We start from the raw sequence: 72089 nt of genomic DNA, 5'->3' as shown, positions 1-72089 counted from the left end.
CGATTACACCATGCCTGCTAATAGCCGCGATCCCGGGCTACATGCGGCACCCGAGATTGCGGCGGTTCAGAGCGCGGCCCTGCTCTGAACGCGGCGAAGCGTCCCTGGACGTATGGGTACTTCCAGGGTCCCCTAAGGGTTAAATAGACATAAATTACAAATATATATATAATTTGTAAAGTGAAACTGGCTCAGTTGCCCCTAGCAACCAATCAGATTCCACCTTTCATTTTCCAAAGAGTCTGTGAGGAATAAAAGGTGGAATCCAGTTTCACTTTACACCATGTTTGATAAATCTCCCCCATTGTTTTAATAAAGTTATATTACTACTTTGTCATGTAACTTTATTAAAGCGAATGTATCATCAGGTGCATCGGTTTTGTTTTTTTTACCTTAACGGATCCATTAGAATCAATGAGGCCGCATCACAGAGGGGAGATTGTCACACTGAGGGCCAGCTACCGGCCTCCCTTCTGTCATGGAGGTCTCTGCCGTCTGGACACACGGATCTCAGGAGCATCCGAGCAGGATGTGAAGACGGAATCTCTCAATGTGTCCGCGCTTATGGGTGTCAGTGATTGTATACCACAAGGTTTGAATTACTATGAAATTGTCACCTGTCACACACAGCTGCATATGGGTCTCTATCTCTTTCCTTGTGATTGAGGTGCAAAAAACACAAACATTTTTAGCAGTTTTTCGGTATCTTGATGCCAGTCATCCTTGAAAACATAATATTCATTCTAATGTCCGATATGGGAATTTCTGGCTCCCATAATGAGTCCCCCTAATGCCATGCTGCTAAGGCTAGGTTCACACTGCGTTTTCAGCATCCGTTTAACGGATCCGTTTTTTTTAACGTCCAGAAAAATAGGGTCAGCAACGTTTTTTTGTCCGTTTTGGTCCGTCAAAAAAAACGGATCCGTTTTTTTTTATAATGGAAGTCAATGGAAAAACGGATGCACACAAATGAATCCGTTTTTTGCAATCCGTTTTTTATGCGTTTTTTCAAAAAACGGATGCGTTAAACGGATGCTGAAAACGCAGTGTGAACCTAGCCTAACAGAGAAATATCTGGGCACTGTCACTTATATATAGCAGTTTGACTCATCATATAGAGCTGGGAGAAGCGCATCGTTGTGGGCTTTACTTCTTCACTCTGGCACCATAGACTTATGCTGCGTTTACACGGAACGATTATCGTGCAAATTTGCACGATAACAATCGAATTCGAACGATAATCTTACGCGTAAACGCAGCAAACGATCAAACGACGAGCGAGAAATCGTTCATTTTGATCTTACATGTTCTAAAATCGTCGTTCACAAAAAATTTGCAGATCGTTCCGTGTAAACAGTTGTTCACCGATTTTACCTATGTGTGAGATAGGCTTCAGCGATCGCAAAACGAATTTTCTGTACGATATATCGTTCCGTCTAAACGCTGATCGTTATAAAAAAAAAACAGTGTTCTTTCGATATCGTTAATCGTACGATCGGGCGAATTATCGCTCCGTGTAAACGCAGCATTGTACAGGGGCTCACCCAGTGCAGCTGGACATCGATGACACCTTACCAGGAAATGAATTGCACCACCCATCACACCTGCCGCCATTTTTACCCATCACACCTGCCGCTATTTTTACCCATCACACCTGCCGCCATTTTTACCCATACAGACACTGCACAGTATCACTTCTCTTACCCTGTATACGACACTGACCGGTACCACTTCTCTTACCCCGTATATACACTACCCAGTACCACTTCTCTTACCTTGTATACCAACACTGCACAGTACCACTTCTCTTTCCCTGTACACAAACACTGCACAGTACCACTTCTCTTACCCTGTACACAGACACTGCACAGTACCACTTCTCTTACCCTGTATACACACACTGCCCAGTACCACTTCTCTTACCCTGTATACGGACACTGCACAGTACCACTTCTCTTACCTTGTATACACACACTGCACAGTACCACTTCTCTTACCCTGTATACAGACACTGCACAGTACCACTTCTCTTACCCTGTATACACACACTGCCCAGTACCACTTCTTTTACCATGTACACAGACACTGCACAGTACCACTTCTCTTACCCTGTATACAGACACTGCACAGTACCACTTCTCTTACCCTGTATACAGACACTGCACAGTACCACTTCTCTTACCCTGTATACATACACTGCCCAGTACCACTTCTCTTACCCTGTACACAGACACTGCACAGTACCACTTCTCTTACCCTATATACAGACACTGCACAGTCAGGCCTGTATTTAGAGTTCATGCTGCCCTAGGCACTTTGCATGCCGAGGCGCCCCCCCCCCCCCCCCCCCCCGGCGAACTAGTGCCCCCTTCCCCTCGGCACTGGCAGGTTACATGCATGGTGTATACCCTGGCACAGCTGGCAGGCCGGCACTCCAGCACCCAGTACTACTGAGCGGCACCCCCCGACTGTCAGTAGTACTGGGGTGCCCTTTTGCTTGATGCCCGCTCTTCTCATCATCAGACGTGATGGAGGAAGGAAGGAGGGCGGGGACTTAATTTGGGGACAGCTTCTGTCCAGTGTCGGACTGGGGCACCTGGGGCCCACCAATATAGAACCAGTGAAACGTGACATGCTGACCCGCTCCTTTCCTGGATTTATCTGTATCTGTGACAAATCTCAGAACCCCCTCCATTTATACAGCTCTCAGGGTATGCTGGGATTTGTAGTCTCTGAGAGGACAACCCTTTAATAAATCACTGTGTGCAGAGTCTCCTGGTGGCTGCAATCTGTGGGTGACAACCATCAGCCCTGAAGGTCCAGCAATACATCTGTCTACACTGTACTACAACTCCTAGCATATCCTGAGGGCTGCAGACTGTCAGTACATGCTGGGAGTTGTAGTGCATGCAGCTGTTAGGTCCTAGGAGGCTTGGTGGAAGATCAGAATACATAGATCTGTGGGGGCTCAGTGCAGGGAAGTGACCCCAGAACATCACTAATAGGGGATAGAACAACAACATCTACTCCTATCCCCTATTAGTGATGTTCTGGGGTCACTTCCCTGCACTGAGCCCCCACAGATCTATGTATTCCTATATGTCGTATAATGCACCTAGGACCCAACTAGAACAGCTGCAGGCACTACAACTCCCAGCATATCCCGAGGGCTGCAGACTCAGTACATGCTGGGAGTTGTAGTGCCTGCAGCTGTTGTAGTTGGGTCCTAGGTGCATCATACACTGGATGCTTTGTGGGAGATCAGAATACATAGATCTGTGGGGGCTCAGTGCAGGGACGTGACCCCAGAACATCACTAATAGGGGATAGGGGGAGATGTTTTTGTTCTATCCCCCATTAGTGATGTTCTGGGGTCACTTCCCTGCACTGAGCCCCCACAAATCTATGTATTCTGATCTCCCACAAAGCACCTAGTGTATAGGACCCAACTACAACAGCTGCAGGCACTACAACTCCCAGCCATGTACTGAAAGTCTGCAGCCCTCAGGATATGCTGGGAGTTTTAGTACCTGCAGCTGTTGTAGTTGCATTCTAGTTTAAAAGTTTGTGCTAGTGTACTGTAGTGACCGCGGGGCTGTGTCAGTACACTACCGCAAACCATACACTGACCCATTTAGACCCCAATGGTACACAGGCTCTGCACACTATAGAAGTGATTACAGTGCAGTTACTAATGACTCACAGGTGACGTCTTCTCCGATTGCCATTGCTCACTTTTTTCTTTCTTCTCCATCTGGTGCAGCATCATGAAGACTTCTCCGACCACAACTCGTCTGCAGGCGGGCAGAGCAGGGTGACTGGGGAAGGGAGGCAGCTGGGGGTAACTGGGGAAAGGAGGCAGCTGGGGATGGCAGGAGGAACAGCTGGGGTGATAGGGGGAGGGGGAGAAGCTGTGGAGTAGCTGGAGTGACAGGGGGAGCAGGAGAAGCTGGGGAACAGGGGGAGCAGCTGGGGCGATGAAGGCAGCTGGGGCAATGGGGAGAAGCTGGGGCGACAGGGGGAGAAGATGGGGTGGCAGATGGGGTGGCAGGGGGAGGGGGATAGGCTGGGGTGACAGGGGGAGCAGCTGGGGCGACAGGGGGAGGGGGAGCAGCTAGGGGTGGCAGGGGGAGAAGATGGGAGGGCAGCTGGGGTGGCAGGGGGAGAAGCTGGGGCGACAGGGGGAGAACCTGGGGCGACAGGGGGAGAAGCTGGGGAATGGGGAGAAGCTGGGGAACAGGGGGAGCAGCTGGGGCGACAGGGGGGCAGTCGGGTTAACAGGGAGGGGAGAAGCTGGGGAACAGGGGGAGAAGCTGAGGCGACAGGGAGCAGCTAGGGGTGGCAGGGAAAGGTGGAGAAGCTGGGTAACAGGGGGAGCAGCTGGGGTGACAGGGAGGGGGAGCAACTAGGGGTGGCAGGGAAAGGGGGAGAAGCTGGGTAACAGGGGGAGCAGCTGGGGCGACAGGGGGAGGGGGAGCAGGGGGAGAAGATGGGAGGGCAGCTGGGGTGGCAGGGGAGCAGCCGGGGGGGGGCAGAGGGACCAGCTGGAGGGGGGCAGAGGGACCAGCGGGGGGGGGGGGGATGGCAGAGGGACCAGCTGGGGGGGGGGGGGATGGCAGAGGGACCAGCTGGGGGGGATGCAGAGGGACCAGCGGGGGGGGGGGGGGGATGGCAGAGGGACCAGCTGGGGGGGGGGGGGGATGGCAGAGGGACCAGCAGGGGGGGGGGGGGGGATGGCAGAGGGACCAGCTGGGGGGGGGGGGATGGCAGAGGGACCAGCTGGGGGGGGGGGATGGCAGAGGGACCAGCTGGGGGGGGGGGGGATGGCAGAGGGACCAGCAGGGGGGGGGGGATGGCAGAGGGACCAGCTGGGGGGGGGATGGCAGAGGGACCAGCTGGGGGGGGGGGATGGCAGAGGGACCAGCGGGGGGGGGGATGGCAGAGGGACCAGCGGGGGGGGATGCAGAGGGACCAGCGGGGGGGGGGGGGGGGGATGGCAGAGGGACCAGCTGGAGGGGGGCAGAGGGACCAGCGGGGGGGGGGGGGGGGGATGGCAGAGGGACCAGCTGGGGGGGGGGGGATGGCAGAGGGACCAGCAGGGGGGGGGGGGGATGGCAGAGGGACCAGCTGGGGGGGGGGGGGATGGCAGAGGGACCAGCTGGGGGGGGGGGGATGGCAGAGGGACCAGCTGGGGGGGGGGGGGATGGCAGAGGGACCAGCTGGGGGGGGGGGATGGCAGAGGGACCAGCTGGGGGGGGGGGGATGGCAGAGGGACCAGCTGGGGGGGGGGATGGCAGAGGGACCAGCGGGGGGGGGGATGGCAGAGGGACCAGCTGGGGGGGATGCAGAGGGACCAGCGGGGGGGGGGGGGGGATGGCAGAGGGACCAGCTGGAGGGGGGCAGAGGGACCAGCTGGGGGGGGGGGGATGGCAGAGGGACCAGCTGGGGGGGGGGGGGGATGGCAGAGGGACCAGCGGGGGGGGGGGGGATGGCAGAGGGACCAGCTGGGGGGGGGGGGGATGGCAGAGGGACCAGCTGGGGGGGGGGGATGGCAGAGGGACCAGCTGGGGGGGATGCCAGAGGGACCAGCGGGGGGGGGGATGGCAGAGGGACCAGCGGGGGAGGGGGACAGAGGGACCAGCTGGGGGGGGGGGATGGCAGAGGGACCAGCTGGAGGGGGGCAGAGGGACCAGCGGGGGGGGGGGGGGGGCGGTGGATTAGCCGGCCGGCAGGGACAAAGGCAGGCTGGGAAGGAAGGTCCCCCTATGCAGGGCCGGCGTGAGCTTCCGGCACAGACTGTCACACAGGCCGGAAGCTCACATTGCAGCCCCGCGATGCCCAAACTTCCCTGCTCAGCAGCGTGCGTGTGACGTCATCACGCCGCTGCTGAGCAGGGAAGTTCGGGCATCGCGGGGCTGCACTTGTGAGCTTCCGGCCTGTGTGACAGTCTGTGCCGGAAGCTCACGCCGGCCCTGCATAGGGGGACCTTCCTTCCCAGCCTGCCTCTGTTCCTGCCGCCCGACTGATCCCCCGGCCGACCACAAGCCCCCCCCCCGCCGCACCACCCGGGCGCGGATGTCAGCGGCGGGGCGACTAGGGGGTAAAAAAAAAAAAAAAAATTAAATAAAAAAAGAAATGTGTCCTGCGGGTGCCGCCCCCCGCAGGGCGCCGCCCTAGGCACCGGACCACGGGTGCCTAGTGGCAAATACGGCCCTGTGCACAGTACCACTTCTCTTACCCTGTATACAGACACTGCACAGTACCACTTCTCTTACCCTGTATACAGACACTGCCCAGTACCACTTCTCTTACCATTTATACAGACACTGCCCAGTACCACTTCTCTATTCTTCTATACAAACACTGGGCAGTAACACCTCTCTGTACAGATACTATAAGAAACTGTCCGGATTATAAAACCTCTGCATCCTTCGGTACAGCAAGGTGTGAACATAGCCTTAGGTTTGCAACAGACTGGGACTGTTGCAACAGAGTGGGTATCACTGTACTACAGCGACGACAACAAAGGGCGCATCGCTGTCAGATGCAAGTAAAAGCCGCAGCTCCCTTTGCCATATGTCAATTGACTACAGGAAGTTCATTGGTTGATTTACGAGTCAATTAAAGCAACTGCAGCGCTGATTGGCACAGCTTTCAGAGAGCCCGCCCACGCACATCGATTCCTGATTGGTAGCTGGCTTGTGATTGGTTGTTCGCGTCGAGATTGCTTCTGCGCCGGCCCGGGCGGAACGTGCGACACTGAGACCTGCGCCATGGATATCCGTAAGTGTCGTATCATACAGGGGCCGAGGGCGATATCGCTGTCATTAGTCTGTTGTGGGTGGTAAGAGGCTATGGCTGCATTTCCCATGATGCTCTGGGCAGCCGGTCACCCTGTAGTGTAAGGGACCATAGGAAAGCGAGGAGTCAGTGACTTCTGGTACTGTTGCAAAATTACATCTCTTCACGGCAGGGGCATGCTGGGAGTTGTAGTTTTTCAACAGCTGAAAAGCAACATATTGAGAAACACTGCTCTAGAGCAGGGGTAGGTAACCATAGCTCTCCAGCTTTTCCAAAACTACAACTCCCATCATGCCTGGACAGCCAAAGCTTTAGCTTTGGCTGTCCAGGCATGATGGGAGTTGTAGTTACCATCTGGAGAGCCATGGTTCCCTACCTCTGCTCTAAAAGTAGTGTGGGCATCCTGGGAGTTTTCTAAATGTTATCACTCACTATATAACAGTGTTCCCCAGCCTTTGGATCTCCACCTCTTGCAGAACTACAACTCCCAGCATGCACCTGGTATGATGGTAATTGTAGTGTTTTAGCAGTAGTCGGACTTGCACTGATCTAGCGAGGATTATCCGCTCTGTGCAGATGTGTGGATTACTCCTTTATATATACACCCAGCTCTGCGCTGTATACCATGTGTAGTACACAGAGTGATGTACTTAAAGGGGGCGATCAGTTTTCCCGTCTGACATTACAACTATACATTTAACCCTTACTCCCTCCCACAGACTCTGCTGCGGTGTCACATGACCAGCAGCTCGCACTTCGTTCCTATGTACACTTCTTTCGTTGCTAAGACCAGATCACATGACGAGGAAGTAAGAGTTTCTTGTAGGTGATGATGCTGGAAGTCGCTGCACACCAGGAAGTCCTATGTGGCATGTGATAGTGCTGTGACTGCGGCAGGGTATAGCAGTCCCCCGTTACCAGGGAGAGAGGCGGCAGGATGGCTGAAGGGGGCGCTGTGCCAGCCGTGGAGTGGAGCCGATTTGAAGCTGCTATAATAAATGGGTTCAGACAGCTGAGAGATCGATATCTGCACAGTGTAAGAGGTCGGGGGGCGCTGGACGATGGGAGTGATGCTCCGGAGCAGGGGGATAGTGACAGTCTCCTGGATATGTTACCGGTAAGTGACTCAGCACCTGAATATATGCAACATGTAGTAATACACATTATAGTATGCTGCTTCTCTATACAATTACATCCAGACCCCCCAAATAAGCTCATCATAGGGAGAGGGGGCTGCATTGGTGGGACAGTACCAGAACCAGTTCACATTGACTTTAGTATTGTCCTCTCTGCTCATGGAATGCAACCTTTAGATCAGTGTTCTCCCCAGCTGTTGCAAAACTACAACTCCCAGCATGCCCTGACAGCCTTCGGCTGTCAGGGCATGCTGGGAGTTGTAGTATTGCAATAGCTGGAGAGGCACAGATTGGAGGACGTTGCCTAAGGGTCCATTTACACAAAAAGATAATCTGCCAAAGATTTGAAGCCAAAGCCAGAAACAGACTATTAACAGGGATCCGGTCATAAAGGAAATCCTGAGATTTCTCCTCTTTTTGAAATCCATTCCTGGCTTTGGCTTCAAATCTTTGGCAGATAATCCGTCAGATAATCTTTCTGTGTAAATGGACCCTTAGGGTCCTATTACAAGGATCGATTTTTAACTATCGCAAACGAGATTGTTTATCGTTAACCTGAAATCGTTCACCATATTACACAGAACGATAGTTGTTAGATACGATCGTTATTACGATCGTTATTGCAATCGTTTACTCCTTCTGATCTGAGAAAAACAATGGGAAATGTGCAATTACACTCAACGAATAGTGAAAAAACGCGGAACTTGAGCGAACGAACGTAGAATTACAGCAAACAATTAACAATAATTTTAGGTTCAGATCTAAATCAACGATCAACGACATACGAACGATTTTTCGATCGTTGCCTGCAATTACACAGAACGATTATCGTTTAAATTCAAACCATATAACGATTTTTCGCACGATAATCGTCCCGTGTAATAGGGTCCTTAGAGTACTATTACACAAAGTGATTTTTCGACAATAAACAATCTAAAACTACCGCTATGGCAAACAACCTCCAATGGTTCACCCTATTACACAGGATGATGATCATTACTTACAGTCGTTCTTGCGCTCGTCCTTTCCTGGCTCATAGACCTGGGAATGAGCGAACGATGCGTTATTTCTGACCGATCAATGATAAAAATAGGTCCAGAGTCTATCAAACGATCAGCGATTTCTTGTTGGTCGTTTAATCATTGCCTGCTAGTACACAAAACAATATAGACCAAATCCGAACAATTTTTTCGAACAATAATCATCCCGTGTAATACGGCCCTTAGTCTGGAACTGTACATTTTTGTAAAGATCCTAGGAAAGTTGCACTTTTCATTCTTGATGGAAATCTGTGTCCTCTGCTTCCTGTCTGTATAATATAACTATGATACTGTCAGTGAATAGATGCAGTCTGCACTCTGTAGACATGTCCTGATCTGTACGGTTTGCACAGCCGCTCTCTCGTATTTACAGGGAAGTCATTCCAAACGTCTATGAACTTTGATCCATTCTGTTATTCTTAATAATAAATGTTTTTTTATTTGCCTCTGCTTCCCCTTTCTCTTAGGTGGACATGCAGTTGTACATCCTGACATTTCTCTCACCGCAAGACCTGTGCCAGCTTGGCATGACAAACCGATACTGGCATTCAATGGTGCAAGACCGTCTACTGTGGAAGTACTTTCTGCTGCGAGATCTCCCGAGCTGGTCTTCCATCGATTGTCACAGCTTGCCGGACTCGGAGGTCCTGAACTCCTGCCTGAGTGATTTGTCGGATGGGAAGGAGTGTAATTATATGTCTGTGTGAGTAAAGGGGCGAGTACAGCATGAGAGTATTCAATGGGTTATGGTGCGTTTACAAAGAGAGGTTTATCTGACAGATTTTGGAAACCAAAGCCAGGAATGGATTTGGAAAGAGGAGAGATCTCAGTGTTTCCTTTATGACCTGTTCCCTGATTATAGTCTGTTCCTGGTTTTGGCTTCAAAAATCTGTCAGATAAATCTCTGTGTGTAAACGCATCATTATCCAGCAAAAAAATGTTTCCTTTCAAATCCACTGATGTCAGTAAGTTATATAGATATGTAATTTACTTCTATTTAAAAATCTCAAGTCTTCCCATACTTATCAGCTGCTGTATATCTTGCAGGAAGTGGTGTTTTTATTTCAGTCTGACACAGTGCTCCCTGCTGCCACCTCTGTCCTAGACAGGAAGTGTCCAGAGCATCAGCAAATTCCTATAGAAAACCTTTCCTGCTCTGGGCAGTTCCGGTCTTGGACAGAGGTGGCAGCAGAGAGCACTGTGTCAGACTGGAAATAAAGCATGCAGTACAGCACAGGCCCTATATACTGCTGTGAGGGCTGTATTTGGGTAGACCCACACTAGGCTGATTTGCTGCGGAAACAAATGGAGTAAACCAACACAGTACTGTAAAAAAAAAAAAAAAAACTGGATCAGTCTAGTGTGCATTCACCCTTACAACTCTGAGATGTAAAAGACCTAAGGGTTCCGCCACCACGAACTAAATCTATGGAAAAGACTGGATGGTGTTTCTATTCTACACCTAGCTGAACTTGTTAGCAGTTCAGCAGCAGCAGGGAGGGAGGAAGAGAGGTGAGCAGCACTGGAAAAGCACGGGGAGGGAGAGAGGTAAGCGGCACCAGACAGAGTGTGGGGAGGGAGTTGAGTGGCAATGGACTAACATGGGGAGGGAGGGGGTGGGCAGCGACAGGTGGTGGTGGATGGCCTTAGGGTACTATTACATGGCCCGATAATAACTGTAAACGAGTGCTAATCTGCTAGATCGGCGCTCATTTACTGGGCCTATTACACGGCCCGATAATCGTTTAACAAGGGCTGCATGGACATTGTTACCGATTTCCTTGCAGCCCTTGCTTAAACTGCATACATTAGCTATCCATGCTGCAGGCCTCCACTTGCGCTGCGCTTCTCCCCGGGTCCCGCCCACTGCAGCTGGGCGCGGCGGTCCCGACCTGTGATTGACTGAGTGGCCTGTCAGCTCAGACCCACGGAGAAGCACAGTGCAAAAGTAGCCCTGCATCATGGATAGATAATGTATGCACTTTGCATATCGTTAGCCCGACAATTATAGGTCCAAACCTATATCAACGAGTAAAAAAGAGTTTACTATAGAAAACAGACAACACGTTTTGGGTCTGGATTGGTCCCTTTATCTGGTCTTCATACCAATGATGACCTGAGAAAGAGTTAATTCTCGCTTTCAAACGCCTTGACCGTTTTCTGCATTAAACTACTGATACCTTGCTGTGTGGTTCAGGAAAAATCCATGTGACAGTTCCAACATGGAATCCGCTTCTCACGGTTGTGGGGTGAGAACATCATCAGCCCAATTCTTGGGGACCTAACATATCATCCAGCACTTAGGTTTCAGAATTAAGGATTCTATATTATGGTGCAATCTAATTTATAAGGGATATTTGTAATTGTGTTTTCTTTTTTTTTTTTTTTTTTTTTTTTGTGGTTCTAGTTATTTAAGGAGTTGCCCGAAAACCAGAAAGTCCATGCGGTCCAGGAATCCCATTTATGGAGCAGTGACGTCCTTCCTGCAGTCTCTCGTCATGCACGGAGAACCCCGCTTTGCTATGTTTGGTCCTGGTCTTGAGCAGCTAGATGATTCTTTGGTTACACGAATGATGACGTCTCCAGATCTGCTCCCAGTTGTCAGCATACTGCAAAGGCAGATTAATGGTGAGGCTGAAATACACTAGTCTGTTGACCATTGCCATTTTGGGGGATGGGGGTTGGCTGTTTTTGTAGCAATGGCTGTTTTAGCCCTGGACATATTTTGGGCCATGTATGGCCCAGAATACATGCCAGTGTGAATAGGTAGGTTCACACGTACCGCAATCACAGCGGATTTGACGCTGTGAGTATGTAAGGCGCCACCACACTTAAAGGAGACCTGTCACCCCGGCTGCCAGGGTAAAGCCTGCCCGTCCCCCGCGGTGGAGCCCCTTATACTTACCCCTTACTGGAAGTCCCGGTCCCGAACCCTGTCCTACCGCCGAGAAATCCCCGAGATGAGTCTGACGCCCATAGAGAATGACTCCTGGGACGTGGTTCGGGACTGGCACTCCGAGGAAGTGGTAAGTATAAGGGGGCTCCATCGGGGGGTGGTGGGGATCGGGGGTCGGGCCGGCTTCACCCCGGGGTGACAGGTTCCGTTTAACCCACCGCTGCCCAGTGAATATTTTATTTGTCTGTGCGCCGGCCTGTTTCCGGGTCTCCTGGCTCCCTGACGTCCCGCTCAGCCAATCAATGGCTGTGACAGAACAGTGCACTGATTGGAAGTCCGGGAGCCAGGAGCCACAGAAGCAGGCCAGAGCGCTGACCGGTAAAGTATTTACTGGGCCGCCATGGGTTAAGGGAGGCAGTGCTTTACATACACGCGGCGAAATGAAAATCCGACTGTGAGTATGTAAACCTAATCAAACTAACAGTGCTGGGAGTTGCAGCGTGCCGGCCAGCTTTGGAGGCGTACGCCTCTTAGTAAATCTGGCTTGGAAAAAAGGGTGTGGAGCTTTATTTAAGAGTCTTGATTAATGTCCCCCATAGTTTTTAGTGACCATGTGATTGCACTATTTAGCTTTTTCTATAAAATCTATAAGACATTACAAATGCAGCTTCTCTCATCCTTTTTATCTCTTGTGTTCTTCTCACACAGGCGTTGGTTCTGGCGTCACCTTTCAGCTGAGTGGTGAACACAAGTTTAACATTTTAACCCTGTATTCTACAACACGGTAAATACACAACATTTCTTCTACAAAGAGACTTTCCAACATTACCCAAGGAGTAATAGCATTTACTTGACTATTTTTACCTGTGAATGTCCATATCCCCCTGTGCCCATACTAATAATCCCCCCTGTGCTCTGTCCCCATAGTAATAATCTCCCCCTGTGCTACCCCCATAGTAATAATCCCCCATGTGCTGCCCCCACAGTAATAATTCCCTCCTGTGCTCTGCCCCATAGTAAAAATCCCATCCTGTGCTCTGCCCCATAGTAATAATCCCCCTGTGCTCTGCCCCATAGTAATAATCCCCCTGTGCTCTGCGCCATAGTAATAATCCCCCTGTGCTTTGCCCCATAGTAATAATCCCCCCGTGCTCTGTCCCATAGTAAAAATCCCATCCTGTGCTCTGCCCCATAGTAATAATCCCCCTGTGCTCTGCCCCATAGTAATAATCCCCCTGTGCTCTGCCCCATAGTAAAAATCCCATCCTGTGCTCTGCCCCATAGTAATAATCCCCCTGTGCTCTGCCCCATAGTAATAATGCCCCCTCCCCAAACACACAATGCCAAACACACAAACACAAAAAAAAACATTATACTCGCCTTAATACAGCAGGTCCCTGTCTCCTCTTCTCCTCCAGCCTGTGAGGAGCAGCCCCCCCCCCCCGCACACATCTTCTTCCTCCAGCAGGCGCAGTGGCGTCATATCATGTGAGAGGGTGGTGGTGGCCTGACAAGTGATGAGAGCTTGGCTGGGGGGGACTGCGGTTGAGCGGTGGGGGCAGGTGATGGGGCAGAGGGGCAGATGATGGGGCGGGCAGGCGGCCGGAGGTGTGCGCAGCTAAGTGAGGTCTGGGGGGGTGCCACCAGCGCACCCAAGCTGTCGGCACCCCTTGTGGTCGCCCGGCCCGCTAGTTTGTCAATAATAAATTTTTATTATTCTAATATAATGAACTTTTTTTTTTAACTTGTTCTTTCAAGTTCAGAGCGGGATAGAGCTCGCGTGGAGCAGAGTGCGGTTGCCAACAAGATGTTCGTCTCTGATGGTTTGGTGCATGATGGGCAGATTCCTGCTTACAATCTGATCCCTCAAGTAAAGGAGGTGTGCAAAGTTGTGGATGGCTTTATCTATGTGGCCAATGCCGAATCCTCATGTAAACGTAAGCTAATATTAAAGTTGTAGCTTCCAATATCCGGATAGTTCTCAGTTATAATGTACAGATATTTGGTATTTTAATATACACAGCAAAACAAATCTTAAAGGGGTTGTCTAGGTTATCAAACCAAGTTTGGAATACTCAGGGAATTCTAAGGAGGAAGCACCCCATTACAGACCATCATCTATTAGTCGCAGGTACTGAGAGCATCATACACTTTGGAGGACTTGACACTTCTGTACACATGACAGTCACTCTTTGATATCTGTAGGTACTTAAGTTGTGCTATGGTGGTGCTGTTTGAAAATTGTACACTTGCTGACAGGGTTCTTGACAGGTAATCACTAGGGATTTCTACCCTAGGGATCAGCCTATTGTCAGGGGGATAGTGAACGATCCCTTTTAGTAAAGGTCCCCATATACCTTATAACTTATATGGACCAACAGCCATGAGCCTGGACTAGTAGCTTCTACACAGATATGGGCTTAGCGCAGACACATTTGTCATACCTGTCTATTACCTTAAAGGGATTGTCCAGCGAAAACTTTTTTCTTTCAAATCAACTGGTGTCAGAAAGTTATATAGATTTGTAATTTATTTATATTTAAAAATCTCAACTCATCCCATACATATCAGCTGATGTATGTCCTGCAGGAAGTGTTGTTTTATTTAAATTCAGACACAGTGCTCTCTGCTGCCACCTCTGTCCATGTTAGGAACTGTCCTGAGCAGGAGAGTTTTCTATGGGGATTTGCTACTACTCTGTACAGTTCCTGACATGGAGAGAGCACTGTGTCTGAATGTAAATAAAACAACACTTCCTGCAGGATATATAGTAGCTTATAAGTACTGGAACACTTAAGTTTTTTTTAAATAGAAGTAAATTACAAATCTATATAACTTTCTGACACCAGTTGATTTGAAAGAAAATTTATTTCGCTGGACAACCCCTTTAAATGGGAACTATCAGTGGCGTAGCTACAGTGGAGGCAGGGAAGGCGACTGCTAAGGGCCCCCTTCATGAAGGGGGCCCGAGGAAGCCTGCCCTGCCTTCATGGTAGGTACCCCGCTCCCCCAGGGGTACAGAGAGCAAGAGGGACCCCCACTGCACTGTTCAGCCCCCTCACTGTAGTGCCGGGAGAGCGGGCTGAACAGAGGAGCAGGACCTACTAGACGGCACAGGAGAGGGATTAAGGACCTTTGGGTCACATGACCCAAAGGTCCTCAATACCTATGTGAAGATCAGCCCGGACTACGGTAGTGTCTAAATCCCATACCGCAAAGGGACCTCACTGGGTGCGCGCACACAGCTCCCAGGCAAGCCCCGCCCCGGCCGGATTTCATTGGCTGCTCCACTCCGGGCTTCCTATCATCAGACCCTGCCGGGCCCCCGACCCTAATCCGAGCGTTTAGTATTAGGGTTAGGGTTGGGGGTCGGATTAGGGTTACGTTGCACTGATTCTCATGTCTAACCCTCCCCACAGCCCCAACCCTAACCCTAACCCTCCTGATTAGCACTAACCCCGAGGGTTAGGGTTAGGGTTGTTGTGTGGGGAGGGGATAGTTAGATGATTTTAGTAACCCTAATCCGACCCCCAACCCTAACCCTAATACTAACAGCTCGGATTAGGGTCGGGGGTCAGGCAGCCAATGAAATCCGGCCAGGGCGGGGCTTGCCTGGGAGCTGTGTGCGCGCACCCAGTGAGGTCCCTTTGCGGTATGGGATTTAGTCACTACCCCCGGACTACAGGAGGAGGAGGGGGAAGCCTGGGAGCTGTAAGTGCTGTGTATGTGTGTCAGTGAGTGTATATATGTATCTGTGGGTATATGTATATATCAGTGTGTGTGTATATATGTATCTGTGTATATATTTATATGTCAGTATGTGTATGTATCTGTGGCTATATGTGTGTGTATGTCAGCAATGTCTGTAGCACTGGTGTATATATGTGTGTTTGTGTATGTCAGCAATGTCTGTAGCACTGGTGTATATGTGTGTGTTTGCTCCCAAAGATGTTCTGCAGCAGCTTCTATTAATGTTGGGCTCTAATAAAAGAACCCACCACTAATATCTGCTGCATTTTCTTTTATTTCTGGCTGAGTATTTCTTATTACGATCAGGTGATTTTCCTGTGTACAGTCTATTCATATATACGCTGTAATCACATTACAGCGTATATATGTGTGTATGTCAGTGGTGTATCTGTATATATGTTAATGGTGCCTCTGTGTGTCTATATGTGCGTCAATGTCTGTGTTTGGCGGGGGGGGGGGGCGTACAGGATTTATAGGGCCCCATACAGTTTTTTGCTATGGGGCCCCATGAATCCTTACTACGCCCCTAGGAACTATATATAATCGTGTATTTTTTCTGCAAGTCCATGAAAGGGGAAATGACTGGCTGTATAACATAGGTTATAGTCATGTGTCCATCACCTTATTGCCATTAAGAATATGGTGTATAGTTTCCTATAAAGTTGAATGTCTACACACCGTTAATTCTCTTTCATGTAGTCCGAAGCAACAGCAAAAAAACTAACCCATTATGTGCTGCTGCTTAGGACCTAAGGGAAAGTGGAATTTCTACTCACTGTAAATTCTCTTTCCTGTATTACGAAGCAGCAGCACATAATGGGTTAGTTTGTGCTGCTGCTTAGGATAGAAGGGAAACACATGTGTAGATGCCAATATGTCTTTGGTTATGGAGGCAACACTCTGGTGACTTTTTTTTGTGCAGAACACAATCGTGAGGAGGAGGCGGCACAGATCCAGGTGATGATGGATCCACTACTTGGGGCACAGAGGAGACCCTTGTTGGTGTTAGCTTGTGTGACAAACCCTGGAGATAAGAGGGTCCCTTGTGTTTACCTGGCTCATGAACTGTGTCTGAACAAGCTGAATCGACCATGGATGGTGAGAGTAATGTTTTGTCATAGTTTTATATATTGTGAATTCTGTGTTGGATTGTTACCAGATCGTAGGGTGTTCCTCCACTTTGCAGTCTGTAGGCTTCTGCTTTCTGTCTTATTCAACACCTTCCATAGGAGAGCCAATTTACAATTAGATGTATTTTTGGGCTATAGTTTTGATAAAACTGAATGGATACCTGACTATTTGGGAATTTCTTCACTATTAACTATTGGTTAATACATCTGTTGCTCAATGCTTATGTTAGGCATATGTTTTGATTGAGTCTGGTTGCTGAGCCCCCACTAGAATGATTGGGGGCATAATCCAGCTACCGTAAGCCCTTCAGCTGAGCCCTTCTGAACACTTGTTGACCCTGACCCAGTCAAAACCTTTCCCAATAAAAGTACTGTATCTTTAAATGACCATTTCACGTAAAACTTAAAGAGGTATTCCACCCTAAATCAGAATTACAGCATTGAATTCTAGGCAGCAATCTTTAAATCTTTCTAATACAATGTAATAGTGGCCTCTGCGCCATTCATCTGCTTTCTCATGTGACTTACACCCTATGGCTAGGTTCACACTCTGTATCTGTGCGGCTGTATTGCGGGCGGTAAATCATCGGCCGGATTTTTCCGGTTCATGCGTACGCTGGAAAGTATATGATATACGGCTGCACAGTGCACACTATGTATGAATCTACGGCCCGATTGTAAACGGACCCGTAAAAAATGAACAAGACCATTGTTTGCGGCTGGAAATGCGGCCGTGGATTGACAGGCGGTCCGTACGGAGTACTTCAAAAATAGCCGGCAATAATGCCAAATGCCGATGCCTCTAATAGTTAATATATTAAATTAATAAAACACATTTTCTTTGTAATAAAGTCCCTTTCGTTGTTCAATAATTTAATTCTAACGAATCCATCATTGTGCAATTAAATATACTGTTAAAATAAATATATATATATATAAATAAATGTATATTTATATATATATTTATTTTTTCACAGTATATTTAATTGCACAATGATGGATTCGTTTAAATTAAATTATTCAACAACGAAACTGATTTTATTTCAATGAAAATGTGTTTTATTAATTAAATATTAATTAGTACAGGAAGCTCCATTAGCCGTTAATTCATATTGCCGGTAATAGAGCATTCTGTACTAATCATCACTTTACTTTAATTAAAACATCAAATGTTTCTTCTAATTATGTTATCACATTAGCATTATTAGAAGAAACATTTAGAATTATATGTGCGCTCAGCTGATTGGCTGATCGGCTGAGCGCACATATAAAGAGACGGTCCGCAGTACAGTGACTTCATTGTGCTGCGGACCAGCGAAGAGACAACATCGGGGTGAGTATAGAGCTCTCCCCACCCCCTCCCCAGCACTGCACCCATACCAGTAAGGAAGGGGGGTCACTTAACCCCTTCCTTGCTGGGATGGGTGCAGTCTGACATCAGTCTGGCCCCCAAGGGGTTAAGGGGGATACAATACATCCTCCCTTAACCCCTTGGGGGCCAGACTGTAAGCAGCGATCTGTAAAGATGCTGCATACTGTAAGGAGCACAACACCGCTCACAATGATGGGTGTTTTGCTCCTGTTTGTGTGTTTTTGTGTGTTTCTCCCTTTTTGTTTTTCAGATATCGGTATCCTGTGGATTACGTCGGATTCCGTGGACTACGTCGATGACCAGCGGTTGTTTGTAGTTTTTTTTTTATAAAATGGTCAATGAGGGGTGTGGGGGTGTTTTTATTTGAATAAAAAATTTTTTTAACTTGTGTCTTGTCTTTATTTCTTTACTTTATAGACTTAGTAGTGGAAGCCGTCTAATAGACGGAATCCATTACTAAGTCGGGGCCTAGTGTTAGCCGGTATAAAATGGCTAACACTAACCCCCCATTATTACCCCAGTACCCAATGCCACCAGGGGTACTGGGAAGAGCCGGGTGCCAGTGGTCCCGGAGCGTTATAATTGGCGCTCCTGGACCAGGCGGCAGCAGGCTGGTAATATTTAGGCTGGGGAGGGCCTAAAACAATGGCTCTTCCCACCTTGGTGTTACCAGGCTGCTGTCGTTTGGTTTTTAACCCGGCTGGTTATAAAAATAGGGGAGACTCTATGCGGGGTTTTTTAATTATTTATTTATTTTTAAAAAAAACGCATAGGGTCCCCCCTATTTTTATAACCAGCCGGGTTAAAAACCAAGCGACAGCAGCCTGGCAACACCAGGGTGGGAAGCGCCATTGGTTTAGGCCCTCCCCAGCCTAAATCTTACCAGCCTGCTGCCGCCCGGTCCAGGAGCGCCAATTTTGACGCTCCGGGACCACTGGCACCCGGCTCTTCCCAGTACCCCTGGTGGCATTGGGTACTGGGGTAATAATGGGGGGTTAGTGTTAGCCATTTTATACCGGCTAACACTAGGCCCCGACTTAGTAATGGATTCCGTCTATTAGACGGCTTCCACTACTAAGTCTATACAGTAAAGAAATAAAGACAAGACACAAGTTAAAAAATTTTTTTATTCAAATAAAAACACCCCCACACCCCTCATTGACCATTTTATAAAAAAAAAACAACAAACAACCGCTGGTCATCGACGTAGTCCACGGAATCCGACGTAATCCACAGGATACCGATATCTGAAAAACAAAAAGGGAGAAACACACAAAAAACACACAAACAGGAGCACAACACCCATCATTGTGAGCGGTGTTGTGCTCCTTACAGTATGCAGCATCTTTACAGATCGCTGCTTACAGTCTGGCCCCCAAGGGGTTAAGGGAGGATGTATTGCATCCCCCTTAACCCCTTGGGGGCCAGACTGATGTCAGACTGCACCCGTCCCAGCAAGGAAGGGGTTGAGTGACCCCCCTTCCTTGCTGGGAGGGGTGCAGTGCTGGGGAGGGGGTGGGGAGAGCTCTATACTCACCCCGATGTGTCCTCTTCGCTGGTCCGCAGCACAATGAAGTCACTGTGCTGCGGACCCGCTAATTATATGTGCGCTCAGCCAATCAGCCAATCAGCTGAGCTCACATATAATTCTAAATGTTTCTTCTAATAATGCTATTGTGATAACATAATTAGAAGAAACATTTGATGTTTTAATTAAAGTAAAGTGATGATTAGTACAGAATGCTCTATTGCCGGGAATATGAATTAACGGCTTATGGAGCTTCCTGTACTAATTAATATTTAATTAATAAAACACATTTTCGTTGTAATAAAATCAGTTTCGTTGTTCAATAATTTAATTTAAACGAATCCTTCATTGTGCAATTAAATATACTGTCAAAAAATAAATATATATAAATATACATTTATTTATATATATATATTTATTTTAACAGTATATTTAATTGCAAAATGATGGAATCGTTTAAATTTAATTATTGAACAACGAAAGGGACTTTATTACAATGAAAATGTGTTTTATTAATTCAATATATTAACCATGAGAGGCATCGGCATCGGCATACTGCAGAGGATCGCAAACCCCGGTAATAGCAATTCATGTAAACTGTTTCCCTGCTTTCCCAGATGCATCCAGAGGTGTTTGCATCACTTTCTTAAGATTTTATTTGTTATTTTTAGTTGAACCAGATTTCCAAGTAAATGACCGTATGTTTTCAGCCGCATGTCTATTTTTTCCCACGGCTGTAGTTTCAGCCGCACATTTACAGCCGCACACATACATAGTGTGAACATAGCCTATAGCTGTGAAAAAAACCTGCAGCAGGGCTTCCATTCCGTCTCACTTCTTCTTTGTCCCCTCTTTCTTCTGAGATGTCTTATCTGTCTCTGCAGTGGGCCAGGTTAGCGCTTACAACCTGGTCCACTTCTGAGATGGAGGACAAGTGATCCAGTGCAGTTAGGGAATCACACTGAGCTGACAGTCGCCCTCAGCGCGCCCTGCCCCTTGTCACTCACTGTCGCTGTCAGAGTAGTCCCAGAGCTGCGGCAGCTCTGATCCTGCAGTAATCAGAGGCACCTGGCCGGGCTGCAGGGGGGCAGTAAAGCAGAGCCTGGGGCCCGGGCTTACGTCCTGCCCTGATCACAGTGCTCAGTCCTAGAGTCCCGGGTGCCTTACTACTATAGGAAAGCAGTTGAAGCCCAGTACCCATTACCATTCTTCTCCAGTCTCCTGCCTCTGGATGTCCTGGGATGAAACTGAGTGGCTTCTCCTCTGCTTGGTGTGGGTTGTCACTGTCTGACCTGCTCGCACCCTTGGGAAGGAGTGACACCGGAGGGGCCCCTCGGGCCTGGACCTGCTGCAGGGGGCCATCATTTTATCATGGAGGTGCATGGCATGCCAGGAGCTGTATGTGCCATCTTGCCAAGTTGTGCCATGTGCCACATAGCTTTTGCCAAGTTTTTTCTTGAAAATTGTAGAGAAACCTCTATATGTGGACTGACCCTAACACTTCTAATGGAAATAATTTTATATTTTATATAATGGAAATAATTTTATATTTTCAGGTGCAAAACACAGAGGCATCTACACTGCTGGGGTTACTGGATGGTATTGCATGGATTCTTGCTGAAGTTGGGAAAAAACTATGAACGCTGTAAACTTTTCCAGCTGCAATTGTTCTTACATACAAATACATACAAATATAAGGCTAGAGTTTTACAACAACAGGGGTTGCTCGCAGTCTACATTGCAATCTTCACATTGCCGCCTCCAAGTTTGCATATGGGAAGTAAGGTTGCGGGCAATCTTGCGACCATAGCATAAAGTCATATTGTTGGTGCCATGATTTTATAAAGACTCGTGGATGACTAAATATTGCCATGAACTTTTAAAGTTACTGTATTTGTTCATACTTTAATTTTGGCTTTTTAATTTGTGCCTGTTTTATATACCGGTATATTGTCAGAATGAAATGTTTACAGGGCTATATTTGCCATTAGACACTCGTGGTCTTGTTGCTAGGGCAGCTGCGTTGTGAAATTGACCTATAGATTTGCAGCTTCAACCGCCCATTATGTTGCGGATTTATGATTGCTTTCACCACTTTCTGTGTATAGCGAGATCCATGGTGAATATGCAACAAAATCAACATGTAACTTATATGTTTTTCACTACGTATTTGTGACAGATCTGCATGAAAAATCAGGACGTCTGTAAAATCACACTAATGGGGTGTATTAAGTCCAAGTGCCTGAGGAAGCACGAGCTGTAAAAACAGCCTTTAAAGGGGTAGTGCGGCGCTAAACAATTATTCACAAAATAACACACATTACAATGTTGTACAACTTTGTAATGTATGTTATGTATGGGAATGGCCCCCTTCCCTGTGTTTCCCCCCACCCACGCTAAACCCGGAAGTGTGGTGCATTATACTCACAGCATCTCGTGTCGATCCCCGTCCGTCCCTCATGCCGGCCCCCCTCTGCCGCGTCATAACTGTGCTCAGCCGCGATTGGCTGAGCACAGTTATGCTCAGACAATCGCGGCTGAGCTGCGGATAACGAGGCAGAGGGAGGCATGAGGGAGGGATGGAGCGGTTCGGCCGGCCTCCCGAAGACGACGTCATTGTCCCAAGATGCCGGATGAGGGTTGACACGAGATGCAGTGGGTATAATGCACCACACTTCCGGGTCTAGCGTAGGTGGGGGGAAACACGGGGAAGGGGGCCATTCACATACATAACATACATCACAAAGTTGTATAACTTTGTAATGTGTGTTATATTGTGAATTATTGTTTAGCGCCGCACTACCCCTTTTAATGTATAGTGTCCTTTTATTAAAATTTAAACACATGGAGAATTGCAAATAAAGTTACCAATTATATTTTAATAATATCCATCAGCATGTTCTTTGTTAAATTGTTTTCACTTTCTTTCCATACATGGCTTTATACCTTATGGGTATGTTCACACTGAGTTAATCAGGCAGAAATTTCTGCCGTGGAATCCCGCCTGTCTCAGTGTGACACTGCTTCTCTGCTGCCGCCGCTGTCCGCTTGGTCAAGTGACATGTCCATTCTTTGAGCGGAAAGCACCAGCAGTGGAGGAGTGTGCGCTCTCCCATAGACAGGCTATGGCACACTTAGGCGGGATTCCGTGGCGGAACTTTCGCCTGATTTACTCAGTGTGAACATACCCATAAGGTAAAAAAATCACAGAAATACGCCTGCAAATGATCGCTGACATATATATTATACCACACTAATAGCAAAAAAATCACAGAAGGGGTATATACTACACTCTAAAACTTGACTTTTAATAAATATCTTATAAAAAACATAGCCCCACAAAACAAACAAAGAAGAAGAGGAGCCCCCTATCAAATAATATCCTCCTCGCAAAATAAGGCAACCAGGTGATACAATAATTTAAGGTAAGAGTATTGCAAACTTTCTTACCTATTAGATGAATAGGATGTAGTATCACTCCAGATGTTTTAACAGGGAGAGGACAATTGGTTAGTGACAAACAAAAAACATATGGAGACAGTTGGGCACAATACTTAACCCTATCAGTCCCTCATAGGTGAGTGTTAAATCTAAAGCCTACTCCCACAGGGTCTATGGAGCACTCGCCCTAAAAAGAGCGACCCCTACCCCGATCTACCCCTTGGTCAGTCCCTATTAGTCCCTAAAAGAAAAAAATCTAATGCCCTTAAGGTCTCCAACGCGTTTCCTCCAAACACTGGATTCATCAGGGAGAGATATCCATAGGCAATACAACGGGACTATAACCAAAAAACATTGACATACACAAACAAAAAGTTATACCCAGGCTAGTGAGCCTCTAAACAAGGGGGTATCAACTGATTCAGACAGTGGTCTGCATATCAGATATGTGCCGGCTCTCACCACTCTCACTGGCGGAGTCCCGGGAGGTACAGCAGTGGCTCCTCTCCCCTACTCGGTTCCTGGGCGTCTAATAAAGATATCCAGATAACGCCGAACAGGATGCCGGCAACCCCAGCATGGCGCGGACACCACCGCGTCACATCCGGTGACGCGAACGACGTCACAGCACTTCCGGTTCCAGATTCGGCATCTACCGCGTCATCCGTTGCTACGGTGACCTGGCGCTACCCGATAGTGCTACAATCAGCAAAGCTGGCTTTCAGGTAGGATTCACATTTGGCTGCATATATAAACTTCATACTCAGGTTTTAAACTAATCGGATGATTACTATGTATATGGTGGAAAGATAACCACACATATATACAGAAACTTATCTCAAAAACAGACGTATACCAATAATTTAATACCACAAATACTTAGCGAATGATAGAAAACATGAATATGTTGTATAGTTTATGAACGCAAAAAGCGCTACCCATTAGACCAAAAAAACGCAGAAAACGCATCAAAAACGCAGAAAAAACGCACATCATGTGAACAGGGTTCAAACATAAAATTAGTCCAATACCATTTTCCACTCAGTGTATGTAATGTATAGCATCCAACCATACACTGAGGGTCCCCTAATATTACATGGGGAAAGATCTTCGGAAGAAGCAAACAGGACCCTCAAAAGGAAATAGGACAGTCAATTACAAAAAACTTGTGAAATTAAGCTGCTCATTTAGACCAGTGGGGGATACAGTATGGAGGCGATAAATCCATTGAGTCTCCTTACATAGCAACAGTTTGTCCCAATCGCCCCCACGAACCGGAGACTTAACCACCTCCATACCCACAAATGTTAGTTTTTGACAATCCCCGTTATGCTTTTGATTTATGTGTCTGGAGATAGGTTTGTCACTGGTCTAAATGAGCAGCTTAATTTCACAAGTTTTTTGTAATTGACTGTCCTATTTCCTTTTGAGGGTCCTGTTTGCTTCTTCCGAAGATCTTTCCCCATGTAATATTAGGGGACCCTCAGTGTATGGTTGGATGCTATACATTACATACACTGAGTGGAAAATGGTATTGGACTAATTTTATGTTTGAACCCTGTTCACATGATGTGCGTTTTTTCTGCGTTTTTGATGCGTTTTCTGCGTTTTTTTTGGTCTAATGGGTAGCGCTTTTTGCGTTCATAAACTATACAACATATTCATGTTTTCTATCATTCGCTAAGTATTTGTGGTATTAAATTATTGGTATACGTCTGTTTTTGAGATAAGTTTCTGTATATATGTGTGGTTATCTTTCCACCATATACATAGTAATCATCCGATTAGTTTAAAACCTGAGTATTAAGTTTATTTATATGCAGCCAAATGTGAATCCTACCTGAAAGCCAGCTTTGCTGATTGTAGCACTATCGGGTAGCGCCAGGTCACCGTAGCAACGGATGACGCGGTAGATGCCGAATCTGGAACCGGAAGTGCTGTGACGTCGTTCGCGTCACCGGATGTGACGCGGTGGTGTCCGCGCCATGCTGGGGTTGCCGGCATCCTGTTTGGCGTTATCTGGATATCTTTATTAGACGCCCAGGAACCGAGTAGGGGAGAGGAGCCACTGCTGTACCTCCCGGGACTCCGCCAGTGAGAGTGGTGAGAGCCGGCACATATCTGATATGCAGACCACTGTCTGAATCAGTTGATACCCCCTTGTTTAGAGGCTCACTAGCCTGGGTATAACTTTTTGTTTGTGTATGTCAATGTTTTTTGGTTATAGTCCCGTTGTATTGCCTATGGATATCTCTCCCTGATGAATCCAGTGTTTGGAGGAAACGCGTTGGAGACCTTAAGGGCATTAGATTTTTTTCTTTTAGGGACTAATAGGGACTGACCAAGGGGTAGATCGGGGTAGGGGTCGCTCTTTTTAGGGCGAGTGCTCCATAGACCCTGTGGGAGTAGGCTTTAGATTTAACACTCACCTATGAGGGACTGATAGGGTTAAGTATTGTGCCCAACTGTCTCCATATGTTTTTTGTTTGTCACTAACCAATTGTCCTCTCCCTGTTAAAACATCTGGAGTGATACTACATCCTATTCATCTAATAGGTAAGAAAGTTTGCAATACTCTTACCTTAAATTATTGTATAACCTGGTTGCCTTATTTTGCGAGGAGGATATTATTTGATAGGGGGCTCCTCTTCTTCTTTGTTTGTTTTGTGGGGCTATGTTTTTTATAAGATATTTATTAAAAGTCAAGTTTTAGAGTGTAGTATATACCCCTTCTGTGATACCCATAAGGTATAAGCCAATCCATGAGTGCAGTGATGTCACGCCCCGGTCATTAATTGGCTGAACAGGAAGGTCTTTGTGCCAACACAAGAAAGTGTTTTGCAGCTGGACTGACACATTGGCGGGGGAACAAGGAAGTTAAGTATAGTGGGGGTGGGGGGTGGGGGAGTGGTTTCTATTTAATTGAGCCATAAGCACAAATAGAAAATCTACCCTTCAACATGACACCATGCTCATCTGACACCAGTATCCTACTAAGCCAGAGATATGGAACCTGTGGCCCTCCAGCTGTTGCAAAACTACAGTCCCCATCATGCCTGTGCAGCCAAAGCTTTGGAAGTTAGGACAGCCCACATGACTACTTAGCCCAGAATGAGCAGAAGTTTACATACAGACGAGAAATGTATTCAACACGTAGCATACCTTAAGGTGCGTTTCCTTAAAATAAACTTTCCCTCTGTTTACTTGATTCAGCTTTGGAAATGGTGAGATGATGTCTACTGTTTGTGGCTATAGCAGCCTCTAATCCTATAGAAAAGCTTTCTTTTGGTTTGTCTGTGGAAAGGTGCGCCCATTCAGCCAGAGGGGCATTCGTGACGTCATGCGCTGATGTGGGATGAAAAGCTCTGGCACACATCCACATTCCAGATCACCCCATTGGTGTTTGATGCGGTTAAGTTCAGAACCCGGCACGTCAGACTATAGAGCCTCCTTTGTGTAACAGGACAGAGTCATGCTGGAACAGCGGAGGGCTTTCCCCAAGCTATTTCCATTAAGAGGCTTCAAATGATCCAAAACGACTTTGCATGATATAGCTATACTGTTACCCCACTGCTAATAAGGGTCCTAGCTTACTGGTAGTCCTGCTCTGCGTGCGGACAACCATTCATGGCCAGTATTAAAGGGTCATCAGAAAATGACTTATTGTTTAAATAATGTTTTTATGTTAAACATATTTTTTAAGAATTGTTGGTATTTTTTTTTTGTAATTTTCCATCCTGACATCCTGCAGTTTGCATTCTTACCACTGGGGCTAAATCTAAGCTGAAACTTCCTGTTGTGTCTTTGGTGATAAGAGGAGGCTGCTGTAAAGTGATCTGGACAGCATTCCAGCAACATGTGATGACAATAGACTATTGTCATTTATGTTCAAGAGTCTTGCTGTAAAGCATGTCATTAAATGCTGTTAAAAGCAACTCAAACAGCAGATTAGAAAAAGAACAATTTTTATTATCTGACTCTAATTAGTTAAAAACATATAGGTGATACATTCCCTTTTAAAAACAGTAGGCTGGTGTAAGATGTACCAGATATATTAAAAGATGTATGCCTTTTTAAACATGCAGGGGATGCCCACCTATTGGTTATTTATCCCTGTACCTGTGGCTAGGTGATAATTTAGAACCATGGGATAATCCCTTTAAGTGGCTTTGGTAAATTTTCTGTGTCCAAATAATTAGGGGCCTTGAGCTTATTAACGTCAGTTTTTATAGCCGCTATTTAATCATTTACTGTATGTCATTGTAGTAGACAGGCAAACATGTATGTGACTGCCCTATTCTTTAGAAATTGCATACATTCATGTGCATGTTGCACAGATTTGTCAGTCAGAATAATTTGCAAGGGGGGGTGGGGAACAAATCTAAAATGTAGTGAATTTTAGTGAAAATTATCTGTGAATTACTTATATTTAATAAAAAGAAAAAAACCTCAAGCCTTTTAGTACTTATCAGCTGCTGTATGCCCTGTAGAAAGTGGTGTATTTTTTTCCAGTCTGGCACAGTGCTCTCTGCTGCCACCTCCGTCTGTGTCAGGAACTGTTCAGAGCAGGAGTCGATGCCCATTGAAAACTTCCTCTGGAAAAAACCTTTGGATAGTTTCCGACAAATCTATAAATGAGTATAACTTTCTGGCACCAGTTCATTTGAAAATGTTTTGACTCTGGAATACCCCCTTTAGGCTATGTTCACATTACGTGAACATCCGGCCGTTCCGTGACCCCGGCCGGGTCACGGAACGGCTGGTCTTAGCCCGGATCATCCCGGCCGGTACTTAAGTACCGGCCGGGTGATCTTTCCGTCCGCGGAGCTCTGATGCGGGCACATCAGCGGGCACATCAGCGTGCACCCGCATCAGAGCTTCCCATAGCACAGAGTGAAGCAAGCGGCCGGAGCCGCTCGCTTCACTGTGTGAACTGACAGGTCCTTCTGCAGCCGGAATTCACTGAATTCCGGCCGCAGAAAACTGACCTGTCAGTTTTTTCCGGCGCCGCACAGATCCCGGCCGGAGCGTATACGATGTGTGTAGGCTCCGGCCGGGATCCCATTGAAGATAGATTGAAGATATGTTTCCACCCCGCAAAACTACGGCCGTAGTTCTGCGGCGAGAACTACTGCCGTAGTTTTAGTTAGTGTGAACATAGCCTTAAACTACATATTAGCCACAAAGCTAGAGTGGTTAGATGAATACATTGATAAACAACAGAAACCATGTTTTATTAGATATATATATATGAAAGAATTGTTGCCCAAATGCAGAAAAATCTATTTTTATATTAATTCAGTTATATTGGATATAAACCATCCCCAAGCACAGAGCTTACAGGTTATATTTCCCCATATCCCAGGGTCCCACAACTATTCCTAAGACTATCATAAAAAAAAATCTTAAGGCTGGGTTCACACTGGGCTTTTGAAGTCCGTTTAACGTATACGTTTTATGGGTTGGGGGAAGTCATTGTGTGCATCCGTTTTTCCATTGACTTTCATTTAAAAAAAAAAAAAACTGATTAAAATTGACACAAAGACGTGGTTGACCACGTTAAAAGTAGCCATGTAAAAAACTGATATGTTAAACGGACTGCAAAACCGCAGTGTGAACCCAGCCTGACTTTCCAAAAGCTTTTCAGTTTTAGACGTTAAGATCCCTTCTAATATCACATTCTATAGAATATCACATTGTTATGCAGGGTTCATTGTACGTATGTGTTATCTGCAGCAGGAAGGATTCCCAGGGATTTCAATGGCATAACGTCTTCAATGAAAAAACTCACTAGAGTCAATTTAGCCGCAGTCAACACATGGGAATTATGGGAAGGAGCTGCATATCGATGGCATAGAAAAAAAAAAGTACAGAATTAACCCTGCAAGTATATCAGAGAACGCCATTGCTTACAACAAGCCTGCTTAAATAAGCTACTTCTTGTATTAGACTCTAGTTAGTATGTATTACAAGAAAACCAGAATTCTGCATTGCTTGGCATTGATGATGATGATGATGATGATGGTACTATAGGTCACTCAGCTGCAAGGCTTAGATGTAGAGGAAGAGGCTGGGGACCGGGTTCACTTGTTTTCTTTCATAGCGTGCTCATATTCCTCCACTTCGCTCGATTCACCCACAATCTTTCCATCCACAAGAGTCTGTGTGACAATTTTGACTATTTTTTTTGTTCTGATGTCTGGTTCTGTAAAATAAAAAAAAAACTATTTTACAAGCTTAGAAAAAGCATCAATAATAGGTAATATGAGGATCCTAGGGGGAGGTTTTGGTAAAGGAAGTTGTGACTTAATTTATGGAAGATTGGTGAAAAAGCATTTTTTCCATTACTATCCACAAATAATTTTTCAAAAGGTCTCGGTAGATTGTATGGGACATTAAAAGGCTTAGAAATATATAATTGTTGTCTTCCAAAAACCACACTCCTCTCCTAAGGTTGTGTGTGGTAGTGAAACATTGCTCCTTTCACTTAAATGCAACTGAGCTGCAGTACCACGCCCAAACTGAGGACAAGAGTGGTGCTGTTTGTAATCTTATGTTTGTAATTAAAAAAAAAACATCACCCATCTTGGGAAAAAATGGTATGAATCTTTTGATAAGAAAAAAAATGATGTGACGGAGGATGTTATGAAAATAGTTTTGTACGTTTCCCTGTGTGGATAGGGTCAGATATGTAGCTCCTGGGCCCCAATGCAAAATCTGTAACAGGACCCCCTATGTTTCATGTGCATTTTACGATACTGCTGTATTCTTATGTAGGAAGGGGATGTTGAGCCCACTATGGCACCAGGACCTGAATGTGACTTCTACTTCTGAACCCCAGGAAGTTACGACCCTTGGTTTACAGGTCAACTAGTAACCAAACATTGTCAGCAAAATCTGTCTATGATGCAGCAAAAATACTTCTTCAGATACTATCTTCCTATATATGTCACTTACGTTTTGGTTCTGGGATGATGATCTCTCTGAAAAGTAACAAGAACAATTGTTAGTGGGAACTGAAACAATGATTGAATCCTAAAGTGATATCACCAGATTTTATTTCTAAAGGGGTACTCCAGCGAAAAGCTTTTTCCCAGTAATTGAAACACATTGCAAAGCTCTGTGGCAGCCATTTTGTGACAATGACATCATTTGCATTGGGACAGCTTCCTGGTTTGGGGTTTCCCATGATGCACTTTGTCTCCTGTGATGTCTAACTGACTCTGTAGAACTGTTAGAGGGCTTACATCTTGCTCAGCCAATCAGAGCTGAACAACCTGAGTCATCTGACAAAGGGAGGCTGGCCTAACAGGGCTTAGACCCGCCTGCATCTTGGTGATGTCATTGTCACAAAATGGCTGCCACAGAGCAGCCTGGGGTCAACAGTCATTAGATAAGATATTGAAGTATATTACAAAGTTATATAACTTTGTAATGTGTTTCAATTACTGGGAAAAAGCTTTTTGCTGGAGTACCCCTTTAAGGCCAACAAGGACGCAGAAGTCTTGTTATGTGTCCTTACTGCTGAATAAAATAGGGGAGATTGGTCACAAGCTTAAAGGGGTTGTGCAGGGAACGGCTTAAGCCTCCCCAACGCTTACTTCCTGTATTTCTACATCTCAGAAGACAGGAGGGGACTGGTGTATGTCCGCACACAATATAGCTGTATGATGTTGCCGATGTAGCAGTGTAGGCCGGAGATGTGTGGAGAAATTGTAAAGCATGTCGGGCATTTAAAGTGGCTTGAGTTGTAGACAAAGGGAGGGATTTATGATGACCGGCGTACAAGTATGCCGGTCTTATATTAGGCCCCGCCCCCAGGGAGAAGGGGGAATCTGCACCTTCTCCCTTGCGTACACATCTGGCGTATGTTTCATAAATGTCCCCAAAAGTGTCATAAGTTTTGAATGGTCTGGTGACCCCAATAGAAACTGTGAGAACCTGAGAAAAGTGAGGACGACTTATGTAAAAACATGGGACTTTCTGTGTTGGGCGCACAGATAGCAGTAAGTTGGGTAGAGAAGGTCTTAGACAAATGCTTTTTTCCCTGCTTGTTCTAGTGAACACTCACACTTCGGTCCATCAAAACTTTTGATGTGTGCTAGTTTTTTTAAAGTGACATCTAAACTTTCAACGAGTAGTGTTGTGGACCAGCATTTCCATGCATTACATGATCAGTTATTGGGTTACCGGAACACTGCAGTGCGTTCTTTGCCTTGTGGGGTCATAGGGTTATTGAGCACCTGTATCCAGATTAACCCCTAGATCACAGCTGATGACTGGGGGCACAGCAGACAGACCTCCAGAAATTAAAGTCTTTCCTTGGTCTTGCAACTGTATAGTAAGTCTGTAAAAACCAAGCCATGGGCCTGAAGTGTAGTATTAGGCTTGTCTTCCTCTTGGAAAGGCTTTTAGATCGGAAGGAAACATTACGTAACTAATAAAAAGAAGTCACGCCATAGAATCTGTGCTGGAAAGGATTTGTGTCGAACATCTCACACTCACATGAAGCTCCCACACACCAAGGACAGCCAAGGAATGTGGGGCCTGTGTTTACAGAGAGGGGGCTACATATTACACAGGCGTGTGACATTCTCAAGGTGTCATACTTAATCACTCCCGCCATCCATCACCGCCACTTACGCTGGTTCTCCTTCCAGTAGACGTCGGTACTCGGCAATTTCAGCTTCCAGAGTCTCTTTAATCTTCCACAGTGCCTCGTATTCCAGTTTGTTGTTTTGTATGGTCTTTAATACCTCAGATAGCTCCTGTTCCGATATAATGATATTGCCCTGCAGTCTCTCCAGTTCCTTCTTGTACCGCAGCTCAGTTTCATCCAGGTTTTGCCTTAGAGCATTTACCTGCAATACAATGTCATCTTTGTATTTTTGGTTGAATGTTATCGGAGAAGAATTCCTCGAAAATGGTGAACATACACATACACATAGGTGATAGTGTTGAGTGGAGTTGTCGAACTGTTTGGGTCCAGAAACCTTCTCAAAATCCGAATACCCAGCATTTCAGTCCCGGCATCTGGAGAAGTTGGCTGCCCCAGGGATTCCTGGAAAACATGGATACAACCATAGGCTATGTTCACACATAGCATTTGCGTCAGTCTTTTGGTCACTTTTTTTCAGCCAAAACCAGGAGTGGGTTGAAAACACAGAAACTGTGCAAATCTTTCCATTATAATTTTGCCCTGTCAGTTCCACTTTTGTTTTTGGTTGAAAAAATACTGAGCAAAATACTATATGTGAACATAGCCATAGGCTGCATCCATGTTTTCCTGGCAGCCTTAAGGCAGGATCTAATTTCTCAGGATGTCAAATGCTGAGCGTTCGGGTTCGGCGAACAGTTTGGCAACTCTGCTCAACACTATTATTATCTATGGTCTATTTATAATATTGGTGTCTTCTTACTTGCCTTCTTGGGTACCACGGCCCCGGTGTGACTGCTACCTCTGCAACGCCTGTAGTTATACCAATACAGGAATAGGGAGATGGCATTAACCAAATCTTCATGCTTTATTGTTTCTTACACAAGCACAGCTTCATAGCAGGTAAGCAGGGACGCCAGCACCCACAAGAAAAGGTTACAGCTGTTTTACACATTCATGTGTGCTTCTTCAGATGGTCTGAAGAAGCACACGAATGTGTGAAATGGCTGTAACTTTTTCTTGAGGTTTCTGGCATCCCTGCTTACCTGTTATGAGGTTGCCTGTGTGTAAGAATCAATAAAGCATGTAGTGAATGTAGATCTGGTGAGTGCCATCTCCTTATTCCTGTATTGGTTTGCTACTGCGGAACTTGTGCCTTGAGACTGAACACTGCCGAGTGCTTTGATCTAGTGTCCTACATGTTTATAGAGTAAGGTGAGAGCATATTAGTGCAGTGCCGACTGCTGTCTTCTACTGTGTCCCAATAGTTATACCCACTAAATATACATTTTTATAATTAATCCGGCACATCCAGTCCATACTTATTATCCCAGGCATGCACCGGTGAAGGCATTTCCACCCGTAATAAGTGGCATCTATACATTTCTAGTCTTTTGTATCCCTAGATAGTAAGCTATATGTGTGTGCAGGTATATAGACCACTGATCCTCACCTGGTTTATTGTTGTCTCTAACTCCAGCTGCAGTCCCTGTAACACGGTTTTTCTCTCTCGTACTTCATCTTGTGCCATCCGCATGTTTTCATTGTCTTTTGCAAGTTGCAGGGAAACTGTTTCATACTACAAAACAATTGACATTATTACATCCCACAGCACGAAGATGTTTTGTTCCAGAGACCTGACCGCTCAGCCAATTGTAAGCTATACTGGTGAGCTCTCATGTATTCTATACCTGAGCCTGGAACAGAGCGTCTGCGTCCTCCTTATTCTTCTTTATTACGGCCTCATACTGTGCACGGACTTCATCCAAGATGGACGTGAGGTCGGGCCCCTGGACTGCATCAAGAGCTACTTCAACTTTTCCTCTCTCTAGTTTATCTCTGAGATCGGCAAGATCCTGCATTACAGAATGTATGTCAGTCCACATGCAACTTAAGTAACAAATACCATTGTACATTCAAGTTTGTACCAGTTTGCTTAGTAAATATTAATAATTTTTATTACTATCTGGTCGGTGCTGGCGTGGAGACCCCAGTGGCATGCTCCATTTTTCAAATCGCCACCGTTTCTTTATAGGCCCTTCAGCCAGCTTCATGCACTGGAGGCGCCCCCAGCATACCGATATCCCCTCCCCTCGGTGACGCAGCCAGAATTGATTCTAATGGAGACACATCTACAAGGGGAGGGGATAAAGATACACTGGGGCGCTTGGCCCGTCTCCAGTCCATGGAAGTTCACAAAAATCGTTGCCAATCATGGACACCATGTACCGTGTTCAAAAATGGACCGCACCACCGGGATCTCCGTACCGGAGCTGACCAGGTAGTGGAAAAAAATTGGTATATTTGTTTTAATCCCTCCCCTTTATTCGAGAAATTTTCTCCAATGTGAACACATCGATACATTTTTTTTACTTAGTTTCCTCTGGAAAATAAAAATCCTACATTTATCACCAAATTCTTATAAGAGAACCTGTCATGATTAAAATGCAGTCCAGTCAGCAGGCATTATGTTATAGAGCAGATTTATACATAGTTTTGTGGGGGAAGTTTCTGGGTGAGGGTGGGTTCACACTGCGTTTTTGCAATCCGTTTAACAGATCCGTTTTTTTTAACAGTAAAAAAAAAGTAGTGTCAACAGTACTTTATTGTGTGTCAAAAAAAACGCATCCGTTTTGATCTGTTTTTTTTTTTTTTATAATGGAAGTCGATGGAAAAACGGATCGAAAACTGATGCACACAAATGCATACGTTTTTTTGCAATCAGTTTGCGGATTAGTTAAACGGATGCTAAAAACGCAGTGTGAACCTAGCCTGACTTGACATTTTTTTATGGAAATCTCTGGATCATTCTGGACTATGTAGTCCTACCCAGATTAAGCAGAGATTTAAATGAATAAATGTTAAGTTATCCTGAAACTTTTCCCATAAAACTATATATCCAGCTGCTCCGCTCCTCCTACCATCACATGATGTCTACAGATTGTATAAAATTTTGAACGTGACAGGTTCGCTTTAAGGGGTTAACAAAATTCAGTGTAGCACCTTCGCTTTAAGCTTTATTGCTCCAATGGACATAGAAAATGTTTAACAGTTCCACCACTAGGTAAGAGAAGATGGGATGCCGTCGGGTAAATGATTGATGGTACCTGTTTGTGGTCCTTCTTTAAGGTCAGAAGCTCACTCTCCAGGCTATCCACATCGGTCCTCAGACTGTCACAAATGACAATATGATCATCCTTGGCTTTACGCAACGCGTTCATATCCCGCTCCACAGACTGGCGCAAGGCAGATTCTGTGCTCCACCTAATAAAAATACAATGTTTGTATTGCTGGTGAGGGTACAATGCATACCTGTGCAGATTATCATTACTTCAAGGCATACTTTATGAGGATTAAAAGGAATTTTCCATAACAAGGCAAGTCTGCTTCTTTTATAGGCCTGCTTGGCATGGGGTTCATTTACTTATGATATAAGAGGCTTAGTGCTTGTGTTTCTAATGTCAACTAATAAAGTGCTCTAATAAAGTCACGTGCCAGAGATACAATGGAGAACTGCAGAGCTGCACTGGATGGAAGGTAAGTTATAATGGTGTATACCACACCTACACATTAGGGTGAGTATATAATTTTCTCTCAGTATGTATACAATTCTTTAATCTTTGTTACTAGCAATTAAAGTTTAGAGTTCCCAGTATAGCGTTAATAATATTAGCAACAGAATATGGTAAAATAGCGAAAGAGATTATCTCAGAACAGTCGTGTAGGAATGATGAGGTGAGTATTACTTATTTTTTTTATTTTACCATGTTCTAAATCATAAAAAAAATGAAATTAATAGACAACCCCTGTGATACTGGCAGAAAGGTATGCTGATATATACCACAGCATACCTGTGTGAGTCCATCGAGTTCAATGGACCAATGATAGTCTACTAGTGATTACATAATGTGATATAAGATGGCGATATTGAAGCAAGGAAAAGATTTGTGCCTGTAGGAATCTGTGAGAATGGAGTTTGTTGTGACGATACAGTGAAACTTTCAGAATAGATCTGGTAAATATGCCTAGAAATTGCATTTTGCATTGGGTGAAGTAATTCGAAACGACTGGGTGTTTATGTAATGGGAAAAGTTCGGTCTACCTAAAGATTTTGGAATAGACAGTCAATAGGATTCGAACTGTGTATGAGTGTAGTTCCAGAAAGCCAACCTGACTAGTATGGAATTAAAGGGGTATTCCATTCAAACATAACTTTTCATATGTTGCTGCCCATGGTGAGACTAACAATTCCTTCCTTATTATCTATTCAATCTCCTTCTCCCAGTTCTGAGCTGCTGTTTTCTGCTGAAAACACAAAAAAAATGTGCGTGAGCTTTTCTCTCCATCTCCACCTCATCTTCCCTCCCTTCTGAGATGGCTTATGTAAACAAGTCCCCGGCAGGCTTTATCTGCAACTTAGTAGCATCTTCGTAATACTGGGAAAGTTAATCTGAGCTCAAGTGGCTGAAGAACTCACTGTGATTAACCTTCCCAGCATTACAAAGAAGCTACAAAGTTGCAGATAGGGACTTGTTTACATCAGCTATCTCAGAAGAGAAGGGGGAGACTGAGAGAAAAGCTCACACACAGATTTTTGTGTCTTCAGCAGTAAGCAGCAGCTCAGAACTGGGAGAAGGAGACTGAATAGATAATAACAAGTATTGAATTTATTATTAGTTTGACCATTGGCAGAAACATAAGTGAAGTTATGTTCGAGTGAACTACCCCTTTAAGGGCATCATAAGTCATGGTATGAAGTATCTTATGAAAACATCTGAGAGAAGATCTGCCAAATGTAGTCTATTAGCATTACTTTCTGTGATGTCACATTCAATTTCAGTTTCCCCTTCCTACCACTATACATGATCACAGGTGCAGTCATCTAGGCGGTGGGGTGGGGGGCGTTGTCAGTGGCGTAACTACCAGGGTCGCAGCGGTCGCCGCTGCGACCCGGCCCGCCACAAGGGGGGGCCCGCGGGGCCCGCAGGGCCCCTGAGGCCCCCCCTCATCAATCCCTCTTGTGACCGCAAGCAACATTGTGTTGCTTGCGGTCACAAGAGGCCGCCTCCGTCTGCCCCGCATCATGCGCTGCTGCCGGGGGTGTCGCGTCCTATCCCCGGCAGCGTGCGCATCATAGAGTTCCCTGTGTGCCTGTTACCTCCGGCACAGGGAGCGCACATTAGAGACGCTCCCTGTGCTGGAGGTCTCAGCACAGGGAACTCTATGATGCGCACGCTGCCGGGGATAGGACGCGACACCCCCGGCAGCAGCGCATGATCCGGGGCAGACAGAGGCTGAAGAAGAAGATCGCCGGGGGAGCGCATTGATAGGTGAGTTGTGTGTGTTTTTTTTATTTGTTTTCATAAAGGAAATAGGGGGCTATCTATAGGAGGGAGGGGGAGAGGGGGACATTTATAAAGGGGGGGGAGGTGGCCATCTATAAAGGGGGGCAAGAGAGGGGACCATCTATAAGGGGGGGAGGGGGCCATCTAAAGGGGGGAGGGGACCATCTATAAGGGGGGGGGGGAGAGGGGACCATCTATAAGGGGGGAAGAAGGGGACCATCTATAAGGGGGGGAGAGGGGGACCATCTATAAGGGGGGGAAGAGGGGGACCATCTATAAGGGGGGGAAGAGGGGGATCATCTATAAGGGGGGGAAGAGGGGGATCATCTATAAGGGGGGGAAGAAGGGGACCATCTATAAGGAGGGGGGTTAGTGGGCCATCTATAAGGGGGGAAGGGCCAACTATAGCAGAGGGGGATCATCTATAAGGGGGGGAAGGGGCCATCTATAGGAGAGGGGGCTATCTATAGGGGGGCAATATATATAAGGGGGGGAAGGTGCCATCTATAAGGGAGGCATATATAAGGGGGGGAAGGGGCCATCTATAAGGGGGGCATCTATAAGGGGGAGAGGGGGCAATCTATAAGGGGGGGCAACATAGGGGGAGAGGGGGCCATCTATAAGGGGGTATACACAGAGGGGGCATCTATAAGGAGGCTACATAGTAGGAGGCATATACTATAAGGGGGGATACACAGAGGAGGACCATCTATAAGGAGGCTACATATAGGGCATAAACTATAAGGGGGTCACATAGAGTCAGCCTAACCACTAAATGGGGGCATAAAGGGGCCAATAAAAATGTGCAGTTTGTAGAGAGATGAGGATGGTGTCAGTGTGAGGAGCCTAATATGTCTGTCTGGCAGATTCTGTGGATTCGTGGCTCGGAGAAGTTCATGATGGCCCAGGACGGATGGAGAAGAAGATGAAAAGGGAAGAACTCCGATCAGAGAAGACGTCCCCTGTAAGTCACCGGATATAACTGCACTGTAATGTATATGGTGTATAGAGCCTGTGTGGAGCTGCGTCCACCTCTATATGACTGGATGCGGTGATACGTGTACAGTGGATGTTATTCAGTAGCAGCGGTGGTGTTAGTAGGTGGTGGTAATAGTCAGTAGCAGAGGTGGTGTTAGTCAGTATGTGGTGGTGTTAGTAGCAGCGTTGGTGTTAGTCAGTATGTGGTGGAATTATTTGTTACTTGTTATCTGGTACTGTGTTTTATTGGTCTTAGTATACAGGATTTGGTCAGTAACAATATGACGGTAATATGTATGGTGATAATATTTCTCTTCCTATCTTTCTTATATGCTGGTGTTATTGGTAATATCTGTCTCGGTGTATATATATATATATATATATATATATATATATATATATATATATATACACCAATAGGGGGGGGGGGGCCCAAGTTGACCTTTCGCACCAGGGCCCAGGAGTCATTAGCTACGCCCCTGGGCGTTGTACCGCTTATGGGCTGGCTGAAATTCCACATTGATTTTAGCCCTGTCCCTGTAAGCTACCTTGTGTCTAACACTACAAGATAACATGGCTAATCACTGTGCCAACCATCCCCTGCTTGGTTACACAACATGTGTCTTTTTTAACCGTACCAACTATGTACCTACATGGGATCTATATGGCAGTATTGTCTTAGAACAATATATAGCAGTAATATGTTGGCCAAAATACTATTTGAGTATTGTAAAGGGGGCAAACTGTGTGATGCTTAGGGCACAGTTTCTATGAAGGTAGCCAGATCTGTCTGCATTAGCGTCCTGGGAGGTCGTACATTTCTTATACTTACTTATCCTTGAAGTCATCTGCAGCCAATTTGCTGTTGTCAATAGCCAGTAGGAGCTTTGTATTCTCAGAGACTGCATTTGTAATCTGAAAGAACAAGAAGAAGCCTGTAAGAAGAATATTCTATTCATGTTAAAGGGGTTGTCGAGCGAAAAACTTTTTCTTTCAAATCAACTGGTATCAGAAAATTATATAGATTTGTAATTTACTTCAAGTCTTTCCATACTTATCAGCTGATGCATGTCATGCAGGAAATGTTGTTTTATTTTCAGTCTGACACAGTGCTCTCTGCTGACATCTCTGGCCGAGAACTGTCCAGAGCAGGAAAGGTTTTCTATGGGGATTCATAGAAAACCAAGACAAAGTTCCTGTCTCGGCCAGTGATGGCAGCAGAGAGCACTGTGTCAGACTGAAAATAAAACCCTTCCTGCAGGACATACAGTAGCTAATAAGTATGGGAAGACTTGAAATTTTTTAATAGAAGTAAATTACAAATCTACAGTATATAACTTTCTGACACCAGTTGATTTGACTATATTGGTTTCATAAAGGTTTCATGTGGCTGAAAATTTTTTCCTTTCTTTCTGGTTTTTATATCATTGAAGCCCCTTGCACATGCCACAAATTGGAGCTGTTTTTTGGAATTGATCCTTATGGTTGTCCTTCTTGATGTCACAATTTCTGTGTTGGGGGGTTTACTTTTTGAGGGTCCCATGCCACGAAATAGGCCTGCATTGTACTCCCTCCAATCTTTGCATTTTAAGAAAACTGTTTTTTAAAGTAGATTTTTTTGCCCTAAGTTATACTTTTACTTTTGCATCCTTGAATGTTTATTAAACCAGATGTTTAGCGTAGACGTCAGCTATAGTACTGACACATTACAGTATGTAAACACACCTAATGCAAACAGACCATAAAATTACAGTAAACTAATAATTGGACAGACCTGAAGTGTGACCGACCCAGTACATTCCAGTAGCTGTTGTAAATGGTTTAATGGTTTAGCAAATGTCTAATATGACATAAAAAACCACAGACATGATTGTATTATGTGCAGAAAATAAACACCAAGATACAGACATGAGGCTTCGCGTGTAACACAGTAAAACCCTCAGCCGTCTGTGACTTTCTAATACACACAAGTAAATATAGATAAAAATCGTCTTTTAGGGCAGGTTCACGTTTGTTTTCTTACCTTATTTAGTCAGGGGTGTAGAAGTATTTCCGTTGTACAGAATAGGGTTTCTGTCAAATATTTGCTTCCAGACCCTTGATCATTGTTCCGTGGTAATGTTAGCTTTGTGTATATAGATATGCAGTGGAGTAGTTATAGAGGGTACAGTGGTGCAGTCATACGTGGTGTCAGACAGAGCCCATTGGCGCCAATGTTGTATTAGATAAAATAACTGCTACATGATGGCTGAATACCTTGAATACCATTTGAAGGCGGCTATCTGGGCTTGGAAAATAATGGCCCATTCCATCGTCTGACCATCAATATTAAGGCATAATTACACTAAACGATAATCGCCCTCACCCGGCCAATTACTGGCCGGTCAGGCCGATAATCGAGCAATGTAATAGCACATGTTGAACGGTAACTGTCAGCCGACGTGGCTGATCATAGTCTTTCAACGTGCAGAAAGAGCACAATTTTTGAAGCGATGGTCTGCTGTGCGTCGCTCTGTGGAATAGGAGTGGCGGCATCAGACTGCTGCTGACTTCAATGGGCAGCCTGAAGAATCTGCTCCCCGCTCGCTGTCTGTGTATGTAATAGCACACGCAGCAAGTGGGAAAAGAGGGAGAAGCGAGAGCTGACCTGACAGGTCGGCACTCACTTCCCCATATTATGGTGCCATGAAGTACGGCCTTTAGATCAATGGGGGTCCGCCTCCTGGACCCCCACCAATCAGCAGCTTGTGCAAGTGCCGCAGCCTCTTCAATGTTTAGCAGTGCTTGATCTTGCACTCACCATACTTTTACAGAACATATGCCATCAAATTTACAAGCCTGGATAATCACTTGAAGTCCAGATTTCTGTGCTGAATAATTTCCTTTTTTTTTTTTTTTTTTTTAAACTCAGACAACCCCTTCACTAATGTTTTCTAAGAGAAACCTTTGAAGTAGGCCCAGCAATATGTTAGAACAGCGATGTACTGAACCTTGAGATTATGTAGGGGGGTCTTATTCAAGTCTCACCTGCTTCCTGAGGGTGTTGATCGTCGTATAGTAATCGCTGTAGTCTTTCTTCACTATGGCATTCTCCGATAATTTCTCTCGAATTTGGATCTCCAGTTGTTGATTTGATTTTTCCAGTGCAGAAACCTTCTCCAAGTAACTGGCGAGACGACTGTTCAGATTCTGCATCACCTCTTTGTCATTAATCCCATTGTCCGGGGAGGAATTGAGAACTGGAGCTGTGGAGGCAACCCAAGGCCTTCCATCGTAAGAGACACTGGCTGAGGAGGTCCGAAGCTTTAAGGGACTTGCACGGAGGGAGCACAGGGTAGCCATCAGAGCTTTATGGACATAATAAAAAGAACAAACAAGAATAGAAAAGTGAAAACGTACTAAAATGTAATAATAATAGATGACTCAGAACATAGTAATTGAGGTTATTGGAAAGTATTCATACTAATGGTTTATAAGAGCGACTGGGAAATTCCTTTTTATAGTCTGACATGCCTAAACTTGTGGTTCTTCCAGCCACCAATTTCCAGAACAAAGAGGGCATGGACTTCACCCAATAATTCACCCAAACCCCTTTGGCACTGAGTAGACATTTTCCAGTTACAGATCTGACACAAAGGACTTTGTTAGAGGTTCTATCGATCTTAATGATACCTTATCACTAATGATACCTTATCGCAAAAAAAATCAATAGCCATTCCAACGTTGTGTTATGTCTGAGGTATTGAGTTACAGATCTGCAGCACCTCTTCTATGCTGAGAACTGGGAATAGTTACAGTTTTCAGTCCTACACTAACTTTATTTTGTGACCAATCTCTAAGGAATTTTATAAAACATTATAAGTCATAGCTTATGTCAGTCATACTAAGGAGAGAAGAGAAAGGTCAATAGCTGAACATAAAAGGGGACATTTATCAAAGCCGCCATCCCCTTTTCCCGTGCCCGGCGCAACAAGTTTACCCCTGCTTTCAGCCTCCTCCCTGCCTTGCCACGCCCCCTGCCCTCCCATCGGGCGAGTCGGGGTTAAGGCAGGCGTACGCCAGGGAGAAGGGGCAACTTTTTTAAAGGGGCCTCCTTCATGGCTTACACCAGTGGCACAGCCATAGTAATTGTCCCCCAAAGAGTTCCTATGTTAGGCTATTTTCACACTCGAAATTTCGAAAGCTCCCAGCATTTACATGGGCCGAGCAGGTCCCTGTAACTGGAGTAGATCTTGTTGATCTGCACTCGTTTAATGAACCTTCACACAACTCAATCAATTACAGGCTGGGCTGCACAAACACTGGCTGGATCATATGTGCGGCCCTTTAATTTCCTCATTTATTTTGTCATCACCATATAAATGGGTGATGCACGGCCCATAATGACGATTTAAGTGTTTGCACAAAAGATCCGATCAGTTGATGGAGAAGCATTAGATTTTTTACTGTCATTTTGTTTTAGCATAATTATCAGGAACAGGTCATTCTATAAGTACTGATTCGAATGGAATTCAGGCTGTGTAAAAGGGCCTTAAAGGGGTATTCCCATTTAAGACTGCTATGTCCTATCCATACGATTGGGGATAGTAAGCTGATCAGTAGAGGTCTGACCACTAAGACGCCCAACTGATCCCAAGGATAGGGATCCAAGTCTTCCTTTTAGAATGATGTTATTCTGATGTTATTCAGGAACCTATTCTCAGGACCAGTGAGGGCCCCATGGGTCAAACCTTCGGTGATCAGCATGATAACAACCTGAGATGCAAATGTGATGTCCCACTAGGGGTGTTACTGTTACATACACCCTTCTCAAAGTCTGTACTTTTTGTATTCTTGTTGTGGTAAAAGTAGTGCTAACATTCCAAAGCACTATGCACTGCTAAACTCCTCTTAAGAGAGGACTAGCCAGAGAGAACCTCAACCCACGCCGTGGACAAGGAGAAGTCACAGAGCAGGACAGTATCCATACTAGAGCCATAGAGCCAGGAACTGATCCGAACAGAGCAAAGATGCAAGTAGCCTATGAACCCTCAGAAACCTGAGAAACCTCAGCATTCGTTCATTCCAGGTAACAAGATCTGGGGTCTGTGTCACCCATTAGGAAGGTTCAACCGAGTCTAGTGGGCATAAGGTGGTGTGAGGACTAAAGTCAAAGGTCACTGGCACAGGTGTTCTTCTTATTTTTCTTTTAAGTCTTCTACCTCATCCTCCAACATCCCGGCAGAGCACATTACTACATGGGTTAAGACTCTCACGGCATCCTCCTCTCTGCTACTCTGCCTCTTGTTTTACTCAGCACAACTTAACCAACACGACTATATGCACTTATTCTACAGATCTGGTCGTTCTCTTATCAAGTGTTTATTGGATCTTTGTCAAGTGTATCTCGGAGACTTTTGTATTACCTGCTGCACCTTTACAAGTAGTAAACCGACTCAACTTAATTTAAGCCACCACCGACACAGCACACACACCACAACTAGGGATGGTCCGAACTCTCCGCGGCATCAGATTCCCGCTGTCTGCCTGCTCCGTGGAGCGGGTGGATACAGCGGGAGGACCACCTGGAAAACTGGGATAAAGTCTATAGCTATGGCTGTATCCCAGTTTTCAAGGCGGTCCTCTCGCTGGATCCGCCCGCTGCACGGAGCGGGCAGACAGCGGGAATCATTACCGAGAGTTCGAACCCAAACCGAACTCGGTTCGGACCATCCCTAACCACAACCTTTGCACACTCTCTCCTTTCTGTGGGTGGTGGGTCCTACTATCCGGGAGGGTCACTCTACCACTCTGGCTATCCGTGACTACATCATCTGTGACTACATTATCCCAAGGGAACCGACCTTACAAAATAAAAGCACGCGTGCCATCACAACTGTGTGCCCTCCAGGCACTGGTGTCACGTGACAACAACATAAGGTCCGGCTGTATCTCGGCCATCCACCCTAGAAGTGGTGTCACACTACAACACCTATTAAGTGACCGTCCGTCACTCCGATATAAAATCGCACCAGGGGTACACCACACAAATATGGCATGAAATGTATTCATAGATTCCCCCCCCCCCCCCAAAAAAAAATAAATAATAATAATAATAATCACTGTTGATTATGGTGTCCCCAACATGCCATTACTCTGGGATTCAGGGATACTTAAGCCAGTTATAACCCAAAAATATAAAGCTAACAGCAAAAAAAGGCACAAAAACAGCCATAGAAACATTAAGTTTAAAGGTACACTTTAAAAGTTACTCTTGGTATCAAGTGGCAGTGATGCCTTCAGGTCACTACTCACCATACACCATTACTATACTCATTCTGTACCATACTATACATATAGCTCCTGTTACCATCTGATTGTATCAGCATGACAGATCGCTATTCTTATATACAGCATTGAGACCTTTGTTCTAATGACATTTGTGAAATATCTTTTGCTTTGTCTCCCAGCTCGATTATCACTTCTGTTCATAGGACTTATTCTTCCTCCTTTTCGTGCTCAGTTCATATGACATGTAGGTCTTAGGTACAGTATAGGATGTTAACTTGGACTACTTGTTTTACCAGGAAGGAATCCCTTATGCATTTATGATCCGTTTTCCTGTAATATATCTTCTCCTTTTGTTAGTAAAGACAAAACCGCTAAATGAAGCATTCTGAAGTTGACATACTATGTGGTAAAGAGGAGCTTTTACTGCTTCTAGGATGGGCAACGAACCTATGTCTATAGGCATCTAGGCAACAAACCCATGTCTATAGGCATCTAGGCAAAGAACCCATGTCTATAGGCATCTAGGCAACCAAACCATGTCTATAGGCATCTAGGCAACGAACCCATGTCCATCATGAAATCTATAGGCATCTAGGCAATGAACCCATGTCTATAGGCATCTAGGCAAAGAACCCATGTCTATAGGCATCTAGGCAACAAACCCATGTCTATAGGCATCTAGGCAACAAACCCATGTCTATAGGTATCTAGGCAAAGAACCCATGTCTATATGCATCTAGGCAAAGAACCCATGTCCATAGGTATCTAGGCAAAGAACCCATGTTTATAGGCATCTAGGCAACAAACCCATGTCTATAGGCATCTAGGCAACAAACCCATGTCTATAGGTATCTAGGCAAAGAACCCATGTCTATATGCATCTAGGCAAAGAACCCATGTCCATAGGTATCTAGGCAAAGAACCCATGTCTATAGGCATCTAGGCAACAAACCCATGTCTATAGGTATCTAGGCAAAGAACCCATGTCTATAGGTATCTAGGCAAAGAACCCATGTCTATAGGCATCTAGGCAAAGAACCCATGTCTATAGGCATCTAGGCAAAGAACCCATGTCTATAGGCATCTAGGCAACAAACCCATGTCTATAGGCATCTAGGCAACAAACTATGTCTATAGCCATATGATGTGAAAGAAAACTTTTTTTTTCATAGGGCCCAAGTGTAACCACATCAGCTGCAATGTAAAAACTCTATACCCCTTATTAGATATGTATACATGTATATCATATACTTGTATCTCAGCGTTATCTCAAAAACCTACACAAGAAACATGAGACAGCCACAGGTAACGTACAGGTATGAGGTTTCTCATGCATGGCTTAGCTTACGCTTGGCTTGCACACAATAGCCATTGTAATAACCTACAACATTTCGTCTGCATATTTCCATAGTAGTCTGCTTCTTCCCCAAGGGCAACCACCTGTTTATAGCTTCAACTGTAACAGAATATTCCGACTGTGACAGCATGTGCAAACATTTACTGTATATTTCCCATGCTATATTGTTTCCCATGCTATATTGTTTCACGTGTATTCTAACACTAGGGGCAACACAATAGACAGAAAGTCAAGGAAGGTTCTATTCTGCCTTTAGTGAAACCTCTTTGGGAGTACTATCCAAAACTGCAGGGCAAAATGGTTATTTCAAGGGGTGGCTCTGTCGAAAAAAAGAGACAATATGGCATGCGTTATGTCCAGTGGATAAGCGATATGTGATCAACCCCTTTAAATTTTTATTTCTGAATGGAATTGCAATAATAAAAATGCGAGCTTTGTTTACATGGCTGTGGCAATGACCTTCATCTATACGTGAATCGCTGCTGCAGCCAATCATGTTGGTTCACACAATGTATGAAATGTTTGTATTGATATTTGTGTCCTTAATTTGGGGCAAACAGCGGCAATTATTTTAAGTTGTTCTCACATAATACTTTTTTTTCACTGTCCTTTCACCGTCCCTTGTGTTAAAATCCTTAAAGACACACCCAAAAGGGCCATCTTTGACTTTGAACTAGAATAACGTTCCAATGGCCTTTGGAACATGCTAAACCACGACCGTTGTTTGGTACTCAAAACAACTGACATTATTTTGGGTATCAATTAACGGCCATAGAAAATCATTGTGTGAACGTAGCCTTAGCGTGCACTCCTCCCTACTCATCCTAGAGTTTACTGGTACTCAGAAAACTCAGACCTCTACTGATCAAAACTTCTCACATGCCTATATGACATGTCAAAAGTTTTTTTAAGTGACTTTTCCCATTTGGACTTATTTTATGACATTCCCAAGAGATAAAACCTTTTTAAATGCTAAAAACATTGACATTTATTGGTTCATACCAGTTAATTGGCTTGATTGGATGTATTAGGCCCGGTTCGAGTGCCGATCTGCTAGATTGGAGCTCGTTTACTGGGCCTATTACACAGCTCGACTATCGTGTAGCAAGGGCTGTATATATATTGTCAGGGATGCCCATGCAGCCCTGGTTTTAAAAGTGTAAAATAATAAAGTTTATACCTGTCCACGCTCCCGGTGTTCTCCTAGCTTTTGCCCATTGTCTGCAGCCATCATTGGAACTGGAGCCGGTCTCAAAAGTAACAGTAAAAGTAAAAGTAACAATCACTGGCCGTGGCAGTCCCATCTCGGTCAGTGATTGGTTGAGCGGCTTGTCTCTTCAGTTCCTGAAGTTCCACCAGAAGCTGCGTACAGTGGACGGAAGCAAGAAGAACACTGGGAAGCGTGGACCATCGGCCGCACATTGCTATTACACATAGGGATGATTTTTAGGTTGGAATAAACTACAATTATCATTTCATCAGCTGATCGTTGTCTTTATTACAAAGAGCGATAATCTGCCAAATCGGGTCAGATTTGGCACATTTTCGCTCCATGTAATAGGGCCCTTACAGTTCTGATTTGTATGGAGCCGCACCAGGGATGCCATAGAGATGCAGAGGCCGCCTACTGTATGTCAATGTGCCTGCAATTTCGTATGAAGCTAAACAAATCTGGCAGAAAACACTGTGGCATGCTGTATGGGATATTACCAGGAGACAGCCGACAAGCAAGCGTTGGCCCCTAACTAGAGTACCACCCATACGGCTCTAATGCCGGCCCTAGGGAGAGATGTGGACAAATATGAAGCGTCTAAGTAACTATGGATATGGAGAGCTCATGAAGAGCATTAATAAAATGTCACAGTATGTGGCCTCTTGTGACATGGCAGATACGGGCAGTGTGACAATAAGAAACCAGGTCTATGGATGCAGGGGCAGATTACATTTCTAAGTAATAAAGGAAGCCAGTATGGGTTCACACATTTAGCATTCTAATTGCAATTATTGAATACTATACACACAATCCATACGTTCTTCCAATATTTCAGTGCGCTTCTTTCTATTGTCTAAAAATGTAATGATGGGTGTATCTGCTTCCTGTAAAACTGGGATTGGGAATATATATATTTGCTAGGTTATTACAGATTGGAAGCATCTTCAGTGCAGAAGGATGAATATTTAAAGTGAGACATTTATCAAAGTTACAGCAGGGAGGTATGCCAGGGAGAAGACGCAGATTCACCGCTTCTCCCTGGCATACGCTTGCCCTATCCACCGCTCGCCTGATGGGCGGGCGGGGGGGGGGGGGGGCATGGCAAGGTGGGGAGGAGACGAGGCCTCCTTCCACGTCTCATTTATCATGCTCGCAGGCGTGAATCATGCTGGTAGTAGGTGTAAATTTAATAGGCTAGGGGCAAGGTCGGGTACACATCCGTCTGGATCGAGTAAGAGGTGTGCGCCTCTTAGTTAATTTGGCCAGGGAAAGGGGGCGGGGCCTAATTGATAACCCCCCCAAAGTGTTAATGAAGACTTTAGTTGTGATCAGTCAAGGTCCCAGTGTTCAGTACCCCCCATCAACCGCTAGATATAGATAGGAGAAGCACATGGCTGTGCGCTTCACTCCCTACCTCGCTGCTTGATCTGACTTGTTGCAGGAGGTGGCCTCCATTGTAAGTCTATGTAGCCCATCTCCTGTAATGAGCTAGCTAGGGAGGGAGTGCTTCTTCCAGCAATTTCTACAGAACATGTCAAATGTTTTGATTGGTCAGGGTCTCGACGCCGAGACCCTGACTAATCAAAATATTTGACATGTCATCCGTAGTTGTCTACAATGCACGGACCTATCCAGTGAATAATAGTAATCTGTACCGCCGGATCGTTGCTATGGGGGCAGGGCAGGACTCCTATTGGTCTTACCAGACCAAGGAGTAAATGACTAAGGGCACAGGAATGGAGCTGAGGATGAAGGTAAGAGACTTACCTCTATCTTCTGGGTTTCCTGCGCCTTAAGGAGCTATCAGCAGGTTAGATTTGTAACACCACATGAAGCTGGTTGTAATTGAACGCCGCTATGTTACCCCAATATTGGATAACCCCTGTAGGGCTGGGTTCAACTTTTTTGTTACACTTAAAGGTCAGGGGAGAAACTGCCTAGAAAACTACATAGGGAAGACTGTGTACGCTTTTACTGCAAACCACCATGGTTTTGTGATGTGATTGTTGAAAGCAAAACTTTTGACATGTTGCAGAGACATGTCAAAAGTTTTGAACGGCCGGGATCTGAGTGCTCAGACTCCCATCAGTCTGTAAAACGAAGTAAGGAAAGAAGTGCACAGTTATGCGCTTCACTCCATAACTCGCTACCTTTTCTATTTCTATGCATAAGCCAAATTCCATAGGCCACGTTAAGGCCACGTTCACATGCTGTAAGACAGCAGCCGTTCTGTGACAATGCTTTATCACAGAATGGCCGCTGTCTGTGAAGTTCACCCCGGCGGCTACTGCAGAATGAACATTACTTCTTTGGAATTGGTATGCTGGCACATTTGGGTATTAATAAATTAATTATATTAATTAATTGACCATAGGAGACAACGTAAAGTGCGGCCAAAGCTGCACTTTACATTATCTGCACAGTCAATTTTGTGCGGCTACTATTCAATGAATAGCGGCCGCACAAAATTGACATGTCAGTTTTTTGTGAGGCCACATGGAATCCCGACCAGAGTGTATACAGTGTGTATACACTCTGGCCGGGATTCCATAGAATTCAATGCGATCGGCCGCTGTCATTAAATAAAGGCCGTTGTTGCAAACCTGTAACAATATCCGTTGTTGAATGAAAATATACATTGCGTGAACGTGGCCTAAATGTATATTGTCTCCTGCAGTGAATCGGGGAGTGCATAATTGGGCATTTCTCTCAACTCCGTTTAAGGATCGGTGAGGGTCTGAAAATTCGGACCCAAGCGATAAAAACTTTCATATATCTAAGCTACCTGTCTAAAGATTTTTTTTTTCAAATTACAGGACCACTGTAGGTAACTATCACTTTGGGATTGCATCAGAATACACTGAAAAAATCCTGTAGGTGGGCGATCCTCTTATGACGCGAACAGGGCACAGAACTCTCGGAACCGCCATTGTAATACACTTACAATGCAGTCTACGGAAATTCCGTCCCTTGCCCGCAACACCAGGACCACAGGATATTTTCAGCGTATCCTGCTGTGGTTGCCTAAGTTATAGGTAAACTTTAAGGACATTAGATTGTGGACAGGGGCTATGAGAGATGACAATACCTGCACAGTGCTATAGAATATGCTGGTGCCCTATAAGTAACATGAAAATAAATATATCATATAAAATAAATATATATATATATATATTTATTAAAGTGCAGAGGCTACATGCTCCTACTGAACTGCAAACAACCTGTCATTTACTAGGACGAGCTAATACACTGCATATAACGTATAATAAAAGGTCACATGATAAAATAAATGCTGCAATGTGCAAAATTAAGTAGTTTGTTCAGATTATGTTATAAATAAAGTAAGAATACAATTATATAAAAAAAACAATAAGTGAAATACGACTGCTATAATAAAACTGAATCAAACGAAGTAGCCATTTCATTACTAGGAATTCTGTATAATAATGATTATTAATATTATTAATACTAATAATAACAATAATAATAATAATAATGATAATAACCATAATATTAACAACAACAATAATAATAACAACCATGATGATAATGATAAATGCCTCCACTGACTTAACAATGATAAGTGCCTTCTTATGAACTATGACTATAACAATGATGTGTCTTGTAAGTGTCTCATGGCACCTTGCCCCAGGTATTCTAGGCAGTATATATAAGGAAGTCTGCCTACTGTACCTTACTCCAGCCGGATCCTTAGAGAGTTGTGAGCAGAGTGCTGTGTATCCTGTGCGCTTTATAGAGAGGAAGCTTAAGGGGGGGGGGGGGGGAATCACACCCACAGGAGGGAGGGCGCTCATTGAAGTCATTCACAGCTACCTGTAACATGTTTGTAACATTTGGCAACCCTACAGTAACAACTACCCTTTACAGGCACCAATATATCTAGGTATGCAGTATTTATGGTATATATGGGCAGCTAGGCAGGGATGATGACATAAGATAATAAATATCACTATATACCAGGAGGATGGTACACACCCTTGTGCACACATAGCACGATAAGTAGAAATATAGATGTGCACATAAAAAGACACCAACATAGAGTGAGCAGGATGTATTTACAACCTGCGCCACCCTGGGCTGCAATATACTGTGTATCTAGCTACTACAGTCCACACCCTGCCGGACCCTGAAAGAAGCAAAAACCACAAGGACCCAGATCAGGAAAAGTCCTTGTGATATTAGGAATGGTTTTGTTTGGGGTTGCTATGACAATTGTGAGGCCATTGTCGCTCAGGATTTTTATTGGGTCTCGCTGAGGACACACTGGCACTTGTCATCTATAATAGAAGCCTTTGTGGCTAGTTGGATGCTCATCTGGCTATAACTTTAGCTATTATACAATGCATTGACCGCTCTTTCTTGCCTGCCCATTCAGGCTTCCATATAGATGTCTGTCGCCATATTATTAGGAGTTGTCTCATATATCAGGGCTTCTATACATTTGAACATGTGCCTATACACAGGATAATACATCCTGGACTAGATGTGTCTTATATAATCATCACCTATCCTAGCAAAACCCCTAAGTCAGTGGCAGAACTCAAAGTTAACCATCTCTTATGGGATGCCCGGACAATTTAACGATCCCCCGTAGAGCGCCCCCTAATGTAAAAGTCTATGGAGCCTGTATTATGCAATGAGAAGGGAGATGGGCAGAGAAGTGCCTAGTGAAGTGCTTCTACCCAATTGTTCTAGTCAGTGGAGTAATGGCTGGTATTTCCTTGTAAACTGTCTCATAGATATGTGGAGTGGTAGAGTCTATGGTGGTGCTTGGCTTGTATACATATATCTGTCCACTAACATAGAACTAAAAGCGGCACTCACCACTAGAAAAAACATAACTGCTTTCTTCCATAAGTAGCACCTCTCTTGTCCACAGTTTGTGTGCGGTATCGAAGCTCAGTTTCATTGAAGTTAAAGGGGTTATCCAGCGCTACAAAAACATGGCCACTTTCTCCCTACTGTTGTCTCCAGATTGGGTGGGGTTTTGAAACTCAGTTCCATTAAAGTAAATGGAGCTTAATTGCAAACCGCACCTGAACTGGAGACAACAGTAGGGGGAAAGGTGGCCATGTTTTTGTAGCGCTGGATAACCCCTTTAATAGCGCAGAGTTGTAATACTGCACAAAACCTGAGAACAGGTGTGGTACTGTTTTTGGAAGAAAGCAGCTACGTTTTTTTTTTTTAATCCTGGATAATCCCTTTAAAACTCATTTTGTGGATCTCGTCCACACATCATTATTTCTTTTCAGACCACAGAAAGTAGGATCAGTGATGTCCTGGAGAAACCATCCGTATGGCATCTGTAATGAATCAGTTGTCAGCACCCGGGACCCAATGATACAAACTCTTCTCTATGACACATGAAAAGTTTATTGATAAGATAGGTTAAGCACATTTTCTCTATCTATGTCCATTCCCTGTCCAAGGACACCCAACCACGTCCAGACTCCTCCAGCAGACCAATGTAACAACACAGACATACCTCAACTCAGAAATGCAGGTGTGGCTGCAAGACTATCTAAACCGCCACCCAGAGAAAGGGGAAGTGTCCCAAGGCTGTGTGGTATACTGTGACGGTGGAAAGTTTGTGCTTGAGAAAAGGTACACAATAGTTCCAGACAAATACTTGACAATTCAGCAACCGAATCTGTAGTAGGAATAAAGTGTAGGATACAGTCGTGCCGACTGAGTAGTGTACTGAGTAATTAAGAGAAGCAGAGTAGCAGAGAGGAGGATGTCGTGAAAATCTCAACCCAAGTAGTACTGTGCTCTGCTGGGATGTTGGAGGATGAGGTAGATAAATACTTAGAAGAAGAATACTTGTGCCTGTGTATTGACCTTTTGTTAGTCTTCACACCACCTAATGCCCACTAGATTTGGCTAAACCGTCCTAGAGGGTGACACAAGGCCCCAAACCTTGTTACCTGGGATGAGCGGAATGCGGAGGATTTCCTGCTTACAACCGCACTGCGAGATAGAGCTCATAGGCTTACTGCACTTTGCTCTATCCGGATCAGTTCCTAGCTCACTGCTGTCTGTGGATACTGTCCTGTTCTGTGACTCTCCTAGTCCACGGCGTGGGTTGAGGTTGTCTCTGACTTGTCCTCTCCTGTGTAGGTTTAGCACTGTATAGTGTTGTGTAGCGTTACTGAGAAGAAACTGTGAGCTGTGTCTTGCTTCCTACCCATACGAGGGTCTAGCTAAGACTGACTTACTCTTCCTGTTTCCCACGTGACTTCCTTCTCCAGGCATCTAATGTGCGCTGTGAGTGGGTGAAGAGTGCAATAGAAGAAGCAAAGAGAGAGATGATAGGAGAGAATAAGAACAGATTCCCATTGGTCTGCAGATCTATGTGACATACAAAGAAACAGTAACCCTTTATACACTTCAGCTGTGCAGCTTCCAAATACAGATATACAATACAGTGACATCCAGTGGCGAAACTATAATACTACTTTCATCACCACACAAGTACAATAAGTACAGACTTTTACGAAGGGTGTATATAACAGTAACACCCGTGGTAGGATACCACATAAAGGTGCAGGACCACTGGATCACATTAACACCCACAGGTGCTAAAAACCCCATACAGGATGCTTCTGGTATCTTGATAAGAAAATTTTAGGTGTGGAGTGAGCCAGGTGGTGCCCTGGAGGGGGTAGTTGTGAAGTAGAGTGGTACCCACTCTCCCCAGTTTGCCTACTAAGCTTCGTCCTTCCGCGTTAATGCTTGTAGTGCTAGATGATACTCCATCAATGATGGAGGTGAGGACAGGTGCACAACAGGTAACTGAATAAGTGCTAGACAGTGTAACACTCTGATATCAACATCAAGTGGGGGCATTGGGCCATTGACCCATTAGTTTCAATTGACAGGTGGTCAATAGGTGTAATGCTCCATTTCCCCTGTGATGGCGCTGCAGGGAAATTGTACGCTTATATATAAGAAATTTTTAAGGGATTAGAGATTGCTGGGATTCCCTGTGGTCATCTTGTTGTTAGGGGATTTATCTTACATAAAGGTTTGGTCCTATGCAAACAGCTTCTAATAATACTGCAGGAAGGGATGAGGAAGGTGTTGTATAATAACCTGGAGGTAATCCTTAAAAAGCTCCATGTAAAGAAAATGAAGGCTCATGCCAGTCTGATACTAGAAAGCAAATGTTTGTGTATCGTAGTGCATTGCACGTTTGCACTTTGCCAGTCATTATCCCCAAGGCTGCCATAAAACTCTCCCCAGCACCAGCTATAGAATAGAAAGGACTGTTTCAGGGGATTTGTGCAGGGATTGTTCATCTCTTTTATTACTTTCTGCTTGACAGAACAGCATGTAAACTATGTGCTCTTAGGTGACTGGTGTGACCTTTTTCAGCTGGTGCATGCTTCCATGTAGGTCCGAGTTGGGGAATGTCAAAAGTTAAAGGGGTTGTCCAGCGAATCATTTTCTTTCCAATCAACTGATTTCAGAAAGTTATATAGATTTGTATTTTACTTCCATTAAAAAATCTCAAGTCTTCCCATACTTATCAGCTGCTTTATGTCCTGTAGGAAGTGTTGTTTTATTTTCGGTCTGACACAGTGCTCTCTGCTGACATCTCTGGCCGAGACAGGAACTGTCTTTCTAATGGCATTTGCTACTGTTCTGCACAGTTCCTGTCTCGGCCAGAGATGTCAGCAGAGAGCACTGTGTCAGACTGAAAATAAAACAACACTCCCTGCAGGACATACAGCAGCTGACAAGGAAGACTTAAGATTTTTGAATAGAAGTAAATTACAAATCTATATAATTTTCTGACACCAGTTGATTTGAAAGAAAAAGATTTTCGCTGGACAACCCCTTTAATGCAAGATTAAAAGGGTTATTCAGGGTTAGAAAAAGCACAACTACTTTCTTCCAAAAACAGCGCCACCTCTGTCCTTAGGTTGTGTGTCGTATTGTAACCCAGATCCATTGACTTCAATAGAACTGAGCTGCAAAACCACAACTGAACTAAGGGCAGGTACTGTATCTGGAAGAAAGCAGCCATATTTTTCTAGGCCTGGAAAACCCCTTTAAGGTATGCAAAAGATGAATATAAAGATGCGACAGGCAAGGTTTCCTCCATCTAACATCAGTGAACTCAACTGTCCAACTCAGCTGCCTGCACATTACATAGCGGCATAGGCTTGTATGCCAGGGGCCAGTAGTGGAGCCCATACTGGCCAATAAAAGTAAAGGAAGTTATATGCTTCACTTCTTATATGTATGTATGTGCACTTTTAGGGCATGTAGCTGTCACTGTTAATCACCATGTAACTGATACTGTTAAAGGGACTTGTGGCTTTTACAGTTAGGGGCACTGTAGCTTATACTTTTATTAGGGGTTTTTATTAGGACGCTAACTGTGACTGGCAAGTGCTTGTCAGGAAAAAGTGTCTGTGTAAACAATCTCCACTGTCACAAGTATATCTCTCTCACTGATATATATGTGGATCAATGTGCTCCCAGTGATTCAGGCTGCCACTTGCCTGTTTGTATACATCTGTGTCATTGTTTTCTGGTGCACAATATTCAATACTTGTCTGTCTTATAACTTCTGATATATCCAATAAAGAAAAAGTCTTTTCACTCACGTTTAGTCGTTCTATTTTCTGTTTATTCTTGGATGTTTTTCAGTTGTTTTATTTCACAATGGCAGCATGGGCTCTCTCAGGTGTGCATCAACCAGGTGATGCACACCTGAGAGAGCCCACGCTACCATTGTGAAATAAAACAACTGAAAAACATCCAAGAATAAACAGAAAATAGAACGACTAAACGTGAGTGAAAAGACTTTTTCTTTATTGGATATATCAGAAGTTATAAGACAGACAAGTATTGAATATTGTGCACCAGAAAACAATGACACAGAAGTGCTTGTCAGGAATCACGAGGGTAAATTGGGCATTACTGCAACAATGCCTCAGAGAAGTTAAAGGGGAACTCCAGGTAGAAGTTAAAAAAAAGGAAACTTCTGCAGCAGCACATAGCATTACTTACCTATTTATCCCAGTTTTTAAACTACCAAAAATCCATTTGTTTTGGTTTTTTTTGTTCTGTATTGTGTTTCTGTACTTCCTGGTGGAGCATTTCCCAGAATGCAGTACTGGTTCCAGAATGCAATGCTTTCCCTCAGCTGTTCATCATAGTCCCCCACCCTGCCCATTCCCCGCACAAAGCTGTTGCAGAACATCTAGGCTGTGTTCACACATTGCAGTTTCATTGTGTTACTGAATTATTTGCAGTACTTTATCAATTCATTGTGGTCCACACAGCACACAGTTACTACCTGTAACACTACACAGCGCACTGTATTCTGTACCAGTAACACCACACCGCACGCTGTATTCTCTACCAGTAACACCACACCGCACGCTGTATTCTCTACCTGTAACACCACACAGCACACAGTATTCTCTACCTGTAACACCACACAGCACACAGTATTCTCTACCTGTAACACCACACAGCACGCTGTATTCTCTACCTGTAACACCACACAGCACGCTGTATTCTCTACCTGTAACACCACACAGCACGCTGTATTCTCTACCTGTAACACCACACAGCACACAGTATTCTCTACCTGTAACACCACACAGCACGCTGTATTCTCTACCTGTAACACCACACAGCACGCTGTAGTCTCTACCTGTAACACCACACAGCACACAGTATTCTCTACCTGTAACACCACACAGCACGCTGTATTCTCTACCTGTAACACCACACAGCACGCTGTAGTCTCTACCTGTAACACCACACAACATGCTGTATTCTCTACCTGTAACAGCACACAGCACACTGTAGTCTCTACCTGTAACACCACACAGCACACTGTATTCTCTACCTGTAACACCACACAGCACCCTGTATTCTCTACCTGTAACACCACACAGCACGCTGTATTCTCTACCTGTAACACCACACAGCACGCTGTATTCTCTACCTGTAACACCACACAGCACGCTGTATTCTCTACCTGTAACACCACACAGCACGCTGTATTCTCTACCTGTAACACCACACAGCACGCTGTATTCTCTACCTGTAACACCACACAGCATGCTGTATTCTCTACCTGTAACACCACACAGCACACTGTATTCTCTACCTGTAACACCACACAGCATGCTGTATTCTCTACCTGTAACACCACACAGCACACTGTATTCTCTACCTGTAACACCACACAGCATGCTGTATTCTCTACCTGTAACACCACACAGCACGCTGTATTCTCTACCTGTAACACCACACAGCATGCTGTATTCTCTACCTGTAACACCACACAGCATGCTGTATTCTCTACCTGTAACACCACACAGCACACTGTATTCTCTACCTGTAACACCACACAGCATGCTGTATTCTCTACCTGTAACACCACACAGCACGCTGTATTCTCTACCTGTAACACCACACAGCACGCTGTATTCTCTACCTGTAACACCACACAGCACGCTGTATTCTCTACCTATAATGCCGATATTAGAATAAAGAACTTTTAGAATTTTTTTTTCTTTTCATTTTCACGCACATACTATAATCAAGCATCTTTTATCTTTAAAGTTGTGCCCCACAATAAGGAGTTTATCCCATATTATCTTACATGGGATATACTGTTTATGCCTTGTTTTTTGTCCAGGTGGGATTGGCAGTGCCGGCTCTTATCCTCTCTGCCGTTTAGCATCATTTAATTGTGTTACTGCATCATTTTTGTGAATACGCTGCAGTACTGCAATGAAACTCCAACATGTGTGAAATCAGTACAACACCTGCTTCTGGCCAGTCATAGATGGTGAATCACTGAGGGGATTGGGGGATCCAGCCAAGCCTCCTGTGACATCACTCCCTGCCCCCTGTCTGCATCATCAGCCTGTCCTCAGCAAACAAACAATGTGAGACAGAGGCATGGAAGATTTGTCTACTAAGGTGGGAGAGCAGTGGGAGCAGGAGACAATGTGGATTGGCACAGAGGCCACTTTTCTTCACTTCCTGGATTTCTATCAGATACCAGTGTGGCAGAACCGTACAGATATGGTAATACATTGTATAGACACATCTATATAACTTTTAATGTACTTAATAGAAAACAAGTTTTGTGGAGTTCCCCTTTAAATGCTATGGATACATTTGATAGAATTTTTTTATTCTTGCTTTATATTTATTATAGTAAAAATAAAAATATCTCTGAAGGTCTTTATTAAAATTTTGCTTAGTTTCTCTTCTAAAGCCTCAACAGTTCTACACCAGTTCAGAGCCCATGTGGTCCTCCACTGTAAATGACCCTGTATTTGCTTTCTTCCCCTTCTCCAGCCTCTGTAGATGTCCTCCAGGGTTTCTATACCCCCTGTTCACAATCTGAGCTTTATGTATAATATTTAAAGAGCAGAAACTTAGTCTGATGGGTTTACCTTATCTTCCTCTAGTAGACATCGGTAGGAAATTTTGTAATCAAGGGTATTCAAAAAATGTGTTTCATTTTGAATTCTGGGAATAATATTTTAGAAAAAAAAAACAGTGCAAAAGTATTTTAAATTTTCAGACATACATTTTTGCTTGGATTAACAAACCATTCGTCTTTTGAGCTAGCACAATCCCTTCACACACCTCTTGTGTCAGTTGATGAATATGTTGTTGCTATATAAATAGTAATGATTATTATTATTATAACACCGTGGCCCAGATTGATTTAACTACGCGAAACAAAAACTGGTGTAATTTGCCCAAGCTAATAAGAGCTCATTAGGATATATAATCTGAGCTGGGACTGCTTGCTATGGGCAAATTACACCAGTTTTATTCACACTGATAGATACGTTTGCGCCCATGAGCCTATTCAAGTGCATGTGTGCACCAGTGTATATATAGAACCAGCAACAAAGTTCTAAATAGTCCCCATTATGCTGTCTGGTTTTTGCCACCCATTACAGAGATTCCCAGTGTTTAATGTCCTCTATGTAGCCATGTTCACATGACCATTGGGGCAATTTTCCATTCCTCTGGTTCCTATGGAGAAGGGGGTACCTCACAGATACTCAGATACAGTAGCAGCTACCAGGGGGGAGGACCAGTCAGGGGTTAATGGCATCTGTGCCTTTGCTTCCAGACAATAATTCTATTTAATCACAAGTATATTAAGAAGTTGCATAATTTTTTTGTACATTGGTCCAGGGACAGGTAGGAGATTTCCAGTTCCAGATATACAGTGGGGGAAAAAAGTATTTAGTCAGTCACCAATAGTGCAAGTTCCACCACTTAAAAATATGAGAGGAGTCTGTAATTGACACCATAGGTAGACCTCAACTATGGGAGACAAAATGAGAAAACAAATCCAGAAAATCACATTGTCTGATTTTGTAAGAATTTATTTGCAAATTATGGTGGAAAATAAGTATTTGGTCAGTAACAAAATGTCATCTCAATACTTAGTTATATATCCTTTGTTGGCAATGACAGAGGTCAAACGTTTTCTGTAAGTTTTCACAAGGTTGGCACACACTGTTGTTGGTATGTTGGCCCATTCCTCCATGCAGATCTCCTCTAGAGCAGTGATGTTTTGGGGCTGTCGCTTCCTCCAAAGGTTTTCTATAGGGTTGAGATCTGGAGACTGGCTAGGCCACTCCAGGACCTTGAAATGCTTCTTATGAAGCCACTCCTTCGTTGCCCCGGCGGTGTGCTTTGGATCATTGCAATGTTGAAAGACCCAGCCACGTTTCATCTTCAATGCCCTTGCTGATGGAAAGAGGTTTGCACTCAAAATCTCACGATACATGGCCCCATTCATTCTTTCATGTACCCGGATCAGTCGTCCTGGCCCCTTTACAGAGAAACAGCCCCAAAGCATGATGTTTCCACCTCCATGCTTTACAGTAGATATGGTGTTTAATGGATGCAACTCTTTCTTTTTCCTCCAAACAAGATAAGTTGTGTTTCTACGAAACAGTTCCACTTTGGTTTCATCAGACCATAGGACATTCTCCCAATACTCTTCTGGATCATCCAAATGCTCTCTAGCAAACTTCAGACGGGCCCGGACATGTACTGGCTAAAGCAGTGGGACACATCTGGCACTGCAGGATCCAGGGCAGCGTAGTGTGTTACTGATGGTAGGCTTTGTTACATTGGTCCCAGCTCTCTGCAGTTCATTCACTTGGTCCCCCCGCGTGGTTCTGGGATTTTTTGCTCACCGTTCTTGTGATCATTTTGACCCCACAGGGTGAGATTTTGCGTGGGGCCCCAGATCATGGGAAATTATCAGTGGTCTTGTATGTCTTCCATTTTCAAATTATTGCTCCCACAGTTGATTTCTTCACTCCAAGCTGGTTGCCTATTGCAGATTCAGTCTTCCCAGCCTGGTGCAGGGCTACAATTTTGTTTCTGGTGTCCTTTGACAGCTCTTTGGTCTTCACCATAGTGGAGTTTGGAGTCTGACTGTTTGAGGATGCGCACAGGTGTCTTTTTATACTGATAACAAGTTTAAACAGGTGCCATTACTACAGGTAATGAGTGGAGGAAAGAGGAGACTCTTAAAGAAGAAGTTACAGGTCTGTGAGAGCCAGAAATCTTGATTGTTTGTAGGTGACCAAATACTTATTTTCCACCATACTTTGCAAATAAATTGTTACAAAATCAGACAATGTTATTTTCGGGATTTGTTTTCTCATTTTGTCTCCCATAGTTGAGGTCTACCTATGATGTAAATTGCAGACGCCTCTCATCTTTTTAAGTGGGAGAACTTGCACTATTGGTGACTGACTACATACTTTTTTTCCCCACTGTATATAAATGAAAAAAAAAGTTATTTCTTCATACTGAATATACTGTACACACATGGACTAGTAAACTGTAAATCCTATCTGTTTCTGCTCGGTCTGTACATCAGGAATCTGCCCGGTCAGCATGCTGCTTGCCTCAGATACTTACTACATTTTCCCACAGATTTTCATATAGCGGGGAGGTGGCTTTTTTTTTCCACTGATTCAAGGGATTGTCCAGTTTAGATATATACCCTACACCTACATTCAGAGTTAAAACAATATATAAACATAAGGTGTCTCAATACTGCATATTGCATATTATATCACTAGGTGATAGATCGCAGATCTAGAACTTTTTTTCTAGGACACACATTATATAGGTTCATAAGAGATACAGCTGCATTCTGAGGTTTAAGCTCTTCCACGCAGGACCTCAGTGTCTGCAATTCATAGAAACTGGAGAGATTAAAAAACACCGGGGCGCACATAGTGTGTTACTGCAAACTGGACATTCGAATAGAAATGGTGGCCGCTCACATGCGAATCTGATGAAGAGGCTGTGCCATGAAACGCGTAATTCCTGCAATAAAACTTTAATTTTACATCAAGCTTTGATTTTACATCAAGTACTACAACTCCCATCATTGAAGGAGTGATGTTTATCTGATGCCGTCAGCGCCTCTAAAAGTCCTGGATCTTTCTGCACGGTTGTACCTCCAGCTGGCATAACCTTCCTCTGCAATTCATAGGATACACTAGAGAATCTGCAAACAGTAGAGACAGGAAATGTGATCAGTGGAGTTTTGAAACTGCAGCAATTTATTCAATACGTAATCATTGTATGGGCTATGTAGCTGGCAGTGATATTATGTAGAGGCCAGGCCAAAGGCTACCCCTGTACTGTACTTCCACAAGGTTGTTCTGCTGAGCAGTGAGGCATTAAGTGTATTCTTCACTGATCAGTCAACAGGATCAGGGACTCTTTTCAAAACGACAGGAGTCCCTCCCTGCTCCTGTACATAGTTTCTTGAATCTGAAATTAATCTAAAGCCACCACTAGATATTAGGGAAAATGTGATGGTGAATAGAGATGAGAAAACTTCAAGCACATTCGGATGCAGCGCTAAGGCTGACTGGAATACAGCTGCCTGCAATATGCTGTATCCTTGTTTTTCAGGACTCCTTAGGGCTGCATTTAACTTCTTCAGCCGTCGGTAATGAAATGCCAAAAGTTCGGGTTCGGGCAAATCCGAAGGTGCTCAAAGTTTGATCTGAAGCTTTCAGGAGATCATGTAATCATGTAGTTTACAGGAGGTTAGTAACACAGAACAGAGTGACCTCTCTTTACACTGTCATACAGTACCATCCAACTTTTGCTGACTGCCACTATTGATGGCCTATCCAAAGAACAGGCAATAATAAATATTAAGTCCCAGGACAACCCATTAACAACAAAAATAACGGTGTCAGCTTGTCATGCGGCTATCGGTGCATGGCACATTGCCGTGAATGTCTCTCTATCCAGCCAACAAAAGTTGGGAGGTATGCATGTGCACTGGTGCAGGATAGGGAAAAAGCGAAGACTGTGGTGGTTCTGACCTCTTTACCCCCGCCGATCTCCATATAGGGCCCCGCCGGCTCTGTTATGTCCGTGGCTGTTTTAACTGCTATGGAGCCGAGGGAAAAAGCCGAGTACAGCACTGTTCTGGCATACTCGGCTCTTTCTGTTGCTCCATAGAAATGAAAAGAGCCACGGGTCACATGTTGTACCCGCGTCTCTATTCATAACAGAGCCAGGGGGGCCCAATACGGAGATCGACCGGAGGTACAGAGGTAAGATTTACTAGTTTTCATTTTTCCTGGAATACCCCTTAAATCAGGGGTGGGGAACCTCCGGCCCGCGGGCCGCATCCGGCCCCTGACACCCCCGGATGTGGCCCGCGGCTCCCCTGTGACATGCGCCGCTCTGGAGGAGAAAGAGCCGACACACACGGCATCCTCCTGTGTCTGTGACAGCTGCCAGGAGGATGCTGTGAGTGCCGGCTCCTTCCCCTCAGAGCGGTGCACATCTTCTGACTCCTCCTGTGACGTGCGCCGCGCTGGTGAGGCAGGAGCTGGCACAGACACAGGAAGATGTGTTGTATGTCGGCTCCTGCCTCACCAGCGCGGCGCAGAGCGGCGCACGTCTTCTGACTCCTGCGGGCCGCGCGCGATGACGTCATTTCATCGCGCGCCGCCTGCAGGAGAAGACCGGCACAGAAGAGAGGAGGGAGAAGAGGACCTGGACAGCGTGGGAGCGGAGGAAAGGTGAGTGGGATGTTTATTTTTTTCATTTGGGGCAGACACTGGGGGTTAACTAGGCCACCAGGGACATGACTGGGGGGTTAACTAGGCCACAAGGGACATGACTGGGGGGTTAACTAGGCCACCAGGAACATGACTGGGGGGTTAACTAGGCTACCAGGGACATGACTGGTGGGTTAACTAGGCTACCAGGGACATGACTGGGGGGTTAACTAGGCCACCAGGGACATGACTGAGGAGTTAACTAGGCTACCAGGGACATGACTGAGGGGTTAACTAGGCCACCAGGGACATGACTGGGGGGGTTAACTAGGCCACCAGGGACATAACTGAGGAGTTAACTAGGCTACCAGGGACATGACTGGGGGGTTAACTAGGCTACCAGGGACATGACTGGGGGGGTTAACTAGGCCACCAGGGACATGACTGAGGAGTTAACTAGGCTACCAGGGACATGACTGAGGGGTTAACTAGGCCACCAGGGACATGACTGAGGAGTTAACTAGGCTACCAGGGACATGACTGAGGAGTTAACTAGGCCACCAGGGACATGACTGAGGAGTTAACTAGGCTACCAGGGACATGACTGAGGGGTTAACTAGGCCACCAGGGACATGACTGAGGAGTTAACTAGGCCACCAGGGACATGACTGAGGAGTTAACTAGGCCACCAGGGACATGGCTGGGGGGTTAACTAGGCTACCATGGGCATCACTAAGGATTCAAATCAGGTACAAGGGGCATCACAGAGGGTTAACTACAATAGCAGGGGCATTAGGGGAACAATACTTTGCCTTGTTCGGGTGCTGCAAACCCCCGCTACTAACTGCCGCGCACGGTATAACATTAAGTGCGGCCCTCGAATGATTTTATTAAGGCCCGACCGGCCCTCGACATGGAAAAGGTTCCCCACCCCTGCCTTAAATGTTAGGTTTGCCCACAGATTCCATCTGCTAAATGGCGGCCCTTGCTGGGAGATACATTGTGATCAGCTTATTATCAAGGGAACCTTCTAACAAGCTGGTATTCTGAAAACTTGACCAAAACCTTCATGGCCGTATTCATATCAGTTTTTTTTGTCATCCATTGGAGAAATATATCAGCATTATAGTCTGCTACATTATTCTTCACTTCTCTTTTGGGGTATACTGACAGAGGTTGGTGCTTGGCTTCACATCATGTTTGCAACAGGTCATAACAGCTAGTAAGTACTCAATAGGATTGTCACGAAGAGGTTGAATAGTATTGAGACTGCTGTAGACATTAAAATACTGTGACACCCCCATATGCCATATAAACAAAATAGTTGCTCCAGCATCCCAAAGAGGTGAAATCTTCTTTTACTGCAACATCATACAGTAATATACATATACACAGCAACGTTTCGACCCTTACACAATGATTGGTCTTTCTAAAGAGGCCTGAGAAAGACCCATCAATGTGTAAGGGTCGAAATGTTGTACACTCTGGATCAAGTCTATCCAACCTAAGAATATAATTTTACATTTGTTGTATATTGTTACGTTTGTTGTGCAAACTGCAGGCATTTTATTGCATAGTTCATGAAGGAATGAAACTATACTAGAATCATCTAGAGTTTATATAACCTTATCTCCAGCGTGATAATATTACTTGGTCATGTATCACTACACTGTGAAGGCATTACACATTGCTGGTGATGACTTCTGTATCATGTTTCAATATTTCCACTATTCTATGTGAAAGTCCATGTCACTGAGTAAATAAGAGAACAAGAGAAGCTGCACTGGAAGCAATGAGTCAGGTTAAACAAGAACACATTTGCAAGAGGTTTACTGGTCATAATTTGCGTTCATAAACCACATAACCTTATCTTATAACCTTATTATAGCAGAAAGAGAACACAAGCCTTATAATGTGCAATAGAAACATATAAAATTGTTGGCAGAAAAAGACCACCTGGTCCATCTAGTCCGACCTTATATTATATCCCTTTATTATATATATATATATATATATATATATATATATATATATATACACATACATACAGTAGTGCCTTGGATTACGAGCATCATTCATTCCGGGACCGTGCTTGTAATCCAAATCACTCTAAAAACCAAAACAAATATTCTCTTAAGAAATCATTGAAATGCAGACAATTGGTTCCATGCCCCATAAATAATGTAATTTCAAATTCTAAATAACATATAAAGCAAACATTCAGAAACAGCTGAATATGTGATATTATAAGTTACTGTACAGTATGGCAATCAGCATGTGGTGTATAATGTATAGTTAGTGCATAAACCTGAATAAACTGCAGCAGTTTATGGATACAGGATGGAACTGCAGATCTCCATAATGAAGTAGCGTAGTACAACAGGCTAGAATACAGAGGTCTGTGTGGTCATGTGCTAGCAACGGGGAAGGGGTGTGTGTTCAACATAGACCAATCAAGAAGTGAGAATCACAAGGCTGTGCAGGAGGACAGTGACAGAAACTTTTCTATACAGCAGTGTGAATAGCTCAGTGTAAGTGCAGCCACATTATAGCAGCAGTGTGTATAGCTGAGAGTAAGTGCAGGCACATTATAGCAGCAGTGTGTATAGCTGAGTGTGAGTGCAGGCACATTATAGCAGCAGTGTGTATAGCTGAGTGTAAGTGCAGGCACATTATAGCAGCAGTGTGTATAGCTGAGTGTAACTGCAGGCAGATTATAGCAGCAGTGTGTCTAGCTGAGTGTAAGTGCAGGCACATTATAGCAGGAATGGAGAGGATGGGAAACACAAGGGCTGACAGAGACTGCAGGGAGAATGAAGGAATGAGCAGGACATATGGGGGCACAGTATAGCAGCACTGTCTGCCTGGGAAGAGAGAGGTTACAGCTATGGAGAGATTACCTCCACAGTCCTGTCCCCTGATGCAAGTCCCAGCCTGAAGTGGATCTGCTATGATTTGGAAAGTGAGGGAGACTCCTCAGGTCAGAGTGCAGTGCTGTAGACCCCGCTATGCAGACCATACCACTCCCCCGCTCCCCTCCCACCCAGTACAGGGAGCTGTTAAACCAAAGCAATGCTCCGAAACCAAGTTACAATTTTGAAAAGCTGTGAGCTCTTCTTGCAAAACACTCTCAATCCAAGTTACTCTTAAAACAAGGTACCTATATATATATATATATATATATATATATATATATATATATATATATACATATCTCCCAGGCAGGTTTACATTCACTTACTGTAGATTTACCAACCAGATCTGCTGGAAGCTTGTTCCAAGCATCTACTACTCTTTCAATGTAAACATTTTAAGAGGTTGGACCACAAACATTTATGATCTATCCACATAGCTGATAAATGCATGACCCACAGGGATCATAATAATGTGGGTCCCTAATCCTCTGTTTGCAGTGGTTAAGCATGAGGCCGGTGCAAAATTGCCCTCTTTATCAACACCCCCCCCCCCCCAGCTTTCCTTGTCTGCTGAAACCCAAGTTTACCTAGTTATATAGTATATAATCTCCCCATATACAGCACAACAGACTTTCCGTTCAGGCTGCTAGGAAAGCTAAGTGATTACATTGCGGTGCCACAATAGTGACCACAGACCTGATACTGCATGATCTATACACACAGTATATCACTCGTGCATCCTGGGTATATTACATGATCAATTTATCCTTCATCACAGCTCCACACTGGTTGTATGTAGCAACTTTCCTCCACTCCAATCACTGGGTAAATAGGGCGCAGGTCCAAGAACGTTACAGGATAGGTAAAAAGATTTTTTATTTTTAAAACACAACGCGTTTCGAAGTGTATACACTTGAGAAAGAAGTCAGCACGACTTCGAAACGCGTTGTATTTTTAAAATAAAAAATCTTTTTACCCACCATGTGAGAGTCTTCCTTTACTCCCCTGCATTTGTCTATGCTTTGGCAGACCTCCCACATTGGAGCGCTGTTAACATTTATTCCCACACTGGTTGTAACCCAGTTTTCCCAGGCTGCCATATCTGTCTAGGTCACCTATTTTCATATTATAGATTAACTAATCAGAAATTGTATCCAAGAGCCCTAAAAAGAATCCATGGAAAGCTGTAATTGACAAATTTACTATGTGATGGACCCCCAACTCTTAAGCAAAATGGATTAAACAAAATAACACAAAATAAAGACACAACACATTGTAATCAGGTGTCAAATGGTCACAATTTTATTTAAAATCACGACACTGAAAACGGCAGACCCCCAACTCACAAAGAGTCCACCTCGAGCACTCAGGCAAGGAAAGACCCCCTGTGCAGGAAACCTTGAGGGATCCATGGCTGGAGAGTTGCCCCTTCCCCAGGCTTAGAGGGTAATACCAACATAAGATACATAAAGAATTTGTACCTTATATACCTTTATATCTTTATAATTTACAGACAATAACATACAGTAACAAAAATAGACATTATACTACATCGGATATGAGAGAGATATGGCTGCCATATCTGTCACCTTATTTGTGACTAGGCGATTGTATCTCTTGTCCCTTTAGATCCAGGTCCACCTCTCAAGAAAGTGGAGACTTGTTTAAAGGGGTAGACACCCCACCCCCCTTTTCCCTCCAAATGACATCAAGTGTAGGAGATAGTAAAGTAGTCAAGCTCAAGGTCCTCTGGCGTATCCAAGATGGCACTGATCCAGGCAGCGGGCCTTTCTCTTATGGAACCATCTTTATGACATAAGCGATTGTCCTCACAACTCATAGTTGCCATGGTAGCTACAGATCCACAAAGTGTTTTGATGCATTAACCCTTTAATAAAGAGGCCATTAAACATCTTGTGATAAAGCAAGCAGCTTATGGTTAGGACAATAAGAACACTATATGAAGCTTAGAGATTACACAGATAGCTATAAATATGATATGTGAGACCGGCCCTGTAAACACAAACACATAACTAAATGAATAACTCACACACAGTTGCGCCATAGTACGGAAAGTCTACGTATTCCCCTGCACAGTGCAAGACGACTGGGAAGTCCCAGGAGTCTGCTTAGCCCAGATAACAAGGCCCAGGGCTCGTATTACCCACCTAGGATGGGTAGCCTTCAACTAGGGGGCAAAAGGCTGTCAGACTAGAAGTTATCCATTAGTACGAGTATTCTCTATATCTCTTCTATACACCTCTACTGTTCCAGGCAGAGTACATTGCTACATCGGACAAGGCCCCTCTGGCAACTCTCTCTACTGCAAAGCTCTTTCTTCTTCAAAGCACATTAGCTCTACCTCAACTACAAGTACCTAAGTAACATGCAAGATAATATTCTTTTTGTATTGCACTGAATTGTATTACCTTCAAAGTACTCCCTTTGTATTGCACTATGCTCTCTCAAGTAAACTATTTTATTTTTTGAAAATATAAGACTCTGGCCTATTCCTTGTGCACCTGCACCTACACACCAGTACACTTGGGTTAAATCTTTTGTGGTGCTGGTGAGGCGTCAAACTGTCCGGGATGGGTCCACTCCAGGCTACCGTGACAGAATCCACATATATAACAAAGCACCCCACCTATCTCATACCGTTTATACTAGTGTTTTCTTCTGTGTTATAGAGTATTGTGGACCCCCTACTGCCCCAGTGTACCTCCTCCCCAGCCCCCCTATAGCCCTGTCATGGATGCTCATAACCATGCAGATTGCTATTATACAGATTGCTGTAGGATTTTGTCATTTGTTAATAGATGTGATATTTCGCTAATGTGTCAGCTTGCCATGTGTGCGTGGAATGTTTCTCAGCTTGTGATCTGCCGGTCATGTGTACATTCCCTGTTTATATATTACCTCTGCTGAACGCCCTCACACGACAGCTTCATTAATCTGATCTGTCACTCACTGCTGTTCATTTTCTGCTAACCTCAGTGCAAGCGCAGGTTTCTTCTTCATGAAGCTTTAGAGAGTTACCTTAAAGGGAACCATTCACCCCGTGGCCCCGGCAGAAACTGACATACAGTGACATAAAGGTCGATATACTTACCACATCGCTCCCGGTCCCGTCCCGGATCCCGTTGTTGACACAGAGAAATCAAAGATTCTTCTTCTCGCGCCCATTATGGTAATGAGCGCCGCCAGGCCCGAAGTCCAGCCTTCTCCCCGCCTCCGACACTTGATTGACGCCGGGTCTTCTTCCTCCTCGTCTTCTTTCTTCTCGCCGGATCCCGCGCAGGCGCCGTGACAGTCGTTTTCGGCGCATGCGCAGTTGACAATTGAAGCCGCTCCGCAGCCTCACCGTTTACTGCGCGTGCGCCGATTGTCTCGGGCACGTATCCTGTTTACCGAGCAGGCGCAGAAAAGGTGACGAGACCATCGCAATAGCGCCGGCGCAGGAATTCGTCAGAAGACTGAAGACGTCATTCAAGTTCCAGGAGGCGTGGATGGGCGGCGACGAGAAGAGGACCTCATGAATAAGTTGGACTCGTCCATCGTTTCCTATGGACGTTGGACTCATCTCAGCTCATTACCATAATGGGCGGGAGAGGAAGAATCGGCGATTTCTCCGTGTCAACGACGGGACCGGGAGCGATGTGGTAAGTATATTGACCTTTATGTCACTGTATGTCAGTTTCTACCAGGGCCACGGGGTGAATGGTTCCCTTTAAGAACGGGAAACTCCATTTACCATGGTACGTCTCAGTTTTTTAAAAGAACATTTCCCACTTTAAAAAACAACAGAGAAGTATGTCTCTGAATAGTTTTATGTGTTTGATTTAGCCAATTTCAGACACTCTTGTGCTAACAGATATCAATGAAGCACCCATGGTTTAGTTCTTGAATTCTGTGTTCTGTTCCATTATGGGAGAAGAAGACGTAACCTGTGTGCGACCTCTGCATGATGGACACCATTAATGATGAGCCTAAGTCATTGGGGTCCACTGAGTTCCCTGATGGTATCTGTAGTTTTGACCAAAAGAAATACAGTGAATCTGATGAAGCAGTCTACAGGACAGATGTGAACTAAGCCTTAGTGCTGTGCCTGTGTGTAATGCCAGTGGGAGGCCATGGCCGGTATACTAGCACTACAGACTCCTGTCATGCATGGTTGTCTCCTTCCAGCCTCTGCTGGTATACATCTTTCTCTATTGCAGTTCTGGCACTGGAATCTAGGATGTGCGCAGTCACTCTTGCGCATTTAAAGGGCCAGTGCACAAATTCTTAATCCTTCCCCTATTTATTCCACTTCACCTACATCTATTTAAGGCAGCTCAACCTAATCCTTGTTGGCCGAGTATTCTTGGTTCCTAGTGATCAGTGTCGGATCAGTGGTGCGTTCCTCTTATGGTTTGGAAGTGTTGGCCTCCATGGATATGGAAGTACGATGAGACCATTATTACGTGTGCGACCCCCATTGGATCCAATAGGGATTGCTCTTAATCGTCTAATTGTGACTCCTCATCCATAAAGATGCAAATTTTCGGATTAACAGAGAAATTCTCTGCTGAATGGGCAGTGGCCCACTTAAAGGGGTTGTCTAGCAAAAAACTTTTTCTTTCAAATCAACTGGCGCCAGAAAGTTATATAGATTTGCAATTTACTTCTATTAAAAAATCTCAAGTCTTCCCATACTTATTAGATGCTGTATGTCCTGCAGGAAGTGTTTTATTTTCAGTCTGACACTGCTCTCTGCTGACATCTCTGGCCGAGACAGGAACTCTGTCTCGGTTTTCTATGAATGCCCATAGAAAACCTCTCCTGCTCTGGACAGTTCCTGTCTCCGCCAGAGATATCAGCAGAGAGCACTGTGTCAAAAAAAAACAACACTTCCTGCAGGACATAAAGCAGTTGATAAGTATGGGAAGACTTGAGATTTTTTAATAAAAGTAAATTACAAATCTATATAACTTTCTGATACCAGTTGATTTAAAAGAAAAAGTTTTTCGCCAGATAACCCCTTTAAAGAAGTAGAAGGTACTTAGTCTCCACTCCCGGGTATAGCCCAAGGCCAAACTGGTTGATAGCACAGCGAGTCCACACCTTTTGCCTGTTACATTGTGTATGTTTAAAGGTAACAATGCTGTGATCACAAGTTGAACTCGCAGAAACACTGTGACATTACCACAACATGGCTGCAACTTTTGAACACAGCCTTGTTGTAAAATGTTGCACCAGGGAGCATTGGATGAACCATAAACGCCCACCTGATAGATTTATATGACATATGTTTTTGCACAAAACAACAAGTCTAGGCCAAAAACCTATACAAAAAAATTGTTACCCCCCCCCCCCCCCATAATGTTTTCATGCTGCCTTGTTTTTTTCATTTATTAGTAAAAGTAAAGATATTAATATGAAACAAAAATGGAAAAAATCTGACTTTTTGTTATTTTTGCTTTCGATATTTAGGTTTTACAAACCTTTTAGACAGTTGTGTATAAACAGGTGCTGCCGGGGAATCCTCCCTATGATACAGCTCCCCGCTGGACTATAAACACCTACATACCATGGCTGACTCCTTTAGTGCTCACTATCTTGGTTTCCATCAGGTTAACCCCTTTTGTTCTCTGTGTCCACATCTTCCTACCTCTCCGCAGTAAACTATACTATGGCTCATAGGATTTAAACACATTATTAAAAAAAAAAAACATTAAAAAAAACACACCTTTCAGGGGGCTTAGATAGATGGTAAACCTTTCTCTAATGGCATTTGTTATCATAAATATCAATAGACATCATGCATCAAGCTGATCCAGTCAAGAATCTTAGGGTGCCTTTACACAGAGAGATTTATCTGACAGATTTTTGAAGCCAAAGCCAGGAACAGACCATAAACCGAGCACAGGTCATAAAGAAAAGACTAAGGTTTCTCCTTTTTTTTTCAAATCCATTCCTGGCTTTGGCTTCAAAAATCTGTCAGATAAATCTCTCTGTGTAAAGGCAACCTTGGTTAGGGTCCTATTACACGTCCCGATCAATAATCTGCTAGATCGGTGCTCATTTACTAAGCCTATTACACAGCTTGATTATCGTTTATCAATGTCCATGCAGCCCTTGCCCTAAACTGTTCTTACACTACCTCTCCGCGCCCCCGGTGTTCA

At 44.7% G+C, this 72089-nt stretch overlaps 2 protein-coding genes across 4 annotated transcripts in view; one reads left to right on the top strand and one right to left on the bottom strand.

The window, feature by feature from the left end:
• FBXO4 (F-box protein 4) overlaps nt 1-21990 on the top strand; it is a 23800-nt gene extending 1810 nt beyond the window's left edge. For 2 of the 3 annotated variants that reach the window (XM_069985935.1, XM_069985934.1), the window contains exons 2-7: nt 9445-9680; nt 11385-11605; nt 12582-12657; nt 13632-13810; nt 16546-16721; nt 21210-21990. In XM_069985935.1, the coding sequence (XP_069842036.1) occupies nt 9451-9680; nt 11385-11605; nt 12582-12657; nt 13632-13810; nt 16546-16721; nt 21210-21293 (966 nt within the window). In that variant the 5' untranslated portion in view covers nt 9445-9450 and the 3' untranslated portion in view covers nt 21294-21990. Of the gene's footprint in view, nt 1-7607; nt 7919-9444; nt 9681-11384; nt 11606-12581; nt 12658-13631; nt 13811-16545; nt 16722-21209 lie in introns of those variants that run through there. The other variant, XM_069985933.1, reaches the window with a different exon arrangement.
• Nucleotides 21991-28309: 6319 nt separating this feature from the next.
• On the bottom strand, nt 28310-50656 carry LOC138802620 (keratin, type I cytoskeletal 18-A-like). The gene is made up of 9 exons (XM_069986123.1): nt 50607-50656; nt 41101-41420; nt 38906-38988; nt 34858-35014; nt 33442-33606; nt 33204-33329; nt 31738-31955; nt 30052-30077; nt 28310-29299 (listed from the first exon to the last, which is right to left on the bottom strand). The coding sequence occupies exons 2-9, from the start codon at nt 41413-41415 to the stop codon at nt 29178-29180; spliced, it is 1212 nt and encodes a 403-aa protein (XP_069842224.1). The 5' UTR covers nt 41416-41420; nt 50607-50656; the 3' UTR covers nt 28310-29177.
• Between the last annotated feature and the right edge of the window lie 21433 nt (nt 50657-72089).

The sequence above is a fragment of the Dendropsophus ebraccatus genome, chromosome 10, assembly GCF_027789765.1.
Source record: "Dendropsophus ebraccatus isolate aDenEbr1 chromosome 10, aDenEbr1.pat, whole genome shotgun sequence".
Taxonomy (NCBI): Eukaryota; Metazoa; Chordata; class Amphibia; order Anura; family Hylidae; genus Dendropsophus; species Dendropsophus ebraccatus.
Note: the sequence above shows the minus strand (reverse complement) of the source record. Positions and strands in the feature narration are given on the sequence as shown.

Excerpts from the sequence above, each read along its gene's own strand:
- LOC138802620 (XM_069986123.1), bottom strand. The coding sequence starts at position 41,415 with ATGGCTACCCTGTGCTCCCTCCGTGCAAGTCCCTTAAAGCTTCGGACC. Across the intron at positions 38,989-41,100 it reads TCAACACCCTCAGGAAGCAG|ATTACAAATGCAGTCTCTGA; the intron begins GTGAGACTTGAA and ends TTGTTCTTTCAG. Across the intron at positions 35,015-38,905 it reads GCAGATGACTTCAAGGATAA|GTGGAGCACAGAATCTGCCT; the intron begins GTAAGTATAAGA and ends TATTTTTATTAG.